The sequence below is a fragment of the Tamandua tetradactyla genome, chromosome 5, assembly GCF_023851605.1.
Source record: "Tamandua tetradactyla isolate mTamTet1 chromosome 5, mTamTet1.pri, whole genome shotgun sequence".
Lineage (NCBI taxonomy): Eukaryota > Metazoa > Chordata > Mammalia > Pilosa > Myrmecophagidae > Tamandua > Tamandua tetradactyla.
The window spans coordinates 74,699,166-74,771,254 of NC_135331.1; positions in this window are offsets into that span (position 1 = coordinate 74,699,166).

Sequence of the window (72,089 nt, forward strand, 5' to 3'; positions counted from 1 at the left end):
AATGGAGTAGACTAGCATCCTCAGAATAAACAGTTCCTGGGAGAGTTAATGTAGGATGACCTGGATTGTTAGTTGTCATTCCAAGGATTATAAACACTATCCTGTAGAAAATGTATAATGAACAAGGTTTTAAACAGAATTGTTGCATGATCAAATTTCTGGTTTGGAAAGCTAACTCTGGTGACTGTAAGTTGGATGAACCATAGAAGAGACAAGATTTAGAGATGGGGGCTAGGGAAATATCTTCGTGAGTAACAACAGGGATAAAGATGTCATGTTCTAGAGACCTTTTGGAGGTAGATCCCACAGCACTTGGTGAGAAGATGAGTTTAGAGGTAGAGATGGAGAGAATTAGCAAGAGAAAAACTCAGACCTGATCCCAAGATCTCTAGCTTGGACAGTAGAGTAGAAGGAGCAGTGATATGGGAGAAGACATATTGAGTTGAACAGCAGGTATATACAAAGAGTCTATAGCATGTCAAAGTGAAATGTTCAGGGATTCACTGGTTTGTTAGAAAAATGCAAGTGGAGTTCAAGTGAGAGGAAGATGCTAGCGAGAGACCATATAAAAGCTGAGAACCACTGATGCCTACGTGGCAAGAGAGTTCATGAAGGTAAATGGGAAGGTTATGTGGGAAGAAAAGACTAGGAATAAGGGGCCCTATGTAATACCTACCTGGAAAGGACAGAGAAGGAATTGGAGCCTACAAAGGAGAATGGGAAGAAATGGTTCAAGTATTGGGGTAGGCTTAGGAGAGAGTCATAGCAGAGTAGACCAAAAGAACAGTGAAGGCCTGCTCCAGGAAGCAGTGAGAAAAACGCTTCCTAGTACATGATCATTCTGTATTCCAGGAATACACATCAATGGGAGCAATGGACTGCATGGGCAATCCAGCAGGTAGTAAGGTCTGCACTAACTCCAGGAAAGTCTGGCTAACAACAATGAAATGTATACTCAACAGAATCCAGCCTGGTAGCAAAAGAGGGGTTGGAGGAGAGTTCCCTGAGGCAGTGATGCTGGCGCTAAGATCTGATAGAGAAGCGAATGCTAGCCGCTAGCCGGATGGGAAGGAGATGAGATAACATTGCAAAAAGAGGGAAAGCCATGTGCAAATTCTCTTTGGCAGGAGGGCAAGGGCTTGAAAGAACAGTGAGCAGGCACTCAGAGCCTGAGGGTAAGATTGAGCATTAGATGCTGAAGAGCTGGACGTTAACCAGAATAGGATAGGCTCAGCAGGCGACAGCAAGGAGAGGTCACTAAAAGGCTTTAGGTAAGGAAAGTGACATGATCATGTTTTTTTCATTTTAAAATGATCATCAAGTGGTGTAGTGGATAAGTGCAGCACACTCTACAAATACAGGGAATTTGATTTTCAAAGATGATTCATCACCACGAGTGATTCATCATAAGACTTAGATTTGAGAATAAATAAGCTCAGGATTCACTGTTGCTCAAGGAAAGACAATAGAAAGGGTTAGTATCTGCCTCCTTTTCATCCCAGGGGACAGATCCTTGTCTGTAAAAGTACAATAAACATGTTTGAGATATAGAGATAAATAATGAATATTAGAACTACAAACTTCTTTCAAGGACCAGGAAATTATGCCCTTGCATCCTTCAGACTAGAGTCCAAACATCCTATCAGAGAAAACTAAAACTGGAAAAGGCCCTTAATAAATCCAGCTCTGCCTACTTCTCCAACCTCATCTCTTCCTCCTTCCACCCTTAACCTTCACTCCAGCCACTTGTAGTTGCCCATTGATATCAGTCCCTCATTTTTTTTTATCTTTGTCCTGCTATTTTTCTTCATCTGGTTAATGCTTATGCATCATTCAGTTCATATTTTTAAAACACTCCTTCCAGAAAATCTTTCTTAAATCCTCAACACTATGAGGAACCAATTCCCTATGTTCTATGAACTTATGTCCATGTACACCTTGCTTGCCTCCAACCTGTAGGCATGCCAGTTCCCCTTCCATTCAACAGGCAGTCATGAGGAAAGCAGAGAAGTCAGTGGTTGTAGGTTCCTTATTTAGGAGAAGAGTAAACAATCGGAAGCCGAGGAGATCAACAATAAGTTCAGGAGTAAAATCTGACTGTTCCTCTGTTGTTTATACAATTATGAATAATTACTTTGTGAACTCAGCATTCATCTATTTTTTTAGAGAGAAGTTGGATACCATCATCAAACCTCTCACAATATCCAGCAATAGGATTCCTTAGAAATCCTTCACAATTCTGCAATAAAAATGAAGTGCAAAATAGAAGTCCAGCTTATCATGTAACTGAAGTTGTTGAGAGAGTTCAGGGAAGATGAAATAATTTGTAAATAAAAAAGATATTTGTTTCTAGGAGTTTCAATGAGGGTTGCCTGAGTGTAACAATGCTTCGAAGGGTATGAAATAGTCTCTCCCTTCTAACAGATCATAAGAGAATTTGGAGAATAGTACTGTGGTTTATTCCAACTTTTGACTTTGAGCTGGACTGTGGCTTTTAGTGTTATCCACCCTGCAATGTTATTGCCTTGCTTTATCTGCATGACATGTCACACAACCATCCAAACTGTGAGTCAACACTAACACTAATATTATCATTATTGGCAAATCCTTATCGTTAACTTGGAACAAAGAGTGGAGGCAAACTCTATAGCAATTCACAGTAATTTGACCAAACGATTCATCAAGAGAGGCAGTAACTGCCAGCGATATTGAAAATCTGTCACAGGACCTGAGAGATTTTACTAGACTTACAGAGAAGTCCAAACTGCCAAACTTCCAAATGACTGGAGTGAGAAGCTCAACAGTTGGCCCAAATGGTATCATTTTCACCCTACTCTGGAAATTCAACAGCTTAGGGCTGATACAGCCCATAATTTAACATGGAAGGTGAATTGCTAAAGCACTTAACCAGTGAGGTACTAATCTTCCTTTCCTATGTGAACTCAACTGACTCCTGACAGCAAAATCAATTGAAGAGATTTACCCTAGGGATAGCTTCTAAAAAGCAGTGTAATCAGGAGATAAGGGAATTGATGGGGAGAGGATTATCACAGCCTTCCATGCCCACCACCAGCTGCCAAAGGCTTCCTATTGCCCTGAGCCTAGGGTTGCCTTCCTCTCTAGAAGACCCCATTGAATTCAAGGTATGATGAGGTCAAGAAGCCTCTTCCTATATTGATTTAATCTTCTCACTTAAAACACCTGAGGTGGTGTTCCATTCACCACATTGATTCTCAGGGGAAGTTACAGAATTCTAAAAAAAACAATCTCTGCTTTTTCATATGTTACCTGCTTGATGAATCTGATAGCTGACCCATTTGCTGTGCCTTATGGCATCTTAAAATGAACTGTCCGTTTTGAACTCAAGGGGCTTCCAGAAATCCAATATTTTAATCTTGTGGATTTTCTATTAAAAGCAAATAACCATTTGTTATTTAAAATGATGGAAAAATACTTGTGGCTTCATTGCCTCCATTGCCATGTGTTCTGTCTTCCAAGCCCCACCTCTATCCATACAAAAGAGAAAGCAGTTTGCTGAGGTAGAAAAAGCACCATTTTTGGAGTCAAATGTCTATGAATGTGAATCTCTGCCCTGTGGCTTGCTAGCTGTGTAAACTTGGGCAAGCATTTAACCTCCTGAACTGTTTCTTTACCTGAATCCTATATCACCTGCCTCCAAGGGTTGTTATGGAGATTGAATGAGATATCTTAGCACAGGCCATGGTACAAAAGAATATAGTTTCCCTTTATTCTTTTCTTGGTACTAATGTTTGTTCCCCTCAAAATAAAGTCCCCCATATACTTGGAGTAATACCTGAAAGAGACACCTACCCCAGAGCTAAAATCCCCATTATTCTCTCTGACATCCGTCTATTAGAAAAATCCTTCCAAAGCTTTGTCTCCAGCTCAGCCTTCTCACATCCTGTTCATTTCTATTTGTTTGCCACCATTATCTCAAAACCTCCCACAAGCCAAATGGATTTCAAAGTAAATTCATTTATGAAAAAATAACTCTATAATCTAAGTGGTTATGATGTCTAGAGTAAAACTGTGGTTATATTGTGAGCTTATAAATGTATAAAGTCTGAGTTTTCATGGAAAGTTCTAGAACTATTCAGAAGTAATAACCTGGGAGAGGAAAAATTGGGATATTTATTGGGGCTTATTGGGATTCTGATAAATCCTGCTGGTAGAATATCACTGAGCCTGTCTACAAGCCCAGAACTAGCATTTAGAGAGTTAGAAGTGATTGGGATATTTGTGCCATAAAAGGGGCCTTGAGTTAGAAAGAGGAAGGAATTTTCCAGGAAGACAGAATGGCAGTCAGGAGCCATTTTAATAAGAATCAGGCATAAAATTAGAGAAGAAAGAAGCTAGGCAAGATCCCTATTAAGTTGCCTCCGCCCTTTGGGGTTAGAGCATAATTATCTTTGAATTAGATTACTGGAAAATTTGCCTCTTTGAAGTCAAGCAAGCTGGAAACAGCTTCATGAATGCTAAAACTCCAGGCGTGAAAAAGACTAAGTGTTACCTAATCATCCAAAGCTTGCATGCCTGCTATAACATCCCTAGGAATGATATATCTATTTTGGAATACCTCCAGTGACTTATAAAAAATCATATATATTCCATTTTAGATGACTCTGACCATTAGAAAATTCTTCCTTATCTTGAGCCAAAATCTTTCTCACTGCAAGTTCTATTACTGGTTAAAATGCTAACACCCATTTGAATTTAAGAACTTTGCTATCTGAATATAAAGATTTTTTCTTGTTGCCTTAATTTTAAACTGGTTTATGAAACTTACTGTGCAAACACAGGCTTTACAATGATTATATGGATACTTTATTTAAATATGCATATGGTTAAGCTAACTAAGATATCCATTGTTGGTGGTTCTAATGTTTGTTTGTTTTCTTAGATAAAAAAACATTAACTACAAAAAAGGCTAACACCCAAGTCTTCACAAAAACTCAAATTGTACAATCACATGACAACCCTTCAAATATCAGAAGGTGTTTATCACAGCACCTATATTGGCTAAGATTCTCTAGAGAACCAGAATCAGCAGGAAATATCTGAAGATATAAAATTTATAAAAGTATCTCATGTAACCATAGGAACATAGAGTCAAAAATCTGCAGGGCAGGCTGTGAAGATGACAACTCCAATGAAGGGTCAGGACGAACTCCACAGGAGAGGCTCACCAGCTGAAGCAGGAAGAGAGCCTGTCTCTTCTGAATCATCCTTAAAAGGCTTCAAGTGATTAGATTAAGCATCACTCATTGCAGAAGCACTCCCCTTGGCTTATTACAAATGGAATCAGATGTGGATGCAGTCAAAGTGATCATGATTTAATTCCCTGAAATGCCCTCATAGCAACAGACAGGCCAGCACTTGTCCAACCAGACAACTGTTGGACCAGCTGGCCAAGTTGACACATGAACCTGACCATGACAGTCCACACCTTGTCAACTTGGCAGCTATACACATCACCTTAAACCATACTTAATTTCTAAATAGAAAACAATAAAAGACACATTTTTCCTTACCTATCAATACTCAACTGTCCTGCATACAACCAGAAACACATTAAATCTCCCCAGAATATGGTGCAAGTCCTTGGGTAATATTCATTCTTAAACTTGATATCTTACAATTTAAATACTATAACATAAACAAAACAGCATTACACTCCTCATTTCTGTAACTGATCACATGGTCATTAGTTCATATTTATCACTACCTTCTTCCACTACCCATTCCATGTTGCCATTACCCTCAGCAAGTGCTTCACCTGGCCATGGTTCTTTGCCTGGTGGGGTGACCCAAACCTTCATTCCTGAAGTTTCAGAGCCATTGGTAAGTCTTGCCTAGATTGGGTTGCTGCAGCTTTCCATTGATTTTAATCACAGGGCATGGTAGTACTAAACATGCCCTAGGGAATCTCCTATATTCCAGGAAAACTATTCTTTACCTCCCTTATGTAGTTGCAATCCTATTTCCCCCAATACTCAGGGTCAAACACCCCAGCCAGTAACATAATTTTGACTTGTTGATCCAGGGGCATGAGTAGTCCAAAGCAAGCAGGTGGCAGTTTTAGATTCTAGTTCAATAGAATCATTGTTGTTTCTACTGGTGGAAGCACTCCCCATTTAGGGACTAAAACTTGTAGACCAGAAGAGCTCAAGTTCACAGGGACAGGAAGCAAACATTTTCCTGGTGTTTTCCTAGTGGATCACTAGGGGTAATAGTGAGTGGTGCCACTCCCCCTTCCACCCCTTGGTTCCTGGACCCATTGATTCTGGCTATGGGAGAAACAGCACCATACAGTGGACTGTACCTGCAGCAGATGGTAAGTGCATACACAGCTTCCTGCAGAACATTACTCCAGCCCTTCAAGGTATTGCCACCTAGTTGGCACTGTAATTGAGTTTTCAAAAGGCCACTCCACTATTCTATCAGTCCAGCTGCCTTTGGATGGTGGGGAGCACAGTAAGACCAGAGAATTTCACGAGCATGTGCACATTTCCACATTTCATTTGCTGTGAAGTGTGTTCCTTGATCAGAAGCAATGTTGTATGGAGTACCATGACAATGGATAAGGCATTCTGTAAGTCCATGGATGGCAGTTTTGGCAGAAACATTGCATGCAGGGAAAGTAAACCCATATCCAGAATATGTTTCTATTCCAGTTAGAACAAATCACTGCCCCTTCAATGAAAGGAGTGGTCCAATGTAATCAACCTCCCACCATGTAGCCATCTGGTCACCTCAGGGAATGGTGCCATATCAGATGCTGAGTGTGGGTCTCTGCTTCTGGCAGATTGGGCACTCAGCAGTGGCTGTAACCAGGTCAGCCTTGGTGAGCGGAAGTCCGTGTTGCTGAGCCCATGCATAACCTCCATCCCTACCACCATGACCACTTTGTTCATGAACCCATTGGGTAATGACAAGAGTTGCTGGGGAAAGAGGCTATCTGGTATCCACAGAATGGGTTATCTTATCCACTTGATTATTAAAACCTTCCTCTGCTGAAGTCACCTTCAATGACTTCAAACATGGGACACAAATATGTTCATGTTTTTAGCCCATTCAGAAAGGTCTATCCACACCTCTTCCCCATATCTCTTTGTCACCAATTTTCCAATTATGGTTTTTCTAAGTCCCTGACCATCCTGCCAAACCATTAGCAACAGCCCATGAGTCAGTACACAAATGCACCTCTGGCCAGTTCTCCTTCCAAGCAAAATGAACAACCAGGTGCACTGCTCAAAGTTCTGATCACTGGAAGGATTTCTCCTCACCACTTTCCTTCAAGGACACCCGAGAAAGGGGTTTGAGTGCTGCAACTGTTCACTTTCAGGTGGTACCTGCATATCATGCTGAACCTTCGGTTAACCTGGCCCAAGTTTTCTTTTCCTTGGTCAACGTAAGGGCCTCCCCAAGAGGCCACAGCTCTGGTCTGGAAAAGAGAAAGTAATGTGGCAGGAGTGGAGACCATGGGCACTTGGGACATTTCCTTATGTAACTTACTTGTGCCTTCAGGACCTGCTCTGGCCCTATCTTGTATATACCACTTCCATTTTATGATGGAGTGTTGCTGTGCATACCCAACTTTATGGCTTAGTGGGTCAGACAACACCCAGCTCATGATAGGCAACTCATTTCTCATGGTAACTTGGTGGCCCATGGTTAAGCATCCAGTCTCTACTAAAGCCCAGTAGCAAGACAAAAGCTGTTTCTCAAAAGGAGTGTCATTATCTGCAGCAGATGGCAAGGCTTTGCTCCAAAATCCTAAGGGTCTGCATTGTGATTCTCCTATAGGAGTCTGCCAACGTCTCCAGACAGCATCTCTACTTGCCACTGACACTTCCAGCACCATTGGATCTGCTGGATCATATAGTCCAAGTGGCAGAACAGCTTGAACAGCAGCCTGGACCTGTCACAGAGCCTCCTCTTGTTCAGGTCCTCACTCAAAATTAGCAGCTTTTCTGGTCACTCAATAAATAGGCCAGAGTAGCACACCCAAATGAGGAATATGTTGTTGCCAAAATCCAAAAAGTCCAGCTAGGTGTTGTGCCTCTTTTTTGGTCATAAGAGGGGACAGATGCAGCAACTTATCCTTTGCCTTAGAAGGGATATCTTGACATGCCCCACGCCACTGGATACCTAGACATTTCACTGAGGTGGAAGGCCCCTGTATTATTGTTGGATTTTTCTCCCATCCTCTGGCATGCAAAAGCCTCACCAATAAATTTATAGTAGTTACTACTTCTTGCTCACTAGGTTCAATCAATACGATATCATCAATATAATGGGTCAATATGATGTTTTATGGGAGGGAGAAATGATCAAGGTCCCTGTGGAGAAGATTATGACATAGGACTGGAGAGTTTATATACCCAAGTTAGGACACTGAAAGTATCCTAACTTTCTGTGCTGACCTTGCCAGCAAAGCAAACTGTTTCTAGTGGTCCTTACTAACAGCTATTGAGAAAAAAGCATTTGCCAGATCAATAGATATACCAAGTACCAACGGATATATTGATTTGCTTAAGCAATGATACCACATCTGGAACAGCAGCTGCAATTGGAGTTACCACCTGGTTGAACTTATGATAATCCACTGTCATCCTCCAAGACCCATCTGTCTTCTGCACATGCCAAGTAGTAGAGTTGAATGGGGATGTGCTGGGAATCACCACCCCTGCATCCTTCAAGTCCTTAAGAATGGCAGTAATGTCTGCAATCCCTCCAGGAATCCACTATTGTTTCTGATTTACTATTTTGCTAGATAGGGACAGTTCTAGTGGCTTCTACTTGGCCTTTCCAACCATAATAGCCCTCACTCCATGAGTTAAAGATCCAACATGGTGATTCTGTCAGTTATTTAGTATGTCTATTCCAATTGTGCACTCTGTAACTGGGGAAATAACTGCGGAATGAGTCTGGGGGGGCCACTGGACCCACTGTGAGACAGACCTGAGCTAAAACTCCGTTGATCACCTGACCCCCATAAGCCCCCACTCTGATGGATGAGAGTGATGTTTTGGGTCCCCTGGAATTAATGTCACTTTTGAACCAATGTCTAATAATCCCAAAAATATCTGATCATTTCCTTTTCCCCAATGCACAGTTACCCTGATGAAAGGCTGTTGGTCTCCATGGGGAAGGCTTGGAGGAAGATTAACAATATAATTTGTGGCAGTGTAACACGGTTCTCCCCTAAAGGGACCTGACCTCCCCTTCATTCAAAGGGCTCTGGATCTGAAAACTGTCTCAAGTCTGGAAATTGATTAAGGGGCTGTGACTCTCTGTTTTTGTAATTCAGGTTAGACTTCTGCTTGCTTGGCCTGGATTCTTTTGTTTATACAGCTCAAACAAGAATTTAGTAAACTGCCCATGTATTGCACTTCTAGGTACCCCATGATTTACTAGCCAATGTCATAAGTCTCTGTGAGTCAGATTATTTTGACTCCTGCTTTGAGTCTGTTGTCTACTATGATAGCCACATCCACATTGTCTTTGGCGATTAAGTGCTGCCACCTGGCTTCTGCCAACCTGGGACCTTGTCATCCCCATTGTGTTTAAGGATTCCAGCTCAGTGACAGCAGTTCCCACAGTAATATCTGGTCTACAGAGAAGTGCAACTACAGAGCTCTTCAGGGATGATGGTGCTAGTCACACAAATTTATTTCTCATAGTTCTGGTAAACAGTGCATCCTCCGGACATTCCTGGGGTGTAAGAGCAGGTTTTTCATGATAAATCCACTCTAACATTCCAATCCCTCTAAGCCTCTGGATCCCCTCATCTACATTACACCAGGGCAGTTCTAGCAATTCAACCTCAGGAAATGTTAGCCAACTTTTGATCCATGTTTCAACCAACCATCCAAACAAACTGCTAATGCCTTTTCTAACCCCTTGAGCTATAACATCAAATGCAGAATCTCTACTCAGTGGGCCCATATCAATAAGTTCAGTCTGATCCAGCTTTATATGCCTCCCACCATTATCCCACACCTTTAAAATCCATTGCTACACATATTCCCCTGATTTCTGTCTATATAAATTGGAAAACTCACACAGTTCATTTGGAGTATAACATACCACCTCATGGGTGATACTTTGTACCTCACCTTTAGGGACCTGTTGGGACTTCAGGCTAGTTATAGGTCAGAAGAAATGAGGGATGGTGAGGGTGGGTCATGAAAAGAATTAGAAGTATCTTCCAAGCCATTTGTTTCATTTGTAGTTTCATCTGGTGAAACATGATTAATCACTCTAGGGCTAATCCCTTCAGGTGGAGGTTGGGTGGCCAACTCCTCAGGGCAGGCTGGAGGTGAGGGGGCTATGTCCTCAGGGCAGACTATTACAGGGTTATCTAGAGAAGATTCAGCATGACCTAGGGTTTCAACCTCTCCACCGCCATTATCAATCCATAAGTCACCATCCCATTTTTCAGGGTCCCACTCCTTTCCAATCAATGTCCTCACTATAACAGCAGACACCAAACAAGACTGAGATTTCAGTTTATGTTATAAAGTTGCTACTCTAGCAATATGATTCAGAGTCTGATTTTGGGAGATCTTAAGTGTACGGCTACAGGAAATAAGATTTTCCTTCAGGGCACTCTTAGAAATGTTTACATCTGTCAGACGGCACATATGCTTCTCATTTGAAGCCTTAGGCCCAGCCTGTTCCCTCATTAATGTATACAGTGTATCTAACAATGACCAGCCAACATCTCTATACCTCCTAGTTCCACAAAACTCTGTAAAGGTGTCAAAAACATTATCCCCCAGAGCCTGGCTTCATACAAGCGAAGCATTAGAAGAATCCAATGGTGATATTTTGACTATCTATTTTGCCAACCCACCCCATAGATTGGCGGTATCATTCTGATTACAGAAATCAGAGTCCTTAGTGCCTTTGAGTCCAGTCAGAGTAGAAAACTAGTCATAAAAACTCATTTTTAAGATTCTGTTTCTTAAGAACCACCCTACTCCCAGTACCAAGCTGTATTAGCTAGGGTTCTCTAGAGAAACAGAATCAGCAGGAAATATCTGAAGATATAAAGTTTATAAAACTGTCTCACATAACCATGGGAACATAGAGTTCAAAATCCTTAGAGCAGGCTGTGAAGTTGATGAGTCCAATGGAGGGTCTGGATGAATTCCACAGGAGAAGCTCGCTGGCCAAAGCAGGAAGTTTCAAAGCCTGTCTCTTCTGAATCCTCCATCCTTTTAAAAGGCTTCCAGTGATTAGATTAAGTGTCACTCATTGCATAAGACACTCCCCTTGGCTGATTACAAATGGGATCAGCTGTGGATGCAGCCAACGTGATCATGATTCAATTCTATGGTATGTCCTCATAGCAACAGACAAGCCAGCACTTGCCCAACCAGACAAACAGGTACTACCACCTGACCAAGTTGACACATGAACCTGACTATGACAGCACCCAAGTTTCCTCTTTTCCAGATTATTTATTCCCAGTTTTCTCCAAAGATTGGTTGATGTTACATGGCTTGTTTCTTATACATATTGGTAATTCCTTTTTATATCTCTTGGCCATTCAATCCATCTAAATACTCTTATAGTAGCCCACTGTGGCAGAGTAAAAAAGGGGCTAAAAGTACTCTCTTTCTGGACACCTATGTGTATTCACACAACATAGAATCACATTCCCTTTTGTTTGAAAGATACATCACACTTTTAGTCAGTTGTGTACTTGCTGACAACTGAAATCACATCTCTTAGGGCAGAGTTTTTGTAAATGAGTAAAGAACCATATGATTATCCCTGTTGAATTTCAGCATATTGGATTCAGTCTATCCTGCAGCCAACAATATTTTTTTAGTTAGTGATTCTGTTATCTAAAAATTGAATGAGCAGACCTTCTTTACCTTCTTCCAAGTTATTGGCAAATTATTTTTTAATGACAAAATTAAGATTAGAAATTTCCTTACAATTGAACAGGATTCCATTATTTTAATCAAATGCTAAAATCCATTTTATATGTCTCCATCTCATTCCCAAATTAGGGAGACCTTGTCAAATTCCTTAAGTTAAAATAGTATTACTTTTTGTCAATCTACTCCATGTTCCAATGATCATTTTCTATTTCTGGTAGATCACAAATCTTTGTTTAATAAGCCACTTTGCTGGCGTAGTGGTTATGTATAAAAAATACATAACCTTTTTTATGTAAATGTTTTTTTATAAACCTTTTTTATTTTTTAAATGAATACTGATATACTGGGATTGTTTTTAAATTCTCTGACAAAAATAAGGGGAAGGGTTGTAACAGATGAATAAATGTGACTAAATATTGACAGAAATGGGTGTATCAGTTTTGTCCATATTTGGCATTTTCATAATAAAATACTTTTAATGCTCTAAAACAATCTTCCTTGAGATTTTAACCAAAAACAACTACTATGTAATTTTCAGAAATCACCTTTTTTCTTAAAAAAACAACTACTAGGATAATTTCCTGATCTCAGCTGCACCACATCTTGCCCAGTCACCACAATTTCCCTACAATAACAAAGAGCAACTTCAAGTACCCTAAGATGCCATTCATTTGCTTCATAAAATTTGAGTTCATTGAGCTACTAATGTTCCTGCATCTCTTTATTTGTCTTGAGTTTGCCCTCTCTGTTCCAATGTTTGCCCCATTCTTTTTAGTATGGAGCTCAATCTTAACAAAGGTGATACAAGGAATTCTACTGGGTCATTAACAATTCTTGTTCTTCTCAAGTGTTGTAGCCCTACTTCTTCCTTGCTATTTTTCTTACTCTGAATATAACACAGTCCATTTTATTATCTGTGGCACTTTCTATAAACCTCTGTGTACCCCAATCTTCTGGACATTATTCTTATACATAAGGACCACACTGGGAATTTTTTCATTGATTTGTACCCCATTTTTCTATCACATACCTGCTTTTTAAAAATCTAAGTTCACTGGTGCTCTAGTTTGCTAGCTGCTGGAATGCAATATACCAGAAACGGAATGGCTTTCAAAAGGGAGAATTTAATGAGTTGCAAGTTTATAGTTCTAAGGCTGAGAAAATGTCTCAATTAAAACAAGTCTATAGAAATGTCCACTCAAAGGCATCCAGGGAAAGATACCTTGGTTCAAGAAGGCTGATGAAGTTCAGGGTTTCTCTCTCATCTGGAAAGGCACATGGTGAATACTGTCAGGGCTTCTCTCTCAGCTGGAAGGGCACATGGCAGACACGGCATCATCTGCTAGCTTACTCTCCTGGCTTCTGGTTTCATGAAGCTCCCTGGGAGGTGTTTTCTCTCTTCATCTCCAAGGGTTGCTGGCTGGTGGACTCTCTGCTTCGTGGCGTTGCTCTCTCTGAATCTCTCATTCTCCAAAATGTTTCCTCTTTTATAGGACTTCAGAAACTAATCAAGACCCACTCAAATATATGGAGACATGTCATCCCCTAATCCAATTTAACAACCATTCTTAACTAAATCACATCAACCAGGGAGATGATCCAATCACAGTTTCAAACATACAGTATTGAATAGAGATTATTCTACCTTTATGAAATGGGATTTATATTAAAACATGGCTTTCTTGGGGGCATACTTCCTTTCAAACCAGCACATTCCACTCTCTGGCCCCTAAAAAAGACATGTTTTTCCCATATACAAAATACATTAATTTCACAACAATATTAGAAACCTTAAACCTTTCAGTAGCAATACAAATGAAGCACAAAATTAGAGACAGTATAAAATCTCATCAAGTCAGTTACAGGCATGGTCTGTCCTAGGGCAAAATTCTCTCCATTTGCTCTGGACCTTTGAAAACTCATAACAAGTTATTTGCTGCCAACATACAAAGGAGGAACATTCATAGGATACATATACACATTTCCATAGGGAGGAAGGAACACAGGGGTCACCAGACCCATACAGTTTTTAAAACCAGCAGGGCAAAGTCCATTGGATTTCAAAGTCTGAAACTCATTTATCCACAGGGCTTTAGAAAGTGGCAGTTCCACCCTACCCAAATGCCTACGCCTGCCTCTCTCTGAATGCAGCCTTGGGGGATATTGGGGAGACCACCCTTCTCTAGGCTCCACCGTCTCCAAGCATTGGGGCCACACCCGCACTCTCTGCCATGTCTGGGGCACACACTCAACATCTCCATGTGGTGACAGCCAAGCTCTTCCCAAACCCCAAGGAATGTGCTTCACCTTCTCCAAGGCCTGAAGCGGCATGACTCTTCCACTACAACAAGGTGGAAGGCCCATCCTCTGCCTTCGGGGCAAACTCACCCTCTCCATGGGCTTGGGTGGTTCTGCTCTCCTGGTCTGAGGCTTCTTGACTTCAGACCTCAGCCTCCATGGTTTTGCCTCTGAAGTTATTTTTCCTCCAATGTGTTCCTTCTCTGAACCCCTCAGTCCAGACTGGCAGCAGCTCTGTTTATACAGATCCCACAGCACTCTCATTGGCTTTCTATGCAGTAGCCTTGGATCATGCCCATCAGACATGAGGAGTTTTCACAAATACTTCCTGGATAACTCCATGTCCAATTCTGACTTTCTCTGAAATGGCTGACTGGTTTCACATTTGGTTAAGTCCTCACACAGGGCTCTATTCTCTGGGGTCTCCATTTCTGGAGGCCCAAAATTTTCCAGAACATCAATTTCTGGTTTCTTTGTACCCAAGAGTTCAGGTCTCAATTTATCTCTTTCCTTTTGCATTTCACTATAAGCTGCAAGGAGAAGCCAGGCTGCACTTTCGACATTTAATTTGAAGATCTCTTCTGCTAAATATCCAAGTTCTTCTGCTAAATATCCAAGTTCATGGCTTTTAAAATCTGCCTTCCAGCCAATACCATTAGTCAACTTTGCCAGATTATCTGCCATTTTAAAACAAGGATCGCCTTCCTTCCAGTTTGCAATAACACATGCCTAATTTCTAATTTCTGTCTAAGGCCTCATCAGAGGTATCTTTAGAGTCCACATTTCTACCAACTGTCTCTCCAAAGCATTCTAGGCCTTCTCTATCAAGCTTCTCACAACTACTCCAGATTCTTCCTTTTATCCATTCAAAAAGCTGTTCCAACATGTTCGGTATTTGCGAACTGCAGCAGCAGCAACCCCACTCCTGGTACCAAATCTGTTCTAGTTTGCTAGCTGCTGGAAGGCAATATACCAGAAATGGAATGGCTTTTAAAAGGGAGAATTTAATGAGTTGCAAGTTTACAGTTCTAAGGCTGAGAAAATATCCCAATTCAAACAAGTCTATAGAAATGTCCACTCAAAGGCATGAGGGAGACTTCCGGACAAGATGGCGGCTTAGTAAGACGCGCGGGTCTTAGTTCCTCCTCCAGAACAGCAACTAAAGAAACAGAAACAATACGAAACAGCTCCTGGAGCCACGATAGAGACCAAAAAGACAGCGTACCCCATTCTGGAACGGCTGAATGGGTAGGGAAAATCCGCTGCGGTGAGATACCTGAGGGATGCGTGCTTTCCCGGGCCGGGGCGGCTGGTGACTGGGATCCCTTCCACACACGTGGCTTCCCGATCCAACTGGGAACATTGGATAGTGGGGCCCTCCCACCACACTTGGCGTCTCGGGCCAGCTGGGCAATTTGGACCGGCACTCCCCCAAGCCACCGTGGCTGGCGAACCCCCATCCATGCGCGGTTTCCCGGGCTGACTGCGAGATTCGGATTGGCAAGTTAAAGGAGCCACAGCATCTTTTACTGGTGGGACCCGCAGACAGACAAGTGCCACGAGCGCCACCTACTGGGCAGGAAAAGAAAAACAGAGCCCAGAGATTTCACAGAAAAACCTTTCAACCAGCCGGGTCCCACACCCAGGAAAATCTGATCAAATGCCCAGACACCAGCAGAAAATAATGGATCACGCTCGGAAAATTGAAGATATGGCCCAGTCAAAGGAACAAACCAATAGTTCAAATGAGATACAGGAGCTGAGACAACTAATGCTGAATATATGAACAGAAATGGAAAACCTCTTCAAAAACCAAATCAATAAATTGAGGGAGGACATGAAGAAGACATGGGCTGAACAAAAAGAAGAAATAGAAAATCTGAAAAAACAAATCACAGAACTTATGGGAGTGAAGGACAAGGTAGAAAAGATGGAAAAAACAATGGATACCTACAATGGTAGATTTAAAGAGACACAAGCTACAATTAGTGAACTGGAGGATGGAACATCTGAATTCCAAAAACAAACAGAAACTATAGGAAAAAGAATGGAAAAACTTGAGCAGGGGATCAGGGAACTGAATGACAATATGAAGCACACAAATATACGTGTTGTGGGTGTCCCAGAAGGAGAAGAGAAGGGAAAAGGAGGAGAAAAACTAATGGAAGAAATTATCACTGAAAATTTCCCAACTCTTACGAAAGACCTAAAATTACAGATCCAAGAAGTGCAGCGCACCCCAAAGAGAATAGACCCAAATAGGCGTTCTCCAAGACACTTACTAGTTAGAATGTCAGAGGTCAAAGAGAAAGAGAGGATCTTGAAAGCAGCAAGAGAAAAACAATCTGTCACATACAAGGGAAACCCAATAAGACTATGTGTAGATTTCTCAGCAGAAACCATGGAAGCTAGAAGACAGTGGGATGATATATTTAAATTACTAAAAGAGAAAAACTGCCAACCAAGACTTCTATATCCAGCAAAATTGTCCTTCAAAAATGAGGGAGAAATTAAAACATTTATAGACAAAAAGTCACTGAGAGAATTTGTGACCAAGAGACCAGCTCTGCAAGAAATACTAAAAGGAGCACTAGAGTCAGATACAAAAAGACAAAAGAGAGAGGTATGGAGTAAAGTGTAGAAAGAAGGAAAATCAGATATGATATATATAATACAAAAGGCAAAATGGTAGAGGAAAATATTATCCAAAGAGTAATAACACTAAAAGGTAATGGACTGAATTCCCCAATCAAAAGACATAAACTGGCAGAATGGATTACGACCCAGCAATACCACTGCTAGGTATCTACTCAAAGGACTTAAGGGCAAAGACACAGACAGACATTTGCACACCAGTGTTTATAGCATCATTATTTACAATTGCAAAGAGATGGAATCAGCCAAAATGTCCATCAACAGACGAGTGGCTAAACAAACTGTGGTGTATACCTACGATGGAATATTATGCAGCTTTAAGACAGACTAAACTTATGAAGCATGTAATAACATGGATGGACCTAGAGAATATTATGTTGAGTGAGTCTAGCCAAAAACTAAAGGACAAATACTGTATGGTCCCACTGATGTGAACCGACATTTGAGAATCAACTTGAAATATATCATTGGTAACAGAGACCAGCAGGAGTTAGAAACAGGGTAAGATAATGGGTAATTGGAGCTGAAGGGATACAGACTGTGCAACAGGACTAGATACAAAAACTCAAAAATGGACAGCACAATAATACCTAATTGTAATGTAACTATGTTAAAACACTGAATGAAGCTGCACCTGAACTATAGTTTTTTGTTTGTTTGTTTGTTTGTATTTTTTGTTTTTGTTTTTTCTTTTTCCTTTATATATATATATATATTTTATTATTATTATTATTTTAATTTTCTTCTCTATATTAACATTCTATATCTTTTTCTGCTGTTTTGCTAGTTCTTTTCCTAAATCGATGCAAATGTACTAAGAAATGATGATCATACACCTATGTGATGATACTAAGAATTACTGAGTGCATATGTAGAATGGAATGATTTCTAAATGTTGTGTTAATTTCTTTTCCTTTTTTTAATTAATAAAAAAAAGTTAATTTAAAAAAAAAAGCCATCAAGGGAAAGATACCTTGGTTCAAGAAGGCTGATGAAGTTCAGGGTTTCTCTCTCATCTGGAAAGGCACATGGTGAATACTGTCAGGGCTTCTCTCTCAGTTGGAAGGGCACATGGCAGACACAGCATCATCTGCTAGCTTACTCTCCTGGCTTCTGGTTTCATGAAGCTCCCTGGGAGGCGTTTTCCCTCTTCATCTCCAAGGTTTGCTGGCTGGTGGACTCTCTGCTTCGTGGTGTTGCTCTCTCTGAATCTCTCATTCTCCAAAATGTTTCCTCTTTTATAGGACTTCAGAAACTAATCAAGACCCACTCAAATAGGTGGAATCACATCTCCCTCTAATCCCAGGTTAATACCCACAATTGGGCGAGCCATATCACCATGGAGATGATCTAATCAAGTTTCCAACCTATAGTACTGAATAGGGATTAAAAGAAACTGCTGCCTTCACAAGATTGGGTCAGGATTAAAATGTGGCTTTTTCAGGGTACACAATCCTTTCAAACCAGCACAACTGGTTATCTCTTTATTTAAAGACTGGATTTTTTTTAGAAATACTCCATAATTTTTTTACATGAATGGTTTACTGTTTGCAGAATCAGAATTTAATTTCCAAGAACTTCCCAAACCAGCAGCCATCATCCCTTGGGGCTGACATGCCATGAAATCATGCCTGTTCTCCCTGATCTTTGAAATCTGCCCTCTTGAAGCCCATAGTCCGCAGTCCACCATGCCAGGTTACCCCTCTGTGGTTATCATGAACAATGCCACGGTGACTTCCCCCAAGTGTCAGCTCCTTCCTCTTTGCCAATAGTTCCTCCTAGATGTCAGAGTCAGAGCAAGAATTATTTTCTTAATGGCCTACCTTTCAGCAAGTGAGATTGTCAGCAGTTTGTCAAAACATGTCATGAGCTTGCAAAAAATGCAGCTTCTTAGCAGGTTGAGAACTCTACCAGCATCTTAAAACTGAAATCCCCCAGCTGTAACTTGGCACAGGGTCATCTTTCAGATCTCTATCAGAAGTAAATTATCTGTTTCTTCCATCTATCCAAAAAGCTTGAAGAATACTCTCCTAATATAATTTCTGATTCTTTCTTCTGTTTTCCTCAGCCATACTCTAGCATCATGTGTGTGTGCTGGGGCATGTCTTCTTTATACATAGCTATTTTTCTAACCTATTGTCACAAAATGCCTGTCCCTTTTAAAAGGACACTATCACCATCTTCCAATTTTGAAATGCATGTAGCTAATCTCTATTATAATTGTGAAAATATATAAACTTAACACATTAAAATCTTACTTCATGTTCATTTCTCTTTTCTTCAGAGTTATGCAAATGTCAGAGTTCATAAGTTTGGCTTCCAGTACCATCCCTGCTTTTATTTATCCAACAGATATTTATTGAACAACCACTTGTCCAAAGCGCTGTAGTGATCACTGGGGTTACAACGATACAAATGTCTTCTCCCCCTTTTTAAGAAGTTTTAAGTGTACACTTCAGTAAGTATTACTTACATTCACAGTGTGGTACAACTATTACCGCCATCCAGTCCCAAGACTTCTTCATCTCCCCAAACAGAAGTTGTACCTATTAAACGATACTTCACCAATCACTCCTCTCCCTAACCCCTGGTAATCTCTAGTCTAATTTCTGACTCCATGAATTTGCTTATTCAAGATATTCCATATAAGTGAAATCATACAATACCTCTCTTCTTGTATCTGGCTTATTTCATTCAACACGATGCTTTCAAAGTTCATCCATGGCATCATGTATCAGAATTGCATTCCCTTTTATGGCTTAGTAATACTCCAAAGCATATATATACTACATTTTGTTTATGCACTCATTGATTGACAGACACTTGAATTGTTTCCATCTTTTGACTATTGTGAATAATGCTGCTGTATCTGTTTGAGTCCCTGCTTTCAATTCTTTTGGGTAACAATGTCTTTTTAATACTTGACTACAGTTCCAACTTCAGATAAGGAAAAGCAATAAGCATACCACCTGTGGACTCAGTTTCTCCCACTTCCTTTTGGACTTCTATGTCATTGTTACTTATCAAATGTATATTCTGATAGCCACTAACCCCACATGAATCAGCAGGAGACAATGGTTGGTGGAATATGATAAATCTGGGAGAACCCTGTCTCCTTTACCTGCTCCAGGAGGATGGAGACTTTCTAATTTACCAATTAGTTCTACATGTAACTGCTTCCATAAAATTGAATCTGTGGCCCTGAATAAGAAGACACCAAATACTGTTAGGCACCACATCCTCCTTGGCCTGGCATCGGCTCACCTGCATAAACTAGGACCGAGTAACTTAGTGGATCATTCTGTGGAACATCAGCACGACCATTTCTTCAGAAGGTACAAAGTCTCCTCTCCTGCCAAGGGACTAGGACCATGATGTGACTCAAGCTAAAACATTTCTTCCTTATTTTTTTTTGTGTCAAAATCTGCCACCTGCCAGTAGTATTTATCTCTTACTTCTTCATTAAAACTTTTTTCCCTTCATTCTTTATCTAGAAATCGTTCATTATCTTTAACCTGTTAGAGTTAAGAGAACCTTGTATCTACACACTTTCTCTTACAAGAATATAAATCTTTTAAAGGGAAAAAGAAAATCCTTACTCAATTTAGTTCCCCATCTAGACTTCCCTTACACTGGCACCCACAGTGGCCTTGCACCTCAGGGGCAACAAGTAAGCACCTACTGATTAACCTGAGATGAGAGGGGCAGAAAGACTGCATGGCTCTTGTAATTGGCAGTGCCCTCAGGCATGAGGCAGTTCCAGGCTCAGAGGAGCACTTCTGCCCTAATGGACATCTTGTCGATTATTACAGGAAATAAAGCCTTTACAATTTCCCCTGGGAAATATCCCTTAAACTGCTGTAACTCATTGCCCAGAGGCTCCTCAGAATACTGCCTTAAGGAAACCAATCACATGGCTCCTTTCCCCTCTCTGTCTGCCATCTTCTATTCAGAGCTTGCTAACTAAGGATGGTTTTCATCAACTCAAAGATACCTTGTTCTCCTTCAGCAACACCAATCACACAAAAAGTAAACTTACGAAAGTAGTTCTCAAGCACTTTTTTCTGCTTCTTTTCTACCTGTTTGCTTCTAGATTTCTTCTTGGAGTTAATACGGAAGAATATCTTCAAACAGCTTTAAAATATCTTTAAACACAATTTACTGCACATTATTGTTTTTAAAAAATAAGCAGGAAACAGGGAGTAGGTAGCTATTTTATTCATGGGTAGATATGTCACAAACTTTGAAGCTCTTTTACATGACTGTGTACCAACTGGGTCCAAAAGGTGGAGGTGGGCTCTAATAAAGGAAAGGTCCTCCATGGTACTCTGCCATTGCAAAGCTGCATGAAAAATTACAATAACGTATTAAATGTCCACTTTCAAAAGCGCATCCAAATAGCTCAAAGTGTGCAAATTAACAAGATGGGTAACAGTGAGATAAAAATTCAATATTCAGAGTCCCCCATGTCCTTACAACATATACAGTAGAGGACCTCCCTCTTCTCTTCCTGGGAAAGAAGGTATAGACATGCTCTAATAAGGCTTTAAGTGAGATAGCTCAAAACCCTAGGATTCACACTAAGGAACTTCTCCATGTAAAATGATAGTAGAATCTCTATTTGCTTGTAATATAATAATCAGGGTAGAGTCTATGGAAAATACTAGACAGCTTACAGTCGGCAAAGCTCCCAGAAAAACATAGAGGCAAATTAATTAAATCAAATAAAACTCTTCAGAATCTCCAGCAATAGTCATATAGCAAAATAAATACCCTAAGTTTCCAGGTATATATTATATACCTTTTTTTTTCATTTTTATCATATTCCCAAAATGTTATCAAGGCAATTTACTCCATAACAGGTACAAAGTTTTAGCTGTAGTTTCTAGCAATATAAATGGCATGCTAGAATAGAAAGAAAAATCATTCATGTGAATTCCTCCACTCTGAATGGATTATTCTTTTGTAATCTGTTGGGAGGTAATGTAAAAGTTATAAAAATGTTCAACATACTAAAGGAGTGAAGAATTTCAGGTCCCACAGAAAAACAAGGAAGGAAGAAAAGATTCCATTAGTGAACTAAAAGGGAAAAAAGGGAATTCTGGAGAAGAAAAATGCCTTATAAGGTGTGATGGTCTTATGTGTCAACTTGGCTGGGCTATAATACTCAGTTATTTACTCAAATACCCAACGAGGTGTTACAGTGAAAGTATTTCGTAGACATGGTAAACATCTTCAACCAGTTGACTTTAAGTAAAGGAGAGCTCCCTCGAAAATGAGGGTAGGTCTCATCCAATCAAATGAGAGCTTTAATAGCAATCGCAGTTTCTCTGAGAAGAAGAAATTCTGCCTCAAAAATAGCAATTCCTGTATGAATTTCCAGGCCACCAGGCTATCCTGTGGATTTCAGACTTACCAGCCCCTTGATTCCATGACTGTGAGCCAATTAAAAAACAAAACAACAAACAAACAAAAACACCTTTTCAAGGAAATGCACTTAAATCTCTATATAAATATATCCTATTGGTTCTATTTCTCCAAAGAACTCTGAAACGTAAAGGTTCCCATTGTTTTTTATTTCCAACTGAGCTAACACAGATTGACAAAACAGATTCACCAACATTGAAACTTACTAATCATTTCAAGTGTGTAAGCACTCAAAAGGCACAGGTGAAGCAGGAGAAGTCTGAGACATTCCATATGCTTCCCCCAATACTGGACACACGCTCTCCAACCCAGAGTGAGAGCCACTCCTCCACTGGGTCTGGGGCTGCACATGGCAGGAATCACAGGCTATGAGATATTTGCAGTTTATACCTCAGGCACTACCTTATGTAACATTTGTCCAGAAAGCCACATGTGGTAAATCCATATATCCTAAATTTGGTTACCATAAGCAATTGTAAACCAGGAACATACTGCTAAGAGCATTCTGTAGATGAGGATTCTGCTCCTACCAAACAAATTTATTTTTTTACCAAAGACCCAGCTATCAGCATGTTTATGGTAAGATTGTTCTGGTTCACCTGCCTTCCTCCTCACCCCAGGAGCATCCTTCAAGTAATCAGGAGAGAACTGGATCTCAGGCCAGCTACTTTGATTTCTTCCTCTTCAGGGATGCAATGTAAGGTAAACTCACTCTTCTAACTCCCCACACAATATTCAGTGAATTTTACATTACTCACTAACATTAAAAATAATCAATTTATGAAACAATTTACACAGGAAAGTCAGTTCCATTATCATTATCTGAAATAAGAGCATATCCAGTCAGTAATATACTTTGTTAAATGGCATGCTATAAAGAGCATTGTTACAGGACTTCTGATATATATATGTATATGCAAGGAATTCCACTCCAGTTATATCTAGAGTTTACCCCATTGAAGAATCTATTGAATGTTATAACCAATGTCACCTATTCTGTTACTTTTTTGCCCTTTCCCAGCCATTCACAGGACCCCACCACACCCCACAGACTCTCTTAACTACTTCCCAGCCCCCTAGCCTAATTAGATAATCCAGAGATGGACGCCTGATCGTAGCTAAGGCAGAACTTCCTCTCTAAAGAAGTGATTCCAGCTTTAGCCTGTGTTGCTCTTTTGAACTCAACAGTTACAGGGAGCCATGTTTCTGACATATGGGATAACGCCAGCTCTGTATCAAGGCAGGAGGATTAGACAGAAGCACTGGAAAGAACAGAAGTGAAAAATGATGACATGAAAGTAACAACTTCTAAGCCATTCTGGGTACACATCTTTCCCTAGGCATGCATGTGACAATTGTGCCTAGATCTTCAAAACATATTTCTTCTCCTAAAAAAAATTGTCTATTGCTTCAGCCAAAAGAATTCTAACTATATGCATCTATAAATCCATGTTCAAATTTTGGCACTGCCATTTACTGACTGTGGATCATCAAACAAAATTATGTATCCTCTCTGAGTTAAAGTTTCTTTATTCATAAAATAGGGTCAATACCATTTACCTTACAAGTCTGTTGTGCAGATGAAATTATAATTATATGCCCATAGTGTGTATGCTGTTCATACATACCTAACACCTCCAGCTGCCACCTTTGGATTCTACCTTACTGTTCTTGCCAAGGTTACGCTTCCCCCCAGGTGCTCCCAGCAGATGCCTCAGCTCAGTGAAAGGATACTGGAAATGGGTACTACCATCCAACAAAGGATTCTTCCAAGGAACAACCTTTGCTTGGGGACTTCCCATGAGCCTGGTTGCTCTAGTTTGCTAGCTACTGGAATGCAACATACCAGAAATTGAATGGCTTTTACAAAGGAGAATTTAATAAGTTGCTAATTTACAGTTCTCAGGCCAAGAAGATGTCCCACTTAAAGCAATTCTATAAAAATGTCCAAATTAAGGCACCAACAAGAGGTTACTTTTACTCAAGAATGGCCGATGAAGTTCAGGGTTTCTTTCTCAACCTGAAAGGCATGTGGCAAACAGGGTGTCATCTGCTAACTTTCTGTCCAGGGTTCCTGCTTCATGAAGTTCCCTGGTGGCATTCTCTTTCTTCATCTCCAAAGGTCACTGGCTGGTAGACTCTGTACTTCTCTCATCATTCTGAGGAGGTTCTGAGGCTCTCTCTTCATTCTCAAAATGCACTCTCTCCAAAATGTCTCCTCTTTTATAAGATTCCAGTAAACTAATCAAGATCCACATAAAAAGTGTGGCGATACATCTCAATCTAATCAAGCTTAACCCCACGATTGATTGAGTCACAGCTCCTTGGAGGGAACCTAATCAAGTTTCCAAGCTATAATACTGAATAAGGATTAGAAGAAACCATTGTTCCCATGAGACTGATTGGGATTAAAATATGGCTTTTGTAGGGTACACAAATCTTTTCAAACGGGCACACTGGCCAGAGTTATCTCAGAAGTGCACTGTGGTCTGAGACACTCCTATCCAACCCTTCCTTTCATCTGTGCTTTCACAGGAGCCAAATTTCTATCACTATCTGAAGGTTCAACTTACCAACTCCTGTTCCCTCTAGTTTTGCCTTTCAGTGGCATAACCTCTCAAAAATCTCATTCATATAGAATCCCACCTTGGTATTTTCTTCTTGAAAGACTGAATTGATACAACGGGAATATAGATCCAGTACTTAATCTACAGATAAAGGACTACTGTTCTTAAATACACAGCACCCCCTACACCATGCAGCCGTTCCCAACTGTTCTTGGCTCTCAATTTTTGGCTGAGTCCAAACAGGATCTCACACGTCTACTTAAGGCACACATTAACTGTTAATTGACCTGAGTTAGTGTCCTTACAGGGCTGATTGACTAACTCCCAGTTTTTACGGACTAAGAAATTGATGAAACAATTGGCCAGGAAAATGTCTCTCCCATAGTTCCTTTCAGATCCTTCTCATCGTTCACTGTTAAATGGTTGTGTCTATCTTAAATTCGTCCTTTGCCCCAGGATGTTATACATCCCACTCTAGTCTGTCCCAAGTCAGTACCGTACAATTATTAAAGCTCACAGAGTTTTCAGATTTTAATTTTTAAATGGCATCTGGATTGTAGACTCTGGTGCAATTTCTCCTAATATCCCACTAGAACTTGTTTTTTCTGATACAGAAAAAATAAAATACCAGACAAAATCTAGACATTTCAGTCATCTTGTGGCTAGAGTTTGAAGGAATTTTGCATAAGCTATAAGATTTATAGAGTAATATTCAAAATCAAAAGCAATGGGAAAATGCTTGACTTGCTACCCACCAGAATATATCAACACTCTCCTTCCCTCCACAATGCCTTCCTGCCCAGGGCTCAAGGACTCAGGATCCAAATCAGTTTGGGGTCATCCCATGGGTAGTTAATCTCTCCCTTCCTCACCCAGAGAGAAAGCGTGATTCTTAGAAATCAACGAGTATTGATTTGCATGCACATAGACTATGGCATATTGTGTACTGGAACGAGCAGCCCCAGCAAATAAGAGCAGATAGGAGGAGAAATGGGAAGAACCAGTTTACCAGTGGCTGTCAGGGCTTGCAAATTCTCATGTGCTACCTTGCCTCAAATGATCAGAAATCAGGTTCTGAAGGTAGAAGATCTTGCTTCGAACAGATTAACTGCATAAATTAAATGTCTTTCAAACAGTACACTTGGGACTACAAAAGGGAGTGCATGATCTGCTTTCCAGCCATAGATTCCAGAGTGGTGCTAACACATCCCACTTGGACCAAGAGTGGGGCCAAGGCTGACACATCCTACTTGTCTGCAATCCTGGGCCTGGAAGTTCTGAAGATCCAGGGAACATCATACTGACCACTCAAAAGAAATTCATTTCTCTGGAAATGCGTCATTAGCAAACCAAATGTAAAACTGGGAAGACTGTTGGCATTCTCAATGGAGTATCAGGATAGAGGGATGTATGAACAGGAGCTGAGTGACATTAAGGTAGGCTCTTCTGAGAGGAAAATGGAACTCCATGAGATAATAAAGAATTCTATCAATTTTGAAACTTCAAATTCACAACTGTTATTAAAGAATGAAGATCAATAGACTTCAGTTAGAGCTATGAGTAAAGCAGATTTGGCTAAGACTAAGGTAAAGCAGACTAAAGGGTAAAGGATGATGTATTTTAAAACTTCAACTTCTATGTGAGACCAAAGACAAAGATGTTTATTTGATGCAAAATGTATACTTTTTGTAGCACACTATCTAATTTAACTTGTATGGTCAGTTATTCAAACACCATAATTACATGGAATCTTGAATAGGGAGTGAGATCTTGTTGGTTTGTACAGGTTAGTGTGAGGCCCCGAAACATCCCAGAATAATTTGTGCAGAAAATAAAACAGTATTTGCAAAGCCCTCTGGAGGGACTGGGAAAAATTGTGGAACTATTAAACTTCCCCACCCAGGGAATTCCTGATATTCTAGCAAGCATTGGGGCTTACCAATTTAATAGGCCAAACCCTAATTCTTCGGACTTGCCCTTATGAAATTTATTCCTCCAAAGGAGAAGCCAAGCCTACTTATAATGATGCCTAAGAGTCACCCCCGGAGAACCTCTTTTTTTGCTCAGATGTGGCCTTTTTCTCTCTACACCAACTCAGCAGGTGAACTCACGGCTCTCCCCTCCTAGGTGGGACATGACTCCCAAGCATGTAAATTTCCTTGGCAATGTGGGACCTGACTCCCAGGGATGAGACTGACCCTGACATCATGGGATTGAGAAAGACTTTTTGACCAAAAAGGAGAGGAGAAATGAAACAAAATAAAGTTTCAGCATCTGAGAGATTTCAAAATAGAGTCTGGAGGTTATTCTTATTCAGTATATTAAAATCCTTTTTCAGTTTTAGTGGATCAAATAGCTAGATGGAAATACTTGAAACTGTTGAACTGCATTCCAGTAGCCTTGATTCGTGAAGATGGTTGAATAACCATACAGCTTTTGTGGTGTGACCATATGGTGAAAATCCTGCGACTGATGCTCACTTTATCTAGTGTATGGACAGATGGGTAAAAAAATAAGGGCAAAAAGGAAATAAATACTGGGGGGGGGGGGGGGGTAAGGATATGGGACATTTGGGGTGTTCTTTTTCATTTTTCTTTTTCTTTCTATTCTCATATATTTTTTGGAGCAATGAAAATGTTAAAAAATTGATTGTGGTGATGATTCACAACTATATGATGATACTGTGAACAACTGATGTACACTTTGGAGGATTTAATGCTATTTGAATATATCTCAATAAAATTGCATTAAAAAATATCAAATTAGCATGGCAACAAATCATATCAGTGTCATTAAGGACAAACTTGAAAAGGTATTCCAATATAAAAGGTAAGTGATGCAGAGGTGAAAATGAAAAGAAAGAAGATAAAACTTGCAAGAACAGAGAATGGAGAGTGAGATCAAAGGAGACAAAAGAAGTAATCAAAGACATCAAAGAAAAAGTTATGAAAATATTGAGAGGGACACTCTCATAGAGACAGTCTAGGAAAAAAAAAAGATGAAATATGAAGTCCAACATGGAGGGTAAATATCAAAGTGAGCTCAGAATTCTTATCTGAAAAATAATGTTATGTGACAATATTCAAAAATATTTAGGGCTTTAGGGAAGACAATTATAGCTCAGAAATAGAATCTAATCACAACTGTTGCTTGTGTGTGAAAAACTCAAAAGGCATTCGAAATGAATTCCTATAAATCATTAAGCAAGAGATAAGCAACCTGATAGAATAATGAGCAGGGAAGATGAAAACAAAAAGGTTGTAGAAGAGGTAACCAAATACCTTTAAACATATGAAAAGTACTCAACCACACTAATCAATTACAGTAATGAGAATGTATTTCATACCTACTATTAGGCAAAACATTAAAAGTCTGAGAAATATGATGTATTCAACTAACACAATAAAATGGGAACTCTCATGCATTGTTGGTGGGAAAAAACCTGTTTCCACCACTTTGAAGGGCAATATATCAATTGCTAGGGGCCTGGAAAAAGCACAAACTTATCACCAGAAAGTTCTGCTTTTAAATGCATATCCTCCTGTGAAACTCTCATACATATGCATGCAAACATGAGAATTTTCATTTGAATATGCAAACATGAGAATTTTCATTCAAATATTGTTTGTGTTTGTAAAAATTTAAAAAGAACTTAAATTTCTATCAATAAGAGAATGGACTTTTAAAATTATGATATTTTCAACCAGCAGGATTCTACACCATAATGAAAATAAACGGACAAAAAAAGCACAACATAAAAAAATTAAACATTAAAAAATAAAATTGGATAAAAAAGAGCAAGTTTCAGGGTAATACTACGAAGTGATAAATTATACAATAAACCTTAATATTTCATTTAAAGTTTAAAATCACGTGAAATGAAGCTATATATTTTTTATGGGCACTCACCTATGAATTGGAAGTATAAAACTTATGATATTATATACCAACTTTAGGAGAGTAATTATCTTGGGGGAGGCTAGAGAAGAACCTCATCAGGAATAAGTAAATAGGGGCTGCAACGTGTCTAGAACTGTGGGGGTGTGAGTGTGTGGGTGGGTGGATTTGTGGAGCAAACGTGGCAAAATGCTAAATTTTGTTAACTTAGAATGGTTGCTAAATGCATGCACGCATGTTGCTTAGGTTGGTTTCTGTAATTTCTATGTGTTTGAAATGTTTTAAACTTTGGAAACTTTAAATAAATAACTAAACTTTTAAAACAAAATTCAACTCTGTAATGTAGATGGGTAATAGATAAGTGATAGCTCAAATAAAAAGACATATCAGGTGAACTCAACAATTTTCATTTCAGACAAAGTAGAATTCAAAGCAAAAGAAGGATTAAATGGGGAAGCGGTAGTTTTATATCAGCACAAGGTACACAATTCCAAATTTTAAAAATCGTAGCATGCAATGCCGATTCAAGTGGTACAGAATAAAAGTAACAGCTAACATTTGCTAGTTAGGTTCTCACTGTGTGTCAGACACTGCTGAGAATGTTCCATAGATCATCTCATTTAATTCGCAACAGTCGAACGAAGCCATATACTATTGTTTTATCAGATAGAGACAATGAGGCTCAGATACCCACAGAGCCAGAGATTCGGGCCCACGTTGTATGATTCAGACCTATACTTATTGTAATTATGTGTCTAGCCATCCTTAGTTGTAGTAGGAGACCAGCATCTCTCTATCAGATTTTGATTGAGTAAAAAAAACAAATACATAGATAATATAAAGAATGCAAGTTTGAATTAAAAGAGGTAAACAAACTAATACTAGATATCACACTGAGTAACTTGAAGAGAATCTTCTTTTCAAGAATCGGTGGAATATATACAAAAGTTCATCCTAAACTAATCCACAAAGAAAATAAACCCAAAGAAGGTATAATAAATAAAGTCAAAAATCACATTCTTTGAGTGTATTACCATAAGTAATGATTATATAATGACATTAATACAATTAATAACAACAGTCAATAATTTTAAAATCCACATATTTAATACTTTTAAAGTATCCTACTAAATAACAATTTAGTCAAGGTGCATAGTAAAACTGCATTTTTAAAACTACATAAAAAAACAATGAAAATGAGAACTCAATACAATGAAATCAATGTGCTGTTACCAAATCTGTTATCCTAAAGTAATTTTATGAACTTAAATAATTTATTTTGTGTTCAATTTTTTATAAGAACATGTAATCCATTTGTAATTATATTAAAATATTTTAATTTTATTATTAACCAAAATTAAGTAGAAAAAATCACAATAACAACAAAAAACTTAACAGTAATAAAGGAAGGATAAAACAAATTAAGGCAGAAAAAAAATCACAATTGGTGAATAAATCCAAAAATTAGTTCTTTGGAAAACAAATTAGGAACTTTTGCTTTTTAAATGCAATTTTAAAGGAGAAAAAAAAAAGAGTGGTCAAACTGTTAACATGAAAGAATATATAAGCACAGATAGAGAAAATATATATAACCTTATAATTCTGAGCATATCAACTGTCAAATTAAATGCATGATTTTTCAAGAAAATTATCCAAATAGAGCCAAGAGTGAACATGAAATAAACTGAAACTTTTATCAACATAGTGCCTCTAAAAGAGTGTCCAGGATCAGAAAGCTTTATAATTGAATTTTTTTCAAACATTTAAGAAATTGATCTGTTCCATTTATTTAAATTTCCCTTACTCTGTAGAAATATATCACAGTTTTACAATTCCTTTAAAAAATTATCATCACTTAAAATATCCCAAACTGGCACAGAAAACACATACCCATCACTCTAGAGCAATTTCATTTATAAATCATTCATTAATATTCAAAATACAATGTTGCCATAAATTCCTAGTATACTGTTATGGAAAGATAAATATACATCTTAAACCAATATGAACCATCTTCATCCTTTACTTCTAAATACTGGAGGCATTCACATTAAAATCACGCCAGCACAAGTGCCTATCTATTGCGGATGTTCTGGTCAATGCATTCACAAGAAATTAAAGTTATAACTATTAAAAAGAGAAAAGGAAATTATCTCTGTTTTTGGATAACATGAGAACTTACCAAAAAGTCTCTTGGAAATGACTGTAAAATAAGTCTTTAAAAGATAAGTGTACAAAAATAAATTGCTTTCCTTCATACCAGTGAAAACCTGTTATGGTAGACTGATTGCTTTGCAGGCCCCGTTTTTCACAACTCTCACTGGCTTCAGCTACAGGACTTGCTTTGGCCGCTGTCGGCAGCAAACTTGACACAATCAGAGCCTTGAAGTGCTTGCATGTTTCTGCTGCCTCTCATGCCTTTTCTTTTCTGCAGTCAGTTGACATATCTGTCTGCCCTAAGTAAATGCCCAGGCTTGCCTGCTGGAAGATGAAATTCATGGAGCTTTGAATCAACAACCCAGCCATTCGAGGCAAAGCCTTCCCAGATCAGCTGTCAGCCAGCTGACCCCAGGACACATGAGCGTCATCTAACCCAGCCACCTAAACCAACCCATATCTGACCATAGACTTATGAGTGAGCCCAGCCAAGGCCAGAAAGACCTCCCAGCTGACCCACAAACCATTCAGCCAGATAAGTGCTTGTCATTTTAGGTGACTGGATTTTGTGGTTCAAAGCTATATATACCCCAGAAAACCTGTTCTTAAATTTAATCCATAATGTGTACTCATTATAAGTAGGGCCTTTTGATGAGGTTACTTCAGTTAGGGTATGACCCCCATCAATCAAGATGGGTCTTAATACTATTACTGAAGTCCCTTATAAGCAGAATGAAATTGAAGCAGACAAAGCCACTGGAAACAAGAAGCTGAAACAGAACCCAGGGGAGAAGGAAAGACCAGGAGATGCTGCCACGTGCCTTGCCACATAGCAGAAGGACCAAAGATCAAGGCAGCCAACCCCAGAATGCCACAGTCTTTGGAGAGAAAGCATTGCTTTGATAATGCCTTGATTTGGACATTTTCCTGGCCTCAAAACTGTGAGCAAATTCCCATTGTTTAAGCTGAACCATTTCATAATATTTGCTTAAGCAGCCTAGGAAACTAAAACATTTGTTGACCAGCATTATTATCGTGATGCGTAAGTGATACACCAACTGCAATGCTTAACTTCTTAAAAATCTTACCCACAATAACTGCAAAATCTGTTTTAAAGTTATTAAGCATAAACCAAACAAGATATATGCTGGTCTAACATTTAGACAACTATGAAACCTTATTGAGAAATGCAGCAGAAAATTCCCATGTTTCTGAATGGAAAAGTTACTATGGCAGCTGAGAAGGTTTGGGGTACACAGTCACTAACACATTAGTAGTAGTGGTAGTAATGCATCAGTCAGTTATTAGGAATAATATTCAAATTTTGTACGGTTTCTTTTCAGTAATTTTATTAGTTCTCTATAATGATCTGATTTTTTTCCAAAACCTTTCTTAACTGTAAGTTATCATCTATTCTGTTTAAAATCAGGAAGGATTCATAAATATAATGATTTTCTTTCAAAGTGGATTCTTCATCAACCATATTTTGTGACCCTGTGTGACAGAACTGTGTTATTCCCAAGTTTAACTTGGTTTACCTTATGTAAATTGCCTATAGCTTCTTTCACGTATTCAGAAATGGCTTTTACCTTTGGGGTTGCAATAAAGCTACGGGTGGAGGGATTGGGGTATTTTATGGACCCCCTATTTTGAGTCAGGAGGAGAGCTCCCATGCAAACAGAATTTGAAAAATCATCCAGTATCAGTAACGTATGCAACAAATAACTACTCCCAAATTTAATGTTGAAACCAACTACCATTTATTGCACACATTCTTTGAGTCAATAATTTGAGCAAGGCTTTGCTGGAATGACTCAATTCTGTTCCACCTGGTGCTGGCTGGGCTCCCTCATGTTTTGTGACCAGTTGGCTGGTTGGCTGGGGCCTGGCCTGTTCCATAGGGCTTCATTCACATGTCCGGCACACAGAGGAGTCTTGGCTTGAGCCAAGATCCTGCAGACTAGCTGGGCTTCCTCAGTGATTTCAAGATAGTGAAAGCAGAGGCTGAAATGCCTCGTGAAACCTAACCTCACAATGTGAAAAAGTCACACGATGTCACTTCTCCCACACTCCATTGGTCAGAATAAGTCACATGGCCAGCCTAGTCTCAAGGTGTGAAGGGGACAAACTCACATTGCAAAGAGGTGTAAGCACAGGGGCGTGAGGAATTGCCACAGCCATCTTTGCACACAATTTATCTCATCTTCCTTACTGTGCCATAATTCATTCCTCCTTATATTAAAAAGGTTGTAAGTGGCTGCTAAGTGTAAAATACTGTTCAAGCCGCTGGGCAACAGGATAACCATGTCTTGACCTTGTGAACAGGATAACCATGGTCTTGACCTTGTGGGGGTGACAAGCTAAGAGGGAAGAAAGGTATCGAACAAGTGCATTGAGCACAATGTATGTTATGTTCCAAGAAGTTCCAGGTTGGGTGGGAGGTCAGAGTAGGCAGACCTACTTTAGAGCAGGGAATAATACGGTGAGTTGGGGTTGGAGGACGGAAGTCAGGGAAGACAGTGATATTCCTTGTAAACACAGCGAGCTTTCTACTTTCTATAAAGAAGTGCACTCCTAATTCCTCATTTTACTATGTCTGAACTTCACATGTATTCACATGTATTTATTTACTACCTGAAAAATAACCATGTGGTTAAAGAGTGAAAATAGAAGAAAACTTTGGGAAAAATAGTACTTCCAAAGAAATTCTAGAAAAGTCTTGGGGGGGGCGGGATTGACTTTTGAAACAGTAATACTTTTTTATCATGTCAAAATCTTTTCTTAATGTGAGGAATTCATTATTTAATTAGAAAGCTGAGCTTTTCAAGCACGTAATTCTCCCTTTGATGCATAGGCCTTCAGGCTGCGGGTCTTCAGATGCCTGAAGCTGGTTTTAACAAAAGAGTTTTCCTAGTAAAAGGCATTTCCTGTGGCACAAAACGAAAACACAGGCGTGGTGCATTTTGTTAGAAGCTCCAAATCAATAAACTGAGATGCCAGGATTTGAAAACGTGGAGTGCTGGAGATAGTTGACTTATTAATCTATATATAGCACACTGAGAAGAAGAGTTAGGTTTTTGATGGCTGCTCAAAGCATGTTTGAGATGAAGAATCCTAAGGGAGAGAAGAGGGAACAGAAGAGCATGTATGATTTGTCATACAACTGTGAGACAGTGCTCCACCAAGGTGTTATTCTTTTCCCAGCAGGTTTGTTAGAAATGTACTTCTTGTGTTAAGTTCAAAGCATCCTGTGATAGGTTTGTAAGGTAGACACTCCTGGGGGTGGGGTATATGATGTCAAAGAAAATAGCAAAAAGTAGCGAGCTCTCTCAACAAGAAGTATGGTTAGAGTTCAGAGTACTATGAGTGTTGTTGAGATTTATTTAATCAGTGAGTCAATAAATATTTTTCAAGCCATATTCTGTACTAAACACTATGCTAGTTCCAGAGATACTATGTTGAATAAGACAAAGTCCCTGCCTTTACAGAGATTATAGTCTGCTAAGGAAGGTGACAGCAACTGAGTAGTTTCAACATAATGTGAAAATAACGGTGATAAGGGAAAAAAGAGAAAACCATGGAAACACAATAATGGGCAACTAACCCAAACTTGAAGACTTCCTGAGAAGAATGACCTCTCAGCTGAGGCCTGAAGGATGCTGAGAAGTGAACCAAGAGAAGAAGAAGACTTCTATTTAAAGATGACATCTGCCAAAGGGAAAGAAAGGATTTTTAGAAAGAGGTGTGGACACATAAACCTACAAGAGCAAAGAGAATGGGAGAGAAAATACCAATAAGAAATTTTGAAATTTGTAAAACAAATTGACAAATCAAAATGACTTAAATGGATTGAGAAAATTGACTCTCAGTCAGCAGAGGGAAAAAAGCAACACCATTTAGACCACTGAACTCCTCAAAGGCTTGTGAATTCATGATGCATGGTACCCCAGAAAGCAGTGGTAAAGATGGCTCTAAAAGGGGTGCACTGGTTAAAACTCTATCTTAGAAGCAATCTGATCCCCTTCTTCACTCTACCCAGCATGGCACCTGCCAATCACCTACTCTGGAAAGACATTAAGGGTTTTCCTTTGGTGATGATAAAACAGAATGTCTCTAGACTGGAGGCACATGGCACAGCTGAAAACAAAGTTACCTTACTGGAAACAAGACCCATATTGAATGTAGAACCTCAGCTTTCTTAACTCACTTAGCACCCTGAGCATAGACTTACATCCTCCATGCCAGGAAGATGCTTTGCAATTTTTTTTTTCCTACTTTTTCTTTTTGTACACTGTATGGCAGGGTCACATTTCATTATTCTTCTTTGTGAGTATCCCGTTATTGCAGCACCATCTGTTGAATTTTTTGGTTTGTTTGTTTGTTTTGCTTGTTTGTTTGTTTTTTGGCAAGTGCATGGACCAGGAATCAAACATGGGTCTCCCGCACGACAGGCAAGAATTCTACTTTTTTCTATTTTTTTTAAATGCAATGTTATCAAGATATATTGACATGCCACATAATCATTCCAAGTATACAATCAGTGGTTCACAGTATCGTCATATAGTTGTGCATGCATCACCACAAATGATTTTTTAATATTTTCATTACTTGAAAAGCAATTAAAAATAAGAAAAAAATAAACATAAACAAGAGCACACCCAAACATCCCATACCCCTAATCCACCCAATTATTTTTTTCTCTTTATTTTCTTACTCATCTGTCCAGACAGTGGATAAAGGAAGTGTCAGTCACAAGGTTTTCACAGCCACATGGCCACACCATAGAAGCTATACAGGTAGTCTTTCATCTTCAAGAATAAAGGCTACTGGAATACAGTTCAACATTTTGAGATATTTCCCTCTAGAAACTCCAGTACACAAAAAACTGAAAAGGAATATCTATATAATGCATAAGAATAACCTCCAGAATGACCTCTCGACTCAATCTGAAATCTCTCAGATACCGAAACTTTGTTTTGTTTTTCTTACCCCTTTTGGTCAAGAAGTCTTTCTCAATCCAGATTGAGATGCCAGAACAAGGCCCATTCCCGGGAGTCCTGTCCCACGTAGCCAAGGAGATTTACACCCCTGGGAGTCATGTCCCATGTAGTAGGGAGGGCAGTGAGTTTACCTACCAAATTGGCTTAGAGAGAGAGGCCACATCAGAGCAACAAAAGAGATTCTCTGGGGGTGACTCTTAGCCATCATTTTAAGTAGGCTTTAGTTTCTACTTTGCAGGAATAACTTTCTAAGGGCAAGTCCCAAGATCCAGGGTTTGGCCTATTAAATCAATAGTCCCAGAGCTTACAAAAATGTGACATCAAAGTTTAATATTTCCACATTTTTCCCCAACCCCTCAAGGGGACTTTGCAAATACTTTTTTATCTTCTGCATAGATTACTCTGGTGGATATATCAGGTCACCACACTGGCCTGTACAAATCAATAAGTTCTCACTCCCTATTGAAGATTCCATGTCATTATGGTATTGGAGTAAACTAACCATACAAGTTAAATTAGAATATTACAGAAAATATAACGTTTGCACCAAGTAAACATCTTTTCCTTTGGTCTCATTCAACAGAAGTTGAAGATTAAAACACAGTCAATATCACTCTTTACCTTTAGTCAGATTTATCTTAGTACTAACCAGATCAGCTTCACCCATAACTCTAATTAAAGTCTGATCTCTTTTTCAGTGTTTTTAACAATTGCTTTATGAGGTAATTTCATAGCTAAGGAACTCTAGCTCTGAGTCTGTGTGTCTAACAGTTACTTGAAGCTCCATGGGACAACCAGGTTATACAAAGAGCTCAGTATTTCAGAATTTAGAAATAACCATTGCAACTCAGGAATAGATGTGACTGCTTTAAGAGCTTACAATCTAGGGGACCTCTGCAATAGCCTTCTCCTGATAACCTGTGCTCTTGAATTCAACTCTCAAAATTTGTATATTATAGTCAGCCCATCTTAGTGAGGCATTATATCTGTTTTTTTGTTTCCAACTTATTTCACTCAACATACTGTCCTCAAGTTTCACTGACTTAGTCACATGGCTCAAAAGTAAATTCCTTCTTGCAGCTGCTCAGTATTCCATTGTATATACACAGCACAGTTCGCCCTTCCGTTCATCAGTCAATGTACCATAAAGCCACCTCTATCCATTCCAAGTCATGAATACTGCTGCCTTAAACACTGGTGTGCAAATGCCCATTCATGTCCCTGCTCTCAGTTCTTCCCAGTATATACTAATAGCAGGGTTGCAGGATCAAATGGCAGCCCTCTTTTGGTACAACCACATTGTCCTTCAGAGGGGCTACACCATTCTATTTCCCTATCAACAGTGAATAGGTGCGTCTTTCTCTCCACTTTTTCTCCAGCACTTATAATTTTCTGTTTATTTTTTAAACACTTTTATTTATGCACCATACCATTCTAAGTAAAAATAGGTATCCATTCACCATCACAATTTATATCAGGACATTTCCATTACTCCTGCAAAGAAACAAGAAGAGGAAAAAAATGAATAAAAATAATAAAATTAAATTAAAATATAAATAGCAACAGCACCAAGAATCCCATACCTCTCCCTTTTATTCCTCTCTTATTGACATTTAGCTTTGGTATATTGCTTTTGTCACATTTAATGGAAGCATATTACAATGTTACTGATAACTATAGACCCTAGTTTGCATTGATTGTAATTTTTTCCATGTATCATCCCATTTTCAAAAACTTTCACTGCTGAAATTCATTTGTTCTCTCTCATTTAAAAATATTCTTATTTATTTATTCACCATCATTGTCCACGCTAGGTTTCATTAAGTTATACAGTCCCAGACTTTATCTTCTATCTTTCATTTTGGTATCATACATGCCTCTAGCCTTCCTCTTTCAACCATACTTATATTCAGCTTTGTTCAGTGTACCTACAGTGTTGTGCTACCATCACCTTGTATTGTGCTATCCATTTCTGGATCTTTACAGTCAATCCAGTTGAACATTCTGCACTCCTTCAACATCAAATGCACAATTCTGCCCTCTTTCTATCTCCTGGTAACTTGTGCTCTCAATGTTAACTCTCAAAGTTCATGCATTTATGTTAGGTCATATTAATGAGATCATACAGTATTTTTCTTTTTGTTTCTGGATAATTTCACTCTACATAAAGTCCACTTTTCTCTTGCTGCTTTCAGAATTCTCTCTTTGTCTTTGATATTTAAGAATCTGATTAGTAAATGTCTTGGAGTAGGTCTATTTAGATCTATCCTATTTGGGGTACACTGTCCTTCTTGGATATGTAATTTTATGCCTTTCATAAGAGACGGAAAATTTTCAGTGATTACTTCTGCCATTATTCTGTCTCTTTTCTCCTCTCTTCTCCTTGTGTGACACCAATAACACACATATTCATATGTTTCATGTTGTCATTCAATTCTCTGATATCCTGCTTGTATGTTTGCATTCTTTTCCCTCTCTATTCTTTTGTGTATAGGACTTCAGATGTCCTGTCCTCCAATTCACTAATCCTTTCTTCCACCTCTTCAAATAGGCTGTCGTAAGTCTCCATTGTGTCTCTCATCTCTTCTACTGTGTGTTTCATTTCCATAAGTACTGCCCTTTGTTTTTTCAAGCTTTTGAGTTCTTCTTTATGGTCACCCAATATCTTCTTTATATCCTTCATCTCTTTTGCCATATTCTTCAACTCACTGATTTTTTTATTTGCTTTAACATGTCTGTTTGAGCATCTTTCACTGATTGTTTCCACTTCTATTTCTCATTTGAAGTGTTAGTTTGTTCCTTTGACTGATTCATAGCTTCATTTTTCCTAGTGTGAGTTATAATTTTTTCTGGTGTCTAGGCATCTGATTTCCTTGATCAGTTAACTCTGGAAGTTGTTTTCACTCTTTTACCAGGGGTTTTCTTGTTGGTTGGCTTTTTTCTCTATCTATTTCATTGCTGTTGTTATTGTTGTTTTGTTTTCAATTGAATTTATTCTAGACCTTTAACATAGTTTCAGTTTAACTGATCAAAATTTTTCAGCTCTTGTTTTTCTGGGTCTTGCCCCACCTAAATGAAACCTTTCTTTTTTTTTGAGGACCTTCAACCTAGATGAGATCAACCTCAATCAAATTTTCCCAGACAAGACAGGCCCAGGTCTCAGGAAGAGGCTGTAATCAGTATCAAGTTTCCCTGGGCGTGAGACCCTGCAGGTTTTCAGACTTTCCTGTGAGGCCTCTAGATCTTGTGCTTTTCCTATCCTACCCAGCAGGTGGCATTCTTCAGACCCACAGCTCCCAACTGGTATAAAGTGTCACAGTGCCTTTAATTCTCAGTAGCCTCTGTCCCTGACAGGGTTGTGGTTGAGACAGGCTGAGGTAGAAGGCAAGCCTTAGGTGTTTCTGATTTCTAGCCTCTGGAGTATGAATTCTCAGAATGAAGGCTGCCATGTGAGCTGGCCCCCACCCCTTTTTCTTGGGGAAGATTCACCCTTTAGGGAACTATGTCCTTCACTGGACTTGTTACTTTGTCTCTCAGACCTATCTTAACTCCGCCCTTGCCTGAGTCAGCATTGACTATTGAAAATGACTGAGGCTTTCTCTAATGATCTGCTTAGAATAGCTTAGAGAGAGAGAGAGAGAGAGAGAGAGAGAAATCTGTTATCAGAGCCAGTCCCCAGCCCCCAAGGTTTGCCAGTCAAGAGCCAGAGTTAGTGCCCAGCTTTATGGCTGTGCCCCTTTTCTTGAGGCGCAGCCTTTTCCCAATATTCTGAGCTCAGCTGACTCCAAAAGCCACAATTTGTTTGGTTTCTGTTTGTTTTTCTTTGTCAGCCCCTTCTCTCTGCTGGAGAGAAATTATAGAGTTACTTTCCTGCTTTCTCTGGGCTTATCTGTGCTCTGAATTTGTATTCAGAAGTCCAAATTTGTTCATTAAAATCACAATTAGAGCTTGGTTGAGTTACCTTCCCTTGGTCCTAGTAGTAACTGCTTCTTTTTCCCATGGGGAAGTGTCTTCAACAGCCTGCCCTGCCAGTGGGGAAGGGGTGCTAGCATCTGAAGTTTAGGAGCTTTACATACAATTCTGTGATATATTCTCAGCCCTTACACCCACTTAAAACTATTATACGGTGTATGTCTTGTCATGGATGACCCCAAATAGTTGTTCCAGATAGTTCTTGGCTATTTACTAGGTGTTCTAGAGGACTAACCAAATTTCACACCTCCCTACATTGCTATCTTGCCCTGCCTATTCATCTGGAAGATGCTTTTCTGAGGAATTCTAACAACTAAAGATCTAAGATCAAAGGATCATTGATATTACCCAACCAGATGCACCACGAGGTCACCCCTCAGTGAAGATCACAGGCAACACTCATCTCCAATTGCTCCATGCACATAGAGCTTCCAAACAGATTTCTGTGGTCCACCTTTAAATATCAATAAGTAGTCAAGGACTACCATGGAGTGTGGGAAATAGTATAAAATGGAAGACAGAACTCTGTACTAAAGCAAATAAATAGATGAAAAGAATCACCTTCAGGAAATAAAACTATGAACAGAGAAAGAATCAACCTTTCCATTTAAAAAATGTTTAATGTCCTCAGCAAAATAAGATAATATGATAAATAATAGAGAATTCTATCTCTTCATTTGCTCAAGCTACAAACCTTGGAGTCATCCTTGATTCCTCTCTTTCTTACACATACATATATTCAATCTCTCAGCAAATTCCATGACTTTGCCCTCAAAACCTACACAGAATTTGACCACTTCTTACCTTATTTACTACCACCTCATTGTCCTGGTACAAGTGATGACCATCTCTCACCTGGATTACTGCAATAGCTCATAATCATTCTCCTTGCTTCTTTCCAGGCCCTACAACACTACAGCCAGAGTGATCCTTTTAAGACATGCCAGGTCATCTCACTTCCTCATCCAAAATCCAAGGTAATAGATTGAATTATGTTCCCCCTCAAAGGACATGTTCATAATCTTAACCCACATCTCTGTGGGCATGAACCCATTTATAAATAGGACCTTTTGAAGATGTTATTTTCAGTTAAGTTGTGGCCAACAGAATCAGGGTTTTAATCTATATTTCTGGAGGCCCTACAAAGAGAAGAAGCTGTAAGCCAGGAGTCAGAGAAGGCTACAGGAACAAGCCAGCAGTCAGCAGAAACCAGATGAGCAGACACAAGAAAAGTACCTCACATGTGATAGAGGCAGAGATGCAAACCAAGCATGGTGGCAGGCCAGCACCAGAATACTTCTAACTTTGAGAAGGAAGCAAGCCTTGTTGATATCTTTATTTTGGACTTCTTGCCTCAAAATTATGAGGTAATAAACTCCTATTAAGCCAAAACTGGTTTGTGGTATTTTTGATAGAACTCTGGTGAACTATCATACGTTGATATTATTTCATTTGCGTGAAATCACTCAAAGTAAAAGCCAAACTCTTACCAAGGACAAAAGAAACCCCTTATAACCTAGCTCCACTCCATACCACCAATGCCCCATTTCTGGGTCCCTTACCTCTTTGAATCTCCTCCTTACTCACTCTGTTGCAGCCTTGCCAACTTCCTTACTGCTCCTCCAATATGCCAGGCACAGCTGTCATAGAGAGTTGGCTTTAATTGTTAATTCTGTCCATAATCTGGTTCCCCCAGATAACCCTTGATTAACTCCCTCATCTCTTCAAGTCTGTGCTCAAATGTCACCTTCTCAATGTGACCTTGCTGGCCAGCTTCTCCCCGCAACACTTCTAATTCCCCTTTCATGGTTACAACCTTTTCCCTTTCCATGTAAAGGGAAAACCTGCAATTTTTATATATTTATCACATTTTAGCATATGTTTACTATTCATAATCTATCATTCTCCACTAAAATGTAGTTCCTCAGGGGCAGGGATCTTTTATTTTTGCTCAACGCATCCAAACATTGAATGAATATATTTTGTCTCCATAAAACAGGAAACATTTACAGAACAACGTTTTTAAAAGCTCTCAGAAATTTAAAATATGATAGTAGAAATGTAAGCCTCAATAGAAGTATTGGAAATAGGCCTGAGGATATAAGAAAATATAACAAAAACATGAAGAGTGTAAAATGGGAGAGAAAGGATAAGAAATTTAGAAGATTGATCCAGGTAGACTAGTATCTGAATGATACAAGTTCCAGAGAGATAAAAAGAGGAGATGGAATCATGAGGAAAACAATTCAAGAAAAGATTTCAGGACTGAAGGGAATGATTTCCATAAGACTTCAGGAGAAAAGTCCCTAAGCAGATGAAATTGATAGAATATAGAATATCCTATGAATCTGGATGTATTAAAAAGATTTACACTTCTGAAGGCGAGCTTGAGAATGAGTTACAGGTGGGTACAAGGAGAATTAAACAATCAAACAAGATAATTATTAACTTGGTGACAGGATTTATGTAAGGAAGGCAATGATATTTAACACATGACTCAACTGTGAATAAGTTCAAAATAATATTACTGCATTCGAAGGATGTGTGTGCATGTGGGTGTATTTGTATATGGAAGCAAGAAAAGGTATGGAAGAGGATTAAATTTTCATGTTCTCAGTAGACATCATTAGATAATGCCTAACACTGAAAAACCAAATCTGAGGATTCTGCCTTCCAGAACAATTGCACCTTCTACCTTCAGGCATAAACAGGCAATTTTCTGGAGAGAAAATACAAATGGCTCAAAAATATAAAAAATAGTCAACTTCACTGGCCATTAGGGAAATGAAAATCAAAACCACAATGAGCTGTCATCTCATACCTGTTAGAATAGCCATTATTTTTTTTTAAATACAGAAAACTACAAGTGTTGGAGAGGATGTGGAGAAAGAAGCACACTTATCCACTGCTGGTGGAAAGGTAGGAGGTGCAATTGTTCTGGAAGGCAGTTTGGTGGTTCCTCAGGAAGCTAAGCATAGAATTCCCATAGGATCCAGAAATCCCATTGCTAGGTATATGTACAGAAGAACTAAAGGTAGGGACAGGAACAGACATTTTCACACCCATGTTCATAGCAGTATTATTCACTATTGCCAAGAGATGGAAAGAATTCAAACGTCCATTAACAGACAAGTGGATAAGCGGATTATAAATGGATTATAATATAATGAAATATTATACAGCTGTAAGGCAGAATTAAGTCATAATGCTTGCAACAACATGGTTGACCCTTGAGTAAATTATGTTGAAATCAGCCAGAAATAAAATGACCAAATTGACCACAATATGTGGTCTCACTAATAGGAACTAACATTAGTGAGTGAACATTGAAACTTAAAGTTGAGAATGCAGGTCATCAAGAGGTAGAAAGAGGTAAAGATTGGGTATTAGTTGCTGAAAGTATACAGAATGTTCAACAGGGTTGAATATAAAAAGCCAGAAATGGATAGCATAATACTATCTGATAGTAGCCCAATATTAAGCATGTTTGAAAGAGCAAGGCTAAGGGCATGCATGACACTAGAAGGAATGATAGAGGATAGAGGATCAGGCTGTATAACTTAATAGAATGAGCCATGATGGAGATTAAATATACAAAAATAAGAAAGTTTTTACGTGAGGGACAACAAATGAACATCAGCAGTGCAAGATGTTGAAAATGGATGGTATATGGAAAAAACACAGTCAATGCAAACTAGGGTCTGTAGTTAACAGTAACATTGTAATATGCTTCCGTTAATTGCAACAAAGGCAATAACCAAAGCTAAATGTCAATAAGAGAGCAATGAAGGGAGAGGTATGGGATTCTTGGTGGTGGTGGTGTTTCTTCTATTTTATTTTATTGTTTTTTATTCTTTTTTTCCTCTTCTTCTTTCATACTGGAGAAAACGGAAATGGAAATGTCATTTAGATTGTGGTGGTGAATGAATACTATGTGATTATATGGGGAACCATGGATTGTTTACTCAGGATGGATTGTATGGTGTGTGAATAAAACTGTTTAAAAATAAACATAAAGGTCCGAGAGAAAATGTGGAGAAATGGATGTACCTATTGAGTGTTGTAGGAAAGTAGAGTAGCATAGCCCCTCTGGAGAGCAGTGTGGTGGTTCTAGAGGAGGCTAAGTATAGGGTTGCCATATGATCCCGCAACTCCATTACATATGTACTTTAAAGAACTGAAAACAGGGACACGCATGGACATTTGCACACTGGTATTTATGGAGGCAGTATTCACGATTTGCAATGGATGGAGGTAGCTTAAATATACATCAACCAATGTATGGAAGAGCGAACTGTGGTGAACAATGGAATACTGAGTGGCTACAGGAAGGAATGAAGCTGTGAGGCATGTAACTAGGTGAATGAACCTTGAGGACAGTATGTTGAGTGAAATAAGTCAGAAAGGAAAAGACAGATATATAACACCTCACTAAGATGGACTAACTATAATGTGCAAACTCTGAGAATTGAATTTGAGACTACAGTTATGGGGGAAAGTTTCCTATAAAGTTTTCTGGATTGTAAGCTCTTACGAAGTCACCTCTATTTCTGTGTTTTAACGGTTAGTTCTAAACTCTGAGGTGCTGAGCTATTTATGAATAAACTGGTTGTTCTCTGGAACTTCAGGAATCCACGTAACACCTGAGACTCAGAGCTTGAGTTCTCAGATATGAAAGTCAGCATTACCCCATACAGCAACTGTTAAAAAGCTGAAAAGCTGATCAGACTTCAATTAGAGATGTGAATGAAGTTGATCTGGTTAGGAGTAAGGTAAATCAGACCAAAGGTAAAGGATGATAGTGACTGTGCTCTAAACTTCAATTTATGTGTGAGACCAAAGGAAGAGCTGTTTCTTTGGTCAAAATTTATATTTTCGGTAGCACACTATCTAATGTGACTTGTATGGTCAGTTTATCCAAACACTATAATTACATGGAACGGTCACCAAGAAATCAAGAGTTAAGGATGATTTGATTACTGAATTATATTCATTTTTGCTTTCTGGGATATTGGGCTAGACAGAGGGGAATACCTGAAATCCCTAAACTATAATTCAGCTGCCCCAATATCTGAAATGACTGAAAAGCCCTTATATTGTGCCTCTGTAACTGTAAGAGCTGTTACCCACTTTATCTGGTCATTTTATTATAGGGCAAAGGTCCTAATGCTACTGAGGAATTTGAAGTCAGCCATGAATTAGCTTCAGCCCCTCACATTTGTGAAGTCTATGGACTAGACTCTGCTGTTGGAAGACAATTTGCCTCCTTTCCTTTGGGCTTACACCTTTAGTATAGAAATGATAGCTCTGCATCCCCACTTTTCAATTATGTTCTCCTATTGAAATGATAATGATAACACCATCTCCTTTTCTACTTAGAACTTGCTATTTGAAATTGTAGTAACCCCCTCCCCCTTGCTAAAATAAGAACCTTGAACCCCCTAAACTCAGCGAGACAGATTTTGGTCCAGTAGGCCATCTGCTCTCCTACTACAAACCTAGTAATAAACTCTATCTCTCTCTGAAACCCCAGTGTCTCAGGACTAGGTTATTGAGCACTACAGGCAAAAGACTATATGGCTTTTGTCCAGCAACAGAACCTTTAACAGGGAGTGAGATCATGTTGGTTTGTACAGGTTAGTGTGATGATCTGATACATCCCAGAGTAATCGGGGTAGAGAATAAAAAAGTATTTGCAAAATCCCCTTGAGGGACTGGGGAAAACTGTGGAAATATTAAGCTTCTCCACTTGGGGAATTCCTGATGTTTTCACAAATGGTGGGGACTAATAATTTAATATGCCAAGCCCTTGATCTTGGGGTTTGCCCCTATGAAACTTATTCCTGCAAAGGATAGGCTAAGCCTACTTATAATGATGCCTAAGAGTCACCCCCAGAGAACCTCTTTTGTTGCTCAGATGTGGCTTCTCTCTCTAAGCCAACTCAACAGATGAACTCACCCTGTACATAGGACATGACTCCCAGGGGTGTAAATCTCTCTCATAACATGGGACCTGACTCCCAGGGATGAGCCGGGCCCTGGCATCATGGGATTGAAAAAGCCTTCTTGACCAAAAGGGGGAAGAGAAGTGAAACCAAATGAAGTTTCAGTGTCTGAGAGATTTCAAATAGAGTCAAGAGGTCCTTCTGGAGATTATTCTTATGCAGTATATAGATATCCGTTTTAGTTTTTAGTGTAATAGAATAGCTGAAAGGAAACACCTGAAACTGTTAAGCTGTATTCCAGTAGCCTTGGTTCTTGAGGATGATTGTATAACTATATAGTTTTGTGGTGTTACCACATGTTTGTGAAAACCCTGTTCAGTTTATGGACAGATGAGTAAGAAAATAAAAAGAAAAAATAATAGGGGGGGATAAGGGAGATAGGATGTTCTCAGTGTTCTTTTTTTTATTTTTATTCTTATTCTTATTTTTTTGAGTTATGAAAATGTTCAAAAATTTACTGTGATGATGAATGCACAACTATATAATGATACTGTGAACCATTGGTCATACACTTTGGATGGTTACATGGTATGTGGATATATCTCAATAAAATTGCATTAAGAAGGAAAAAATATTTAGTCAATTATTTTGCATGCTTTATGGTGGGGTCACATTTCATTATTTTTCCATGTGAGTATCCCATTATTGCAGCACCACTTATTGAATTTTGTTTGCTTGGGGTTTTGTTTGTTTGTTTTGCTTGTTTGTTTGTTTTGGGGGGGGAGCGTATGGTCCAGGAATGGAACCCAGGTCTCCCACATGGCAGGCGAGAATTCCACCACTGTATCCCCTACTTTTTTTTAATTTTTAAAAAATCATCTTATTGAATTCATTTTATATAAACAGGGCTTTGTTGAGCTCAAGTCAAGAGGTCCCATTTTCTGGCACCGTTATTTTCAAATCAATTCTACAAGTGCACGTGCAAGACTTGCTGAATGCAGGAAGTGGGCTGAGGTAGATAAACACATCCCAATGTGAACGCACTTTCAATCTATGAGGGAGCTGGCCAGCAACTGGCCATGGCACAATTTTCACTACGGTGTCAAAATCAATGCAACAAAAGGTTACACTCTTCCTATTTAGAAGATGATATGATCTCAGCAAAGAAAATGCAACGAAAATGTTGCATAAAATCAAGGAAAATAAGTTTAAATATCTTCATCTTTTACAACAAAGTGTTATGAGAATGTGACAATCTGATATACATAAACTTGTTAATAGAAAAGAAGTTTTCACAGTTGGGAATTAACAAGAACTGTGGGTAACATTATCTGTGACATTTAAGTTAAAATAAATAAGAAGGTCCAGGTGGAATATGTCCCGGAGCATCCAAGTAGTTGACACTCGAAGTTGTAAACTGTCCACAACATCCTTTTAATGATGAGAACTGGAAAGAGACCATGAAAGTCTGTGAAAGCAAAGCCCAGACAGCTTTAAAAGCCACAAACTTTCTAATGTGCCCGGCTTTGTTTCCTCTCAGGGGATGAGAGGAATTTAAAAAATCTTGTTAAAGTATCTAGAATATAATGGTAGAACTAACATGCCTCAGGCTTTTATGAGGGAAAAAAAGTAATATTAGACAAACCTGGGACATGGTTTTGATAGAATGCCAGAAATAACGAATGGAACACAGTAGGTGTTGATTTTATGTCACTATAAGTTAAACCTTTTATTTTGCAGTCAGGGTACGAAAAATAAATATCAAACTGGCCTGACCTGCTCTCCTGATTTAATAGCTTAATTTCCAGAAATGCCAATGAAAAATAGCACGAATGTTTGCCTAGGCCAATTCTTCTTTATTATAGTTCATCCATTTTCCCTTTTCAATGAGGAAAGCAGCACCTAACAGAGCTTAATTAACTTTATGTTTTATGGTGCAAACCACATTGCCTTAAAAGAGAAAGCTTGTTACAGACAAGAGACAACGTGTCCTAGAATAGGAGCCATAAAAAGCATCCAAAGGTAGCCACCGGATTTCTTACACCCAGTGGCTAATGCGACGATGAGGACACTTTTATTCGCAGGTTAAGTTGATTGACACTTCACACTAAAACAAAGCAGTAATGGAAATAGCTTACACAAATGTCAAGAAAGTAACAGTTTCCCAGGAAGGCTCATCTTTACCCCAGTGACACTTTTCTTTTACCTCATAAGTTTGTAGTTTCTACATTCTTTCTTTTTTATAACATTGAGAAAGGTATCAGAAGGGTTCCCTTTCCCCCTCTTCTTCAAAGTGCTGAAAGTAGCACACACCCTGAGATTCCCTTAAGGGAAACCTGGGTTTAAATGTATCACAGTTTACTCTGCCAGAGGAGTTGATGTGTCAGAGCCTCTGGAATTGTTCATCCTTGTTGTAACTATGAATATGCTTGCTAATGTTTTTAGCCAATTCCCTGTCCCCTGCCATAGCTGACTGAAATATAAAGATTTAAAAGAGGTTGCACATCAGGTATATGTGGTGGTTTGAAACTGTTTGTACCCCATAAAAGCATGTTCTTAGAGTGAACCCGTGCCTGTGGGTATAGACCCACTTTAAGTAGGACCTTTTGATGGGTCTACTCAGTTAAGGTGTGACTCGCCTCATTCAAGATGGGTTTTAATCCTCTTACAGGAGGCCTTTACAAACAGAATGAACACAGAGGGAGGGAGAGAAAGCCATGGAAGTAAGAAGCTGAAAGCAAATGAAACCCAGATGAGAAGGGAAAGACCAGCAGATGCTGCCATGTGTCCTGCCATCCAGCAGAGAAGCCAAGGATTGCCAGCAGCCAGTCTTGGAGAAGAAAGTATTGTCTCGAAGATGTCTTGAATAAATATCCAACTGGCCCGACCTGCTCTCCTAATTTAACAGCTTAATTTCCAGAATTAAACTATTCTCATGTCCTCAAACTGTACGCTAATTCCATTGTTAAAAGCCAGCCCATTTCAGGGCTGCTGTTTTGAGCAGCCTAGTAAACTGAAACAGTATATAATTCAAAAAGAAATAAAAACAGTTGGCACCATTGCAACTGCGTTGAGAAAGCAAAACTAGAAGTACAAATATTTCTGTTAGAATAGGATCAGTTGCATGTGACAAAAAGCAAAGTAAGAGTTGCTTAAGAGAATGAGAATGTTATAACACTTTTACATAAAAGAAGGCAAGCTATAGACAGGGCAGGTTTGGTACAGAAACTTCACAGTGACACCAGAAACATGGTTTCCTCTCTCTCTGCCCCACCAACTCAGTAAATGACTTCAATTTTCAAGGTCACCTCATGGTCCAAAATGGCTGGTGGAGCTCCAGCCATTACAAATGCATTCCATACAGCAAGATAGATGTGGGAGAAAAAGGGGGAAAAGGGCTTTCTGTCAGCCAAGTTAGCCACTTTTAAGCAGTCTTTCTGCTCATAACTCATTGGATATATCTAGCTGCAAGGAGAGCTGGGGGGAAAAAATCTTCTAGAGATTTCATTACCTTCCATGATAAATATAGAGATTTTCTTATTAAGGAGAAAGATGGAATGGAGGGTTTGAGTAAGCAACTAGCTTTCTCTGCCTCACTGGATTTTTCCCCATGTTTAGAAACCTTCACATGAGACCACATGGTAATAGTAAGCAGATTGGTGGGTGCCTGGGGCTGAGGACTATGTATGTGCAGGGGGGGGTTATTCTGAAAGATCAAGAGAGAGCTTGTGGGATGATGGATATGTACACTAGCTTGATTATGGTGATAGTTTCACAGTTCTACACAAATGTCAAATTGTGGACATAAATAGGTTCAGTAAAGTATAGGATAGTTATACATCATGAAAGCTGTCAAAATTTAAAATGAAAAGCTAAAAAGAAATGAAGAAGAAAAGAAAAGAAATGAACATATGTACACACACAAACTTTTTGGGAATCTGTTTCTTAGTGCTATTAAAAGAGCAGTTATTCTTAAGCTTTCTTAAAATAACTTCTGAGAGATTGAGAGATTTTTTTCTTATATGAGAATGATGATGGTTGTGAAGGTCAGTCAGGTTCATGTTTCAGCTTGGCCAGGTGATGGTGCCCAGTTGTCTGGTCAGCCAAGTGCTGGCCTGTCTGTCACTATGAGGACATTTCATGTAGTTAAATCATGATCATGTTGGTGGCATCCACAGATGACTGCATTTGCAATCAGTTAAAGGGAGTGTCTTCTGCAATGAGTGATGCTTAATCTAATCACTGGAAGTCTTTTAAAAGGGATTCAGAAGAGGCCATCACTCTTCCTGCTTCAGCCAGCCAGCCTCTCCTGAGCATTCATTGAGGACCTTCATTGGAGCTGCCAGCTTGTGGCCTGCCCTGCAGATATTGGATTCTTACATCCCACAGTGTCCAGCCACCCTCTCCTAAGAGTTTGTTGAGGAGCTTCACTGAGGCTGTCAGCTCATGGCCTGCCCTACAGATTTTGGATTCTTCCATTCCCATGGTTACATGAGACACTTTTATGAATTTTACATTTACAGATATCTCCTGCTGGTTCTGTTTCTCTAGAGAACCCTAGCTAATACGATGGTGGTATGTGATAATGTATCGCACTGACTCCTAAGCAAAGGCTGCAGACTATAATACTGGTCAGTGGCCAACAGGAGGTGTTTTTCATTCACCAGTGAAAGAAAACCGAAATCTCACACTTTGAATAGAAACGCATTAAATTGACTACCTTTGATCCTCCTCTTATAAAGCTGAGGAGACTTACATAGGAAAAAATGTCCTTTTCCAGAGTGAGTAGCAGTGAAAAGACCAGAACTCAAAGATTCTTGCTTCTCCTTTGGGGGTAGAGGAAGGGGATGTGGCAGTTAACTCCTACAGTAGCAGCTCTGACCCCGGTTTTCCATTCCTTGCTCCACCCTGATGAGGCTGGGTCTCTGGAAACCACATTTCCCAGGTTCTGCGTAGATCGTTAAACAACAGATAATTAGGAAGCAGGGTAAGGGGAGAAGGCATCTCCTCCCACTTCCAGCATGGCCCGCGCCACTACACCAGCTCCTCACAGCACTTGAAGTTCCAGCCACACCCCCTTCCAGGACCACTCCCCGCCTCAGAAGTCCAGACACCTTTGGGACAATGTTTCCTCCTCATAAATACAAGCTCTGGCTGCTGGTATGTTGGAGATGTGAGCAGTAACTGCAGGGTGCCTCCTGTCAGAGACCCAATCAACAATCTCCAGGGGGCCTGGCCACCATCCCTGCACCTCCCCCAAACTCCAGGCTGTGGAGACACTGTTGATTCCCTGTGGTTCCCGGTTCCCATGGTGCCAGGGGCAGCTGCTTCTTCCTAAAATTTCTTATCTTAAGATTACCACATTGTATTAGTTAGGGTTCTCTAGAGAAACAGAATCAACAGGGAACACTTGCAAATATAAAATTTATAAAAGTGTCTCATGTGACCGTAGGAACACAGAGTCCAAAATCCACAGGGCAGGCTGCGAAGCTGATGACTCCAATGGATGGCCTGGATGAACTCCACAGGAGAGGCTCACCAGCCAAAGCAGGAATGCAACCTGTCTCCTCTGAGTCCTCCTTAAAAGGCTTCCCATGATTGCATTTAGCGTCACTAATTGCAGAAGACACTCCCCTTTGGCTGATTACAAATGGAATCAGCTGTGGATGTAGCTGACGTGATCATGACCTAATCCTATGAAATGTCCTCATTGCAACAGACAGGCCGGCGCTTGCCCAATCAGATGAACAGGTACCACAACTTGGCCAAGTTGACACCTGTCCCTAACCATGACACACATCATCACCTTTTGCTCCTTTAAACTTCCAGTACCTATATAACCAACTACCTGTATTTAGTCCCCTCAATTTGAAATATTTAGCCTAGCTCTCTTTTTCTGACTACATTTACAGGTAAAGAAGAATTGCTCTCCAACAAACTAAAGCTCCTCCATAGCCCCCCCAAAATTAAAATGGACTTGTATTCTTTCAGTTTGACAGTCAACTAATAATGTATGAACCCCATAGGCCAGTTTAGCAGAGGGAAAGATATACCTGGTAGCTTTGTCATTGGACCAGCTCCTTCCCAGGTGCAGATGGTGGGTGGTTTAACTGGGAAGCCTCTGTAAGAACCCAGAAGCCTGGATGCTGATGCCCAGCTAGGTCGCTGGATCCCTGACTAATGAGACACAAGTCCTCCAGGGTCTTTGCCCCTGTATTTACCTTTTTGCAAAATGAGAGAACTGAAAACCCTTATTCCCCCCCCCCCTTTTTTTTTTCTGTTCCACAGGTCATAGATCTCTTTCTCCATGTCTGTTTCCTCATCTGAAAAGTCATGAAGATAAATAGTACCTCTGTTGGCTGTTTCAAAGGTAGTATTTAATAATAACAGTCTGAAGACAAATTTCCTCAACACAATTCTTGAGTGTCTCACTATACAGCGATACTACACTAAGTAGAAAAGACACAGAGGAGAATAAGATACATTTTCTTGCCTTCAAGAAATGTATCAGATATTCCAAGTAAAGTATCTGGTTTGGCTGATACTTTGCTGTGTGAGGTTTGCAACAAGAGAAGGAGGAAGTAATAAACCAGAGGGGAGGGCAGGCTGGGAAAGTCAGAGATGGCTTCCTGGAGGAGGTGATGCCCAGCCACTTCTTGAAGGGTGAAGAGGAAGTTGCTATGCAGACAAGGGAGGAAGGATGTGCCTAGATGTGACATTGCAAAGGCAGAGGAGCAAAATCCCATGATGTCTTCAGGAGAACTATAAACCATCAACACTGCTGATGCTTAAAGCATGCCAGTTATGAGAGTGGAGAGGAAGAAACTATGCCATTTCTAAGAGGTGTTGACCTCATCTCATAGCACTGGGCAACTAGTGTAGCGTTTTAAGAAGAGAACAACCATGGCTCCATTTCAGAAAGGTAACTTTAGAAAAGGCAGTTCTGGCATCAACCTGGAGAACCAATTAGAGGCGAGCAGTCCAGCTGAGCGAGTCTGGCCAGAGATGGCGAGGGCTGAAACTAAGACAGCAGCAATGAGAGAAGGCAGATTTTAGCAATTCTTTGTTGTGAACTCCAGCAGACTCTCTCTAACTTGACCGCTCAGCAGTATCTATCACTAATGAGTACACCCTTCCTTCTTAAAATGCTTTTCCTTTGGGGGTTGCTCTTCCTGCTCCCCAGGGTCTCCCCCCCGGAGGGCTTCCCCCCTGGCCTGGCCCTTACGTTTACTATTTCTCAGGGCCCTCTTTGGCCATCTTCTCTTTCTGTGTGACAGGCTCCCCCCGTTATCCCATTTACTCTCTACACTTGAATCTTAATACTGATGACCCCCTATGCTTATCACCCCCCAGAACCACTGCTCTGCACCTCACTCTCATGTTGCCAGGGGCCCAATGAACATCCGTGACAACAGGGTCCATGCCTCGCTTGCACAAGTAAGTGGGTGTGGACATGGGTTTGTGTGCTTATGTATATTTAGGTAAGAAGGGCACAATATCTGGAAAGAATTCATACCAGGTACTGGGGACTAATTCTATGGAATTTCGCTTTTTATTTTAAATACAGTACATGTATTACTGTAGAAATGCTTGCATTTTCTACAATGGGCATGATTTTTTTAACTAAATAAAACTAAAGGAATATTCTTAACTTCATACCCTTCTCTCTGTTCCAGCTGCTGCCAATCTTCATTCTTCTCCTGCGGCTGTTGTAGCATTCCCCTAGATTGTTTCTGTACATGCAATCTCTTCTTCCTCAGTGCCATCCTGTACACTGCCCCTGCGGTTATCATCATAGCGCCCTTTCCCTGAACATCTCACAGGTCAGGTTCCAGCCGCTTGGCTGACTCCGAAAGCCCGTCGGCTTACCCTGGCCTTGAACTCCCCTGTGCTTCCCGCTTCCTTCCCTTCCTCTGGTCATACCTCATGTGTGAACTTCACAGATTGAGGCCCTCACCCTCGTTGCTGCCTCTGCCTTGAAAGTGTTCCCCAATAACTTCCCCTAAAAATGTCCCCATGATCCTTCATGACCGACCTCTGTATTTTTCATCTGACTCTTTCAGACAGTTTCCCACCTCACTACTTTGGGTGTACTCTCCTTTTAGCCTTTCTACAATGAATCACAGCACATCTGTGTCCATGTCTTCACAAGACTGAGCTGCGTGAGGGTGACATCCCACCCCAGCACGTTCTCGCCACTCCAGCACCTGGCATATTGCCCTCCTCTTAGATGATGCTCCATAAGTGACTGTCGGATGGACAGGAGGGTAGATGAGGAAATGCACTTAGTACATTGGTGGGGGCTGCATTTGGTTTTCTTCTACCTCTCCTCTCTTCAACCCCATATCCCATTTCTAGGCATCCACTCCATGATTCCTGCCATCCGTCACAATGAGATAGTTAATGTGCAAAGCAACTAAACAGAATTTGGGTCCCCAAAGGAAGTTCAAGGATACCTCCAATCTCCTTCATATTTTCCATGATTGTTCTCCATTTAATAGGGATTTTTAAAAACAGAAGAGATTGTACCATTTTAGATGACTATTGAATAAAAGTAATGGCAGGCAATGGTAGACAGTAAGGGCAAAAAGTTTGGAGAGAGAACCCTACCTGGTTCCCTCAGATCATTTCATAGACAGCCAACTGCTTTGTCTCCTTAAACGGCCTGACCCTCTGTCTCTCCCAGCGCACGTCCTCATATCCACACCATCCTCCTCCACCTGGAGGGTCCCTCCTCTCTGACAACCACCTCTGCCTACCTAATTCTTTTTTGTGTGTGTTTGCTTGCTCTGTAGCAGGGGTCACATCTCATTCTTTTTCCATGTGAGTATCCTCTTATTACAGCACCATTTGTTGAAATTTTTGTTTGTTTGTTTGGAAAGTGCATGGGTCAGGAATCAAACCCGGGTCTCCCACATGGCAGGCAAGAATCCTACCACTGAACTACCCTTGCACCCCCTGCCTACCTAAGTCTTAAACAATCTTTGAGGCCCAGGTGACGCACCCCTCCTATATGTAGCCTGCTCTAACTGAGGAGGAACTGTACTTCTTTCTCTGTCCATCCACAGAACTCCAGGTCCAGTTGTGTTGCCTGTTCCACATGACACCCCAGATTTGCCTTCTGGGTCTACTTCCCTGCACTAGAACACAGCTTCCTCAACACTAGTAGTGTCTGCTTTTCCTACAATGCTTAAAAGATTCTGTTCTGGAAGATGGTCCAGCACTTTTATCCAAAGCTAAGAATAAATAGAGAAGAAATTAATTACAACTGACATAGAGAATTTTAAAACTGGAAGTGATTATTTGAGTTTAGCACAATAAAGGGCTCTTATTAAGTCATTTCAGGGCACAGTGTTGCAAGCATGCCTGGATCGTGTGGCAGGGATTCCTCTCTCCTCTCTGCATTGGAAGTTAATCTGTACCTTAAATAAATCTCACTCTCACAGGGGGTTTCGACTGTACCAGGGTCATTCATGAGAAAGAAAACCCTGGAAGCCTAATTATCAGCTCAAAAGACATCCAGGGACAGCTATGTGCGGGAAAGGTGTGAAATCTGACTGGTTTCACGTTCTTCGCTTGTGCTATGTCTAGGTGACTGCAGCTAAAGCAATTATTTTTCTCTAGAGCTGTCTACAAGAGGCATTTCAATGAGTAACATTTAAAGTGACCACATGGTAGATTAAAGGAAAGCAAATTTTATACAGACATCATCCAAGAGAGAATCAGGTGTGCTCACAAAGGAGCTTGGTCCTTCTAGCACAGAAGAGAAGACAGCAGGAGGACCCCTGTGATATGATGGAAAAGTAAGCTTTCACCAAATGCTGGTAGCTTTGCTGTGTGTGTATTAGCCATGTTATTTTTTGTTGTTTCAGTCTGCCCTTCCAATGGCCTTAATTCAGCACCACTACGTGTGCACATTCTCTGTAACAGCATATCTAATTATCCACTTATCAAATTGCTTCAGAAATATTCAATGAATTTCAGAAACATTTCACCCAAAACACATGACAGACCACCTTACTGGAGGATAATTTGGTAGCACTTATCAAAAGCCTTAAAAAATGTGCCAGCTTTGACCCAGAAATTCACTTCCTGTGAATTTAAGGAAATTATTAAAGATGTGTGCAAACATGTATATGAAGATGAACCTTATAGTGAAAAGTAAAAACTTCTTAAGTATCTGGCCATTAAAAATAGCTAAAAAAAAATTATGGTATGCTCATATACTGAATAATACATCTAAAATTGTATTATAAAATATTGACAAAGGAAGTATTTATCGCACAGTAAGTAGGAAAAATGGCTACAAAACAATATAAATACTTTGATCTCACTTTTTGTGGGAAAAACAATATAGTAAAAGTCTTTTTATTTGACCTAATTAGGTCAGAGAAATGGTCATTTACAAGAAAAATCAGTTAAAATGCTAAGACATAAAATAACTTCTTCTCTACCAGACATTTGATAAAGGGCCAAGATTAATTATTCTTTGGTATGGGTCCACTTTTTTATAGTTCTGCATCACCTGTTCTAATGGTCTGTACTATCAGATATTCCTAGTTTCAATATCTTTAATTAGTGAGAAAATATAAAGACTCATACGAAGCAACCTAAGTCCAAAATCCTTCCATATTTTTATAATTTAATAACTTTCCCAAACTTGATGTTTTACACACACCCAGTTTGACAGCAAATTTTTACCAAGTTGCCATTTTTAATTTTTTCCATAGCATTGAATTTAATTTTCATAGCAATGACTCCTTCCAAAATCATACTTCATCAATTTACATATATGAGGTAAAATAATCAGTGTAAACAGATTTGGGAACAAGTACAACTGGCTCTTTGGTCAGTAGAAAAACCTCATGGGAGGGTAAAAACATACTTTATAGTAGCCTAATAACCACATCAGGCAAAAAAATTTACAAAAAAACAGGAAATATTGTTTAATCTAGTGTGTCGTCTGAATCAACATCAGAGCCAGGTTGAAATCCCCTTTTCCCCAGTTTTCTTCATGTCTGGCTCCTCAGCAACCTTCTGATTTCAGCTGATGTCAACTCCTTAGAAAGACTTTCCTAACCATTCTAAATAATCCTCTGCTGCTAATTCTTCATCATAGCATCCTGCTTTTTCTTCATAAGAGCCATCATCTGTAACTTTCTCATTTATGTATTTCATCACTTGTTTATTATCTGTCTCTACCACTAGAATTTACACTTATCTACCTGATTGTCCATTAGAGCCAAGCACATGCAATTTGTTGGCATTTGACATTTAATGCTTTGTATGTGTGTATAAAAGATTGTGGCATAAGTATTCTAGTGGTTTCAGGGAGATGTCTTTGTTTTCTTAAATCATCAAGGACATAATTAGTCATCATAGAGTATAGAAAGTTATCCTAGGTAGGCACAGAATTTTCGCTATCAGACAGATTACTCTGAAGATGAAAAATAAACTTTTACAACCTTTACTAAGAGCAGACCTACAATCCAAGAAAATGTTATCTTAACACAGAAAAGACTAACTTCTAGTTTTGTATAAATATAGTATTTGATAGCAAAGTTCTTTGTGAAAATAAACCCACCAAACCAGCTTTGACCATAAGTAAGAGTCATTGTTCATGTATCTTCCACAATTTTCACTTTCTATTCAGGCTTGGTCCTACATTTTTCCTCTTTTTCATTCTGGAATAAACTGTCATCTTGCTCTTGGACAGAATGATTCTTTTTTTCCTTAATAAAAGCACACTCTGCATACCTTGCATACAAAGTTGTTCATCTCTACCAGCACCACTCCGAGTAGTGTCTCATTCATATATATTGATTATAACTTTTAATTACGCTAATTTTTATTTCATAGTGAAAACTAGGAGGTGGATAATTATGCACTATCTTTAACGCACCAGCATTTTACAACAGACAAACAGAGCTTACAGCTTCCTACACTATTAGAGTATAATTTCTCAAAGTGGTAAAAATGAGCATGTTTATTAGCCAAACATACAGAGAGACAAATATGTGTATCTTCTCTATGGCAAATAAAATGACAGCCAAAAATATAAATATAAAAATGAGGTCACCACTGAGCCCAAGATGGCCGTGAGAATTGCCACCTTCCTCAAGGGAGCTGGTCCAAGGAGCCAGTGTTGGTGTGTCTTTCACTATCAGGAGCTGTACTGTAATACCGTCCTCACTCAATCCTACACCAAGAACTCCACTATGATCAACCAGAGCCCATCCAAAATGATGACAACGTGCCCAATATGCTCAGCCATCCCCCCAGAGGACCCCCAGGGCCCAAGCTTGGCATGGTAAAGAACCTGTGAACACCTCCATTGAGAGAAGGAGGCCCCCTTCCATCTGGCCCCCAGTAAAAATATGAAAAAAAAATACAAAAAAAGACAAAATTTTGCTGAATTCATTTATTAGTTCTAGGAGCTTTGTTGTGGATTTTTCAGTATTTTCTCTATATAAGATCATGTAATCTGCAAGTAAGGAAAGTTTTGCTTCTTCCTTTCCAATTTGGATGCTTTTTATTTCTTTTTCTTTTTATTTAATGCCACTGATCATAGCAGCATTATTCCACAATTGCCAAAAGATGGAAGTTACCTGTTTTGGATTGCTAAAGCTGCCAAAATTCAGTACACCAGAAATGGGTTGGCTTTTACAATGGGGATTTATTTGTTTACAAATTTACAGTTATAAGGCATGAAAATGTTCCAATTAGGTATCAACAGGATGATACTTTCTCTGAAGAAAGACTCAGGGTAATTGGGGTTCCTCTGTCACATGGGAAGGCACATGGTCAGCATCTGCTGATCCTCCTTCCTGGGTTTCCTTGCTCTCAAGTGCTGGCTCTTTTGGTGCCTGTGAATCTCGCTTGCTTCTCTGGGGCTTTTCTCCTTTTGTGAGCTAGCTTGTTCTCTCTCTCTCTCTCTCTCTCTCTCTCTCTCTCTCTCTCTCTCTCTCTCTCTCTCTCTCTCTCTCTCTCTCTCTCTCTCTCTCCCTCCCTCCCTCCCTCCCTCCCTCCCTCCCTCCCTCTCTCTCTCTCTCTCTCTCTCTCTCTCTCTCTTTCCCTCTCCCTTGCTTTCTCTCTCTCTCTCTGGGGTTTCTCTCTAAGCTCTCTCTCCAAGTTTTCTCTGTCCTTTATCTTCTCATAAAGGGCTCCAATAAAGGATTAAGACCCACCTTGAACTGGGTGGTCCACATCTTAATTGAAACAGCCTAACCAAAAGTTTCCACCCAGAATAGTTCTCTACCCACAGGAATGAATTTAAAATTACATGGCCTTTTCTGGGGTATGTAACAGCTCCAAAATACCACACTACCCAAATGTCCATCAACCAATGAATGGATATTTAAAATGTGGTATTACATGCAATGGAATAATATTCAGCCATAACCAGGAACGAAGTCCTGTTTTATGTGACATCATGGATGAATCTTGAAGACATCATGTTAAGTGAAGCAAGCCAGACACAAAAAAGGACATACATTGTATTACCTCACTGATATGAAATGGCTAGAACAAGCAAACTCATGGAGTCAGGGTCTAGAATATGGGTTACTAAGGAATGGGTTGGGGATAGAGGATGGAAAGTTAAGGCTTAAAATGTACAGGGCTCCTATTTGGAATGATGGGGATATTTTGGTAATGGATGGTGGTGATGGTAGCACAACACTGTGAACGCAATCAGCAGTGCTGAAATATGTCTGAATGGGATTAAAAGGGGGAAATGTTAGACTGTATATATGGTAAAAGAATAAAAAATTTTAAAAAGAAATATACATTCATGTTTTTGTAACTACACTTAAGTTAAACCATGGACTATAGTTAGTATTACAATTATAAAAATGCGCTATTATCAATTGTAACCAATGTTCCTCACCAGTGCAAATTGTTATAATAGGATGGCACATGGGAATTCTGCATTCTATGCATGATTGTTCTATAAACCCAAAACTTCTTTAATAAAAAATAAATCAATAAATTAAAACCAAAAAGTACTTTAAAAATAAAATATGCCTAATTATTAATATTTCATACTATTTCTCACATAGAAATTATATAAGTATCCAATAAATATCCATTAATTAACTCAGTTCAGTATAGGTCTCAGGTTTTAAGTAACCTAAACACTTAGAAATTATCTTCAAGCTGCTTACCACAAAATATAATTCTTTAAAAATTTTCTCAGAATAATTATTCACTTTGTTTAAACAGAAACTTACATTTTTCATAACCTTAACCACTGACTTGAAATAATTCCAGCGTAATTGATCAATGTTCTTATATAAGCTTAGGAGGAACATCCTCAAGTAAAATAAGATTGGATGTTTGTATTATCCTTAATGCTGACAAGTCAAAGAAAACAAAACTGTTTTTATTAAACCAGCACTATTAACTAGTCTTATTCTTCAAAGAGTTCCCTAAACTATATGAGATTGAATTCTTAAAATGTTTTTGAGATATTTCTATAAGATTATCTTTTTTATTTATATTGAAAAAAATTAAGATTTAATTTTCTTAATTTCTGGGAATTTTAGGAAGACTCCATTTATACAAGTGCTTGTTTATCTCTAGTTCAATCAAAATGGAGCTTTTTAAAGAGATTTAATAATTTAAGTTGGTAATACCATCCAGAGGTAGGAAAACATTACACTCTCAATAAGAGGTAAAGGCCTTTCTGAATTATAGTCATTTAAATGTACAGAGACACACACACACACTCAGAGAATGCTAATATTTCGGTAAAGGATCAAGCATAAACACAGAAATACATAATTTACCATCCATAATATCCAGTGGCCCTAAAATTCTTAACTGATTTGAGTTTAAAACAGACAACCAGAAGAAAACTAAGAAAGCAGATTCTCTCTCCTCTACCCAACAGAGACGAGATCTCTATAACTCATCAGTCCATTTACAGAGTTGACAAATAGACCACAAAACCAAAAGAAGATGGTGCCAGAAATCAAGCAGGGACTCAAAAAGAATCAAAATCAAATCCTTACAGTGCTGCCAAGAACTCCAATCACCAGCCCAGAATGCAGCTCAAAGGCTTCTGAGAGGCCTTATTACCTGGGACCCAAAGGCAAGGTTCAACCCTACTTGAGTCATGGCACCAAGTTTTGAAAGACAAACTGTACTGGACAAATAAAGGGATGATTCTATTCAGGCTGTTGCAGTAGAGAAGATGTTCATTAATGAGGAATGTTTCTGAGCAAATGAAGGAGCCTGGGGTCTTATAGATAAAGAGGAGTCATCTGGGGGCATTATGGGAGTCATGAGGTGAGATTGAGGGGGTCTTATCTCAGAATATGTAAAAGCAGGGTGGTCCTTTGTTAGTAGCCATTTATGGAACATGCAAGTATGGTAGGATTTCTCACCTCTCTCTGCTTTCTGGGAGCACAAGTCTCAGACAAAGTTCAACATTGTCAGTGGATATAACCAAAAATGATCTCCCACGGTGGTTTGCACCAAATAAATAAATGCTTCCAATCTCTGGTTAAGTTTAACTTCTTTCTGCCCATCAGCAAAATCTCATTTTTCAAAATGTTTCTTTGAGTACCCACTCTGGGTCAGATTACCTAGAGAAAAACCAGATGATTAAAATAGAACTTAAGAGGAAATCAGCCCCTCTACAAACCAAGGAATTTCTTGTCTTGTTAAAAATTCAACTAAACTAAAAGATCCTCAATATTTTACTCCCCTGTACAAGCGATCCTGATCCCTTCACAGAATTTCAGTATCATAATCCCCAATCCCCTTTGTTCTCATGAACAAATACTGTGGCCTCCCTTTGTTTTCAAATGCAGTTGACCTCTTTCCAAATGTATATTTGACGTCCTTTCAAGTGTATATTATCAGTACCCCTTTTATATGTACTCCTCGAAATTTGGCAATTTATTATAAGTTCATCTTCCCCTTTTCTGTTAAGTGTCACTCTGTCTCCTTTTTCCTACCTGAATGTTATAAGGCTCCATGTCCCCAGCTGACTACAGGCAATGCTTGAAGGGTGAATTGAGTTTAAAAGAAACTGTCACTTTGATGAGTTAAAGAAAAAAAAAACTGCAGTGAGGCAATTCCCAGCCCCTGGCTAGCGAGGCCCCTCCTTTCTTTCTGTGCATGTCATGGAAGCAGCAATGTCTCCTTTTAAAATTCTGAGTCTGGTCTTTTTCCCCCACAAAGATACCCTGTGTTCTAGTTTGCTAGCTGCCAGAATGCAACACACCAGAGACAGACTGGCTTTTAATAAAAGGGGATATATTTTGTTAGTTCTTCAGAGGAAAGGCAGCTAACTTTCCACTGAGTTTCTTTCTTACGTGGAAGGCACAGCATGGTCTCTGCTGGTCTTCTCTTCAGGCCCCTGGATTCCAACAACTTTCCCCGGGGTGACTTCTTTCTGCATCTCCAAAGGCCTGGGCTGAGCTGCGAGTGCTGAGATGAGGAATGCCAAGCTGCTAGACTGTGCTACATTGTGTTCTCTCATTTAAGCACCAGCCAATTAAGTCAAACATCACTCATTGCAGCTGACATGCCTCTTAGCCGACTGCAGATGTAATTAGCAACAGATGAGGTTCAAGTACCATTGGCTTATGTCCACAGCAACAAAACTAGGTATGCTCACCTGGCCAAGTTGACAAATGAATCTAACTAACACACCCTGCAAGATAAATACTGCAGAGGTGAAGTTCTTTAGAATGTAGTGACATCGAGGTCTAAGGTGACAGAAAATCCATGTCCAAAAAGTCATTTAGAAATCCCAAACATTAAGTTTCTCCAGGGAATCCAAGAATATGGTTCTCTCAACAGGACTGGAAGAAGTCACTGTGTTTTAATAGGAACGTTTACGTACCAGTTACACCAGGCGGCCTGGGAGCTCTCAGAGAACCCTCAGCCGAGGACTGGCGCCGAGAGGGTTCTTGATTCAATCTCAGGAAAGGACTCAAGGACTAGTCAGTGTGTGCAGCCAAATGGTTTAATAAGCTCAAGGCTGGAGCCCAAGGAGTTCTCGAGAAGTCTAGTCCCTGATCAGAGGCTGATGCCGGAGGGTTTTTGACTCAGCCGTGGGAAAGAACTCAAGGACTAGTAAGTGTGTACAGCCAAAGAATCCAAAGACGAGCCCGTGTGCACAGCTCAGGACTTCAGTGCGCGGTGAAGTACAGGCTGGAAAGAGGGTGAGGGCAGGCTTCCTACAGAGGAGGAGAAGCACGCTGAGGGCCGGACCCTACACTAGAAGGACCTGGAGGGGCCCTTCCCCCTTTAGTCTAATGAGGGTTGATGAGCTGCACTGGGTGCCCTCTGCACTGGGTCTTTCCAGGTGCCGAGTTGGGTGTGCGGGGGCTGGGTGTGCAAGCCAGAAAGGACTCTCTGTTAGGGGTCTTGGGGTCACTCCCTGCTCCCCTATCTTACCTGCTTCACAAGGACAACTTGGGACATGGGCCCAGCTGCCCCTGCCCCACACACATGCCTTTTTTCATCATCCTGCTTCTGCCAACCTATCACATGTCCAACTAGCCCATCCTGGCTGTTCCACAAAACGTCTGTCTTCCCCACAGGACTGCAGAGGGCATGTATGTGCAGGCGAATACATAGAGAATAGTAAGGAAAGCCTGAGCCAGCACATTTCAAATAAGAGCTGTATTTCTCCTCTTGCCTTTTCTTTGAAAAGAGTTCCTTGAACTCTTCTTTCCTCACTCATAAGTTGCACAGGAACCTGCAAGTCATAACTCTCCTTTGCCATGCTCTCTCTATGCAGGGTGTTGTGTGGGTGGGAAAGAAATATTTCTTATAGAGAAAACTTTCCCTTGCCAGTAAGTGCATGATAATAATAGCACCTCCCTATTAAACGACACTCCCTTTCTGAAACTTTAATTCCACCTATAAATCATATTTTTGGATGAAAATTTGGTTATTGAAGTAGCTGCCAGGATGTTATGGGCCAGAGTGATTGCAATTTACAGTATTTCATAAATCACAAGATTGAAAATGCTTGTGACAGATGATGTTTTAAATTGGCATCCTGTCTTTTTTATGAGCATTAAAAAGTTGCTCTTATGACATACTCCACAGATGCATTCCCCCTTTGCTCTGCCAAAATGTCTACACTTTGCACAGCACTGGGAAGGTGTGGGGGGAGAGGAGGAGGGAGAGGGAGAGGGAGGATAAGGAGAGCAAACTACATTCTACATTGTGGTTTGGAGAGGAGAAGAATCTGAACAGCAAGTTAGTTTGAAGCTCAGCATATATAAATCCTTAAAAGACAAGATCCTTGACCCATCCCCAGTCAGTAACAATAATCTATGTGTTCCAGAAGCCCAAATGAATCCCAAAAGCACCACAGAATTTATAGGAAAAGGAAATTAGAACACTTCTCCTTAACGGAAATCACAAGGTCATGCAGTGGTTCAATTGTGACCCTCGTGAGAAAATGAGCTGTGCCCACTTTCTATACTCCCTAGGCCAGAGTTCCTCAATTTTTGCCACACACTGGAATTCCCTAAGATGCTTTTAAAAATACCCCACTCCAGACCAATATATCAAAATCTCTAGGGGTACAGCAGAGGGCTGAACGTTCTCCAGGTCATTCGATTATGCAGCCAGCTTTGAGAATCACCCATCCAAAACCACAAACATAGGCCACAAGAAAATGGCTGGGTGGCACAAATCAGGGAATAGTGAAGATTCTGACCAACCAGAAACCATATACGTGAGTATATATTTAATATGCAGTGATCCTATTTAGGGACAGCCTGCCACTGCCTCAAAGGAATATGGACCAATTTTTGTAAGATTGTCTGATCTGTCCGGAAAGCCCAGAAATCTGGATATTTTTAATGTGACATTATCTGATTATTAAATGTTGAAAATAGTTCACATTTTCAAATAATACTAGGCATTATTTCTTCCAACATTAAAATTTCTTCTAGTACAGAAGTGACTAACATGTCTTAGAACACCCAGCTTGCAAGATTTGCCCTAGATATACTCACTTATTTGTGAGACTTTTCCATAAAAACAAAAATACTTCACCTCCACCATCGTAAATGGCCAGATTCTCCCAGGGCCAAAGGCAAGCTTAGTGGAGACAGATCCTCAGAGAGCCCACTGGTAGCAGCTATGCTGGTCCAAGGCATATAAACATCAGCAGCCAACACAAGAGTCATGAGTGCCAGACGACCGTTCATTTTCTCTTTTTTTTTCACATGGGCAGGCACTGGGAATGGAACCCGGGTCCTCGGGCATGGCAGGCAAGCATTCTTACCTGCTGAGCCACCGTGGCCCACCCCATTTTCTTATTTTTTTTTTAAATTTCAAGTTGTGGCTCCTCAAACGAACACAGGGGACACGCAGTCGGCTGCTCCCGGTGAGTGACCCGCGCGGCGCAGAGCTCGGTGGCTGCGCCCATGGCTGTCGGGCGGGACTCCGGAACTCCGTCACCCTTTGCCCCAGACCTTCACTCCACTGTCGTCTCGCAGAACTGCTGAAACAACCTTTTTATTTGCTTTTTCAGTGTTTACTGACTAAAGAGTCCGAGCAGGAGGGACGGAAAGGAAAGGACAGGACTCAGTCGCGATTTCTCCCAGCATTAAAGCAGCAATTACCCCTTAGACCTGTGTTTGAGCAGACCTATTTTCTCCATGAACTAATGTGAAATGACCTACTTTTATACATATTTATTATTTTGGCTGCTGTTTTATTGAACTTGAGACTGTTTCGCTCGATAGGAATGGAAAAATCTAATACACTGAAACTTCTCTCCTTGAAAATAAACCAGCCACCTGACAAAATACAAATGTATTTTTTTCTTCATGGAAAGATAGCATCTGTGAACTACATTTAGTTTGTGGGAATTAGCTGAAGGCTGCTTCTCACTAGATTAATAAAAACAAAAAGAAACATAAATGCATTAATGTTCAGACATAAAACCTAAGATAAAATAATAGAATACATTCCTAAATTTTAAAACTTGTTTGACTATAATATTCTAGATATATTTATTTCAGAAAGGAGCACAATGTTAGTCTTACAAGACTATATATTTTCTATCTGCATTTCTCTTGTCCCATTCTTCATGTGCATTATATTATCTGATTTTATTTTGTCTCATATTTTATTTATTCATTTATGAAGCCCTGGGATTTTATTTCTTGGAATCTTAGTGAAATGTTTACTAAAGAACAGATGATTAAAAATAAAACCACACAGCTCACATACACATTTTGTTTTATGTGCAATTATAAATGTATTTTCAAGGCAATTTTAATGCCCAATTTCCATGAAGCATCTTATCCTCTGTAGTTCGCACCCTAAGGAAATCTAAAAAGGGGCTGTTTGCATAACTTCGATAATTGGGAGCCCGAGAGATTCCACCTACCCAGGAATGCAAAGGAATGTCTTGCATTCTGGCAGTGGCTATGATAGATCTTAGGAACAAGTTGATTTCCCAGAGAAAACATAATTGACAATGATGTCGGGAAGGGGTGTTTAGAGAGAGGAGACATCATATCCCTGCATGGCAGCCAGCTTGCAACCCCCAGTGTGGTAGATACTGATTATCAATGCCATGTAACTATAGGGTGTTACACATAGCACAACACGCATAAAGCACCAGGGGTCACCAAACACACATAAACAATGGGTGTCACCATCGCCAAGTGCCCTGTCCCCCATTTGCTTTTACCTCTTCTGACTAAACAGCAAGGCTCCCCAGACATGGAAAACCCCTGGTACATCACTGCCTCCTCGAGGAGGCCATTTAGAATGGAGAACTTGGGAGTCAGAACCCTATGATGTGGTCTGCCCTGCAAGGAGGGGATAATCTCCTCTTTACAATAATCCTATGCCAGTAAAGGGAAGGCCAGGTAAATTCAGGAATTCTACTAAAAAAAAAAAAAAAGGAAATTGTTTCAGACCATGTAATGTCCAACTAGAAAATCCCATGTGAGTTTGAAATTCAATAGCCTTCTCCCTCCACCCTCTTCTTTACTTACTCCCTTGTCTGACAAATTAAAATGATTCACACTTGTTCTTCAAAAGTGAGCCCAAGGTTTACTTCCTCCAGGAAGTTCTCCTAGATTGACCTCCCTTCAGTAAATTAAATGAATCTCCTTGAGCTCCCATTATACCTGCTGTGCTCCATTGACAGTCCCTATTGCATGATACTAAGGCCATTGTCGTACATGCTTGAATTTTCCAGTAGACAGTGACTTCCTGGAGGGCAAGGCCTGAGTCTCAACAACTCTATAGCCCCAGGGCTGAGCCTAAGGTATGACACACCTACTGTTGGTGTGCTCACCAACAGGCAGTCTATTACTTATGCAGCATTTTAGTACAATTAAGGTTGTACTCACTTATTCCCATACATTTACTGATCATCTGTCTATGACAAGACAGCAAGTGTACATTTGTTTATGTAAAAACCCCACAGTCATCCTCTAAGAAGTATGTATATATACATTTTGGCATGGGCAGGCTCTGGGAATCGAACCTGGGTCTCTAGCATGGCAGGTAAGAATTCTGCCACTGAGCCACCGGTGCACTGCCCAAGAAGTATATTTTTATTTGCATTTTGCAGGTAAGTAAACTGACATTCAAGGTATGTTAAGAATCTTATCTAACCAAGATCACTTGGCCAGTAAATGACAGCGCTCAGAACCAATCCTAGCTACGTTTAACTTAAAAAAGTTTTTTTTTTCCCTTTTTTATCTCAATTCTACCCAAAGAAAAAGACTTCTATATGTGTTATCATTAGGAGAAAAGAAACAAACACGAACCTATGACCTTCTTCATCGCCAACATCCTCTCCTCCCCCCTCTCTCCGCAGCTGCACCCCACAATGAGCACCTTCATTTCTCTGGACATAATGCTCTTGAAAAGCAAAGTAGACCTCACCCTCCAACCTAGAAATACTAAATATCTTCCCACTTGTTTCATATTCATATTCCTTTTAAGATATCTTATCTCGTTAGAAATCCAGGGAAAGTATCACCATATATTTATTTTACATAAAACAGAATCACGCTATCTATAAGTATCACAAACACCACTGTATTGTTTCATAGCCTGTTTTACAACCCCAAAGTGAGAATCACTGACCTAAAGAACATGCTACTAGTTACAGGCTTCTCAAACTGACCGTCCAACACTTAAATCTGCATCTAGAAATTTTCTCATAAGGAAGTAACGAAAACTTAAAACATGCGATAAAAAAGAGAGACGAGCAGTTTCTGTGCTGGGGCTAGGATCCTCTAGCCTGGTGGGTGGCCAGCCCAGACCTGTCTCTCATTTTGGGTAAACTATAGCCTTAAGCGCCACAGCCAGCAACTCTCAGCCTGTTCTGTGGTTGTTGTTTTTGTTGTCTTTTAAGTAAAGGATTTTGCTTCTTGTTTACAAATTAGGTGTAACACAGTGCAAAAATCCATTTGGAAGGCTCATGAGCGCTGCCATAAACAGCCGCAGGACTTCTGTCGCATTTAAAATGCTATCACCACCATCAGCTGTCAAGAGCAGATTCAGTCGAGTTTTCAGAGTACAGAAGAGCTGTCGTTCCTCCCCACAGGAAGAAGCACTGCTGCTCTTCCCAAGACCTGAAATGGAATAAAACAGAAAGCTTAATATAGCAGCATCTATAGATCCCAAGCCCTGGGCTGAATGGCCCTTTTTCTTATCTGGAGAAACGCAACAGGTGTAAGAAGAAGAGATGCAGGAGAGAAATATAAACTAGAATCAAGGTAGCCAAGAGAAAATTCATCCAAACAGAAGCACAAACAAAGAGGAGAGAGGAAATCCACTTAAGACATTCCAGAGAGAGGGTGGCCTGCCACCATTCCCAAACTGTGGGGAGAAAATCAGGAAGAAGTACGGTCCACACTCCACTTTCAGAGAAAGCTCAGTAAAAGCCCATTATACCCACTGGCTTCCTTGGACAGGGAGGCTTCCTGGATATAATGGACTGCAGTGCTGAGAGTTAAACATTCCCAAGGAAACTAATCCAGATCTGGATCAAATTAAACTCAGGATCTGGCGTGCCAGATTGGTCAATACAAAATGAGGTAGCAAGACAAGAGCAAAAAGCTATAGTCCTCAATTCTAGTACCAAAGACTATGGTAGAAGCCTCACAACATTATCAGGAATGAAATCAAAGAGTGGGGGTTATAGGGAGTTGGAAGTGGAAGACAATAAGATACTGAAAAAGATTACAGCTAGGGTGCTTGTTGAGGGACTAGTCAGCAGTGAGGCTTAGTATGTTGTCTAAGCACAAATGGGCAGGGCTTGTTTGTTCTGTTAAGAAGTTTGATCTTATCCTATGGGCAACCAAGAGTTTAAGCAGGGAACACTCATGAGGGGAATTGTTCTATGAAGGTAATTCTAAAGGCAGGAAGACCAACGAAGAGATATTTGTGACTGAATGGTACACAATGTAGAAGGCAAGCCCACACACATGTGCACACAATTAACACCTACCTCCCCCCATCCCATCCTTTCAGCATTACTGGCCTGCAAAAATCCACCTTTTCTTTTTCAACTGAAGCTCCATTTAAACCAATTCCTCCCTTTGCATAAACAGAACTTTTGATATAATTCTAAAAAAACAAGTTGCCACATGGCCCAGTCAATAGAGAAGCAGAGTCCAGCAACCCAAAACAACTAGAATGAAATTCCACATTTTATTTGCAATTTTCTGTGAAGGTAAAAGGGGATCTAGTTGATGAAAAAGGATGCATCTCAACTGTCCTTTTCTCTCCCACCCCCCCACTTCTCTCATGGCTTCTCCAAAACTTTTCTGGATCCTCCCCCTTAAATGATTTCACCAAAAATCTCCTCAAAAAACTTGACCCCACCTAATTTCTCCCCCACTCTAATCAACCCCAGATTTCTGAATTTTTTCCTGTTCCCAGATCACCAAAGAACTGGGCACTGGACTGACAATGAATAAAATATCTTTAAAGGGCAGATAGAGGGGAGAAAACTAAGAGGGCAAAGAGCATATTCTCTGTAGCGAGGATTAAGGTTAAGGGAACCTGACAGAAGCGCTTATTGTATTGACTTCTGTCAGCTTCTTGAAGGTAGAAACCATGTCATCTTTTGTCTCCATTAGGGTAAATGGCCATTGATATTAAATGAATGAAGCAATGAATGCATGCCTTCATTCTCTCTTAGACAGCCGCTCCCTTTTTAATGCTACTCTTTTCTGTTTACTGACCTGTGTCTCAAAAGCAAGTCATCCAATATTTGGAAACTACATATCAGATAACGGTTTACTATACAGAATATATAGAGACATTCTTCAACTCTACAACAAAAAGACAAATAACCCAATTTTAAAATGGGCAAAAGACATGAATAGACACTTTTCAGCAAAGGAAATACAAATGGCTAAAAGGCACATGAAAAGATGCTCAATTTCTCTGGCTATTAGAGAAATGCAAATCAAAACCACAATGAGATATCATCCCACACCCACTAGAATGGCCATTATCAATAAAACAGAAACAACAAGTGCTAGAGAGGATGTGGAGAAAGAGGCACATTTATCCACTATCGGTGGAAATGTGAAATAGTACAACTGCTCTGGAGAGTAGTTTGGCATTTCTTCAGGAAGCTAAATAAAGAATTGCCATATGATCCAGCAATCCCATTACTAGGTATATATTCAGAGGAACTGAAGGTAAGGAAACAAACGGACATTTGCATACCAATGTTTACAGCAGCATTATTCACGATTGCCAAGGATGGAAACAACCCAAATGTTCATCAATGGATGAGTGGCTAAACAAGCTGTGGTATATACATCGATGGAATATTACACAGATGTAAGACAGAGTAAAGTCATGAAGCATATAACAATGTGGATGAACCCTGAGGACACTATGCTGAGTGAAATTAGCCAGAAACAAGTGGACAAATACTGTACAGTCTTCTTGAAGACCATCACCTAACATTAATGAGTGAACTTTTAGAGTTAAATTTAACACACAGGTTATCAAGAGACAGAAAGAGGGTCGAGAGTGGGCATTTGGTACTAAAGGAATACGGATTGTACAACGGGACTGACTGTAAAAATCCAGAAATGGAGAGCACCATACTACTGGATGGTGACACAATAATATAAGTACACTGAATGAAGCTGAATGTGAGTATGGTTGAGTGAGAAGGGTTAGGGGCATGTATGAAACCAGAAGGAAAGATAGAAGACAAAGACTGAGACAGTATAACTTAGGAATGGCTAGAGTGTGCAATGATGGTGATTGAATGTACAAATACAAAAATGCTTTTGCATGAGGGAGGACAAATGAATGTCAATGTTACAAGGGGTTAAAAATCTATGGTATACAGGAAAAAGTACAGTCAATGCAAGTTAGGGTCTATTTGTAATATTGTAATGTGCTTCTACCGAATATAACAAAGGCATTATGCCAAAAATGAATGTCAGCAGGCAGGATCACTGGAGATGGGTATAGGTTCTTTGTGAAAGAAAAGGGAATGTCTTCATTTGGATTATGGTGGTGAAGTCATATCTATTTACTCAATTGGATTGTATGATGTATGAATAAAACTGCTTTAAAATGATCAGAGAAAAAAAATGATCAGAGAGAAATGACCAATAGAGAAAATGTGGAGGTAGAAATGTACCTATTCACTGTCGGTAGGGAAGCTATGAGGTACAGCCCCTTGGAGGGCAGTGTGTGGTTCCACAGGAGGCCAGGGATGGGGTTGTCATATGATCCTGCAACCCTGCAACGTATTGCTCAGTACATACCTGGAGGAAGTGAGAGTGGGACATGAATGGACTTTGCAACCCTAGTGTTTACAGTGGCAGTGTACGTGATCCACAGTGGATGGAGGTGGCCTAAGGGTACAACGGCTGAGGACTGGAAGGGCGAACTGCGGTATATACAAACAACTGGCTGCCAACTACCGTGCGGCTGCAAAAAGGAATGAAGTTGTGAGGCATGCAACTAGGTGAATGAACCTTAAGGACAGTATGTTGAATAAAATGTCAGAAACAAAAAGACAAATATTATCATGCCTCACTTATATGGATTATCTATAATACACAAACTCAGTGAATTGAAGTCAAGAGCACGGGTTATCAGGTTGAGGCCTATCGCAGAGGGTCCTAGATTGCAAGCTCTTACAGCAGTCACGTATGTTTTGTACTGATATTTCCAAATTCTGAGATACTGAGCTATTTGTATATAACCTGGTTGTTCCCTGAAACTTCGGGTATTTATGTGACACCT